General features: G+C 36.6%; 1 protein-coding gene and 1 non-coding gene across 3 annotated transcripts; both read right to left on the bottom strand.

Annotated features, from left to right (window-relative positions):
* Positions 1–17,316: 17,316 nt before the first annotated feature.
* On the bottom strand, positions 17,317–32,389 carry LOC136207203 (protein EXPORTIN 1A). Of its 2 annotated transcripts, none has more exons than XM_065998512.1 (32): positions 32,039–32,389; positions 30,685–30,801; positions 29,785–29,877; positions 29,601–29,672; positions 29,200–29,307; positions 29,033–29,115; positions 28,483–28,621; positions 28,286–28,354; positions 28,122–28,199; positions 27,942–28,004; positions 27,811–27,855; positions 26,877–26,984; positions 26,680–26,778; positions 25,649–25,855; positions 24,700–24,759; positions 24,245–24,355; positions 23,941–24,038; positions 23,682–23,790; positions 23,019–23,084; positions 22,815–22,913; positions 22,647–22,727; positions 22,374–22,463; positions 21,984–22,069; positions 21,773–21,853; positions 21,500–21,682; positions 20,678–20,744; positions 19,320–19,430; positions 18,723–18,830; positions 18,499–18,636; positions 18,289–18,426; positions 18,109–18,213; positions 17,317–17,999 (listed from the first exon to the last, which is right to left on the bottom strand). In XM_065998512.1, the coding sequence occupies exons 1-32, from the start codon at positions 32,150–32,152 to the stop codon at positions 17,877–17,879; spliced, it is 3,249 nt and encodes a 1,082-aa protein (XP_065854584.1). In that variant the 5' UTR covers positions 32,153–32,389; the 3' UTR covers positions 17,317–17,876. The 2 variants fall into 2 exon arrangements, with proteins under 2 accessions (XP_065854584.1, XP_065854585.1); XM_065998513.1 differs by having other exon boundaries at positions 25,649–25,852; positions 32,039–32,388.
* Positions 32,390–43,247: 10,858 nt separating this feature from the next.
* Positions 43,248–43,354, bottom strand: LOC136207686 (small nucleolar RNA R71). Its single transcript, XR_010676815.1, has one exon. It is a non-coding gene; the product is annotated as a small nucleolar RNA R71 (small nucleolar RNA).
* Between the last annotated feature and the right edge of the window lie 28,735 nt (positions 43,355–72,089).

The following is a 72,089-nucleotide window of genomic DNA, read 5'->3' as shown; positions in this document are numbered from 1 at the left end:
ACAAGTTTATGCATGTTCTTACAACTGGAGGTGTGGAGGGGAAATCGACAGGGAAGTCCATTTGGACTATGAATACACCTCCTTCATAAGGGGTATTTGGAGGGCCATTCACCACGGTAGTCCATTACTGCCGGTCAGGACCATGTATATTGATAAGCCACCTAGGTGCCTCATATCGGAGTTGGTCAATCTGAAACTCAACATTACGATAGAGGTTCCTTCTATTCATGCTCGAAATAACAATCTGTAAGTATAGTGTTACGTTGCCCTAGGTGACTATTGAGAATTGGTAAACGCTTCCTATTTATAATATGGGTGGGTAAGTGAAGGGTCTCAGAATGGAGAATTGGTAAATTGAGATTAATTAGGTCTATCTGTATACGGTGTGTAATTAATGAGCATCATCAATTGGTTTTGCAGATACCAACACTTTGGGGATTCTAGGAGATGATGACTTAGATATGTTTCAGTTCAAGTTGGATTTGGCTTTCCAATCAACACCACCACGCCTCTAACTATATATACAGATTTGGAGATGTACATTAATTGCTTATATTTTTTTTTACCCTACATTCATTCAGTTATTTTGTGTAGTTCAAATGTAACCAGATTATGAGCATTAATCTCCAGTAAAATTAAAATCATTGATATACAGAAATTCTTGTTCATTTGATAATTATTGTTCATTTCCAGAATCATTCGAAGAAGAAGGCAAGGAGTGACATTTACGTTTAAAAAAATATCATCTAAACGACAATAAAAAGACATTAAATTAAAATAATATGTCATCTAAAACAAATCTCTTGATATGATTGATTAAGATCTATGTCATCTGATACAAGTTACTACGACAGAAATTATTATAAAAACTGTCACCGCGAATACCAATATGCCAATTTCCCATATAGCGACTTCACATTTTTAATTATTAGTATGTCATGTGATGACATTAAAAGTGACGTTAATAAATAAAAAGATGCATCATAACAATGTTCATATGACAGTACGAAACTAGGCTGATGTCATGTATAGTATCTTTAAATGACAGAACCTAACCGTCGTCTGAAGGTGTAATTGACGGCAGCGAGCCCTGTGACAGATTTATATCTCGCGGGACGACGGTTTTTAACCGTCGTTTGAAGGGGGTTTGGCGTAGTGTATCATGGTGTAGGACACGTGGAGTCCTACTTCATGTATAAATAATACTTTTTTTAAATAAAGAATATAATTATTAACAATATCTTTGCAAAATATATAATAATAATTATGATAATAAAGAATTATTTACTTATTAACAATATCTTTACAAAATATATAATAATATTATTATTATTATTTAGTCAAGATCAAATATAGATATAATGTATATGTTTTATGTAGATATAAGGTAAATAATTGAAAAATATTGATTTTAGCCCTCCTTATTTATAACCCCTCATAAAACTTATCCAAAGTTTTTAATATACACTTAAAAAAATTAAATTAAATCTAATAATATATATTTAAAATCTATTCCGAAAAACAAAATATTTTAGATACGGATGTGACAAACACCATCAACAGCCAAACCACATACTTGTCTTTAGTTGACAGTTGTTTCCAAGGAGATAACAGATTATGGATGTTTTACAATAATATCTTATTGCCTCACGGTTTTCCTTGTCTAGGTCCTCAACCCGTCAAACATTAATAAATCACTAATCTCGAATACTCTATAAGGTTGATTCGATTACACCAACAGTCTCCAACTCGCACTAGTACCAACTAGGCAAGTTCTTAATCCCTGTTGATCTAACATGTGTTAAAACACCTTTCTACATTATTTTGATTTGACAAAATTATTTAAGTTAATCCCATGATTAAATAATTAAATTTAAGTGCTTTGATTTAATTGTACTAATGAGTTTGTTCAATGTTGAGTAAGTTTACTAACGAGAACAGGAACTAAAAGTTCATGAAAGAAAGACAGAACGAAGTCAGCATAAGCTAATCACACAGCAGAAGCTGAGTGGAATACAACTCAGCGTTGCTAAAGAAATGTCTTCTTCATAAAAGCTTGAAGGCAAAGCTACGGAGTCAAGCTGAGCAATGATCAAGATGCCGCTAAGTCAAGCTGAGTAAATGAACAAGTCAGCGCCAATGATTCGTTTACTAAAAGACAAGGCCCGACAGATCTCTGCAACAAATCAGAAGTCTCGAAAATGCGATCAAGGATCTTTTCGAGATGCATGGACCGTCTGGCGTTTGGCAAGAAGATAAACCTAGAGCTAGAAGACGAACCTGCCGTAAGAAGACGAATCTAGCAAAGCCTGGCTCCTGCGAAAATCAGAAGACAGGATTGGCCTGCGATTCTGAATGCTGACCATTCAATGACGAAAGAAGACCGTTACTCCCAACGGATATGTCGGAATTCAAATGATTTGAAGCTTCAGAATTCACTATAAAAGGTCAAGTTCATCACTTGGATCCTTACGACACATACAAGCAAATACAGACAGAAAAGCAAATCTTCACAAGAGTGAAAATCCAAAATAGAAGCTGTCTGAAAAGAAAGCAAGTTCTTACACCAAATTTCCAATCATTGTGTAAAAGTCTAGAGTGAATTTGTATTCATCTAAAGTGTTCTTCGTTTTGAGAGAACAATCTTGTATCAATTGTAAAGGTTAGAAGAGTGAAGCTGAGTACTCGGTTTTAGTACTCAGTGGTAGAGAAAATCTGAGTGTTTGGTTATAGCGCTCAGTGGTTGATAGGATCGAGTAGACGAATAGAGGACGGTACTCTTGCATACTCAGTTGCTATTGTAAACGGTTTGTGCTCTACCTTTAAAGAGCTCAGTAGTGGATTGAAAAAGCTCGGAGGGATTCTGGGGACTGGACGTAGGCGGTGAGGCCGAACCAGGATAAGACTGCTGAGTAATCTCTAACCCTTTCTCTTGATATATATATGTATGTGTTGCTTGCTTAAATTACTCAGTATATAATTTGTACAAGCCGACGCTGAGTAATCAGAGTGCTGAGTTGGAAGCTGATCTAAAGTGTTATTTCCCAACTCACAATTGAAACAGCTCTAGTCAGCATCTGATTAAAGTTGTCTCACACTTCACTCAGCCTTGCTAACCTAAAGTTGAGTTAAATTATCAAACATTCAATTAAGTCAGCATTATTAAGCGAAAAAGTTATATTAGTTCCTAACCCCCCCCCCCCCCTTGGAACTAATCATATTAAGTTACACGGGACCAACAACATGATTCTCATATTGCAAACGACCCAATTAGTTCATCATTAGATCCATGGCGCTATTATCTAACTCAACCTTTGTTGGTCTTTACATCTCTATCAATTGCCTGTCGATTGAGATGTAATCCCCTGAATAGGTGTTTGGATTTCAAGTGTTACAAGGGATTATAAGCTCGTACGGTGGACCTATTTATATCACTAAAAACATCTATAGTGTGTAGGATAAAACTCTTAACTGAGCACTTGTCTTCGAGTCCCAAACAGTCTACTGTTTCTAGGATAAAACTCCTAACTCAGTAACTGCCTTCAGGATCAAAAAAATCTCTTGTTAAATCCAATGCATCAACATATCCAAATTTTATACAGAAAAATAATTGCGTGCTGCTTGGAACCTTCCAACAACTAATATATTCATTTTACATATAGTCGTTTCCACTTTATTATGATTTAGGTGTTAAGCATCAATCTTTTAGATGCACATCCTGATATGAATGGGGAGAGGGTAAAAAAAATAACAATAAAAACGATTAAAAATCGTACCGAGGTTCGGAAACAATTAAAGCTGCCACGGTTCTATAAATAAAGTATTAATTCACCTTCCCAATGGACACAAATTTAGAGAGGCTTTTAATTCTAATAATTTTACAAGAGATATTCATGATTATATGTGGATCTGGATTAACATCAGTGTTCTTCGCCCTTTGAAGTGTAAAATGAAAATCGGTAAAGCCGCAGGGGAGTCCTCGTGGATACAGTTTCGGTACGAATGACTGTCTACTTTCTATTTCTTCTATGGCTTGATTGGTCACACAGATAAATATTGTACGGCCTTGCTAGATCATCCGTCTCCGGAACAAGTTGAGCGCCCTTATAGCATAATGCTTTGTGCTCTCCCACACCGTCTATCTGCTCCTGCTACATCAAAATGGTTATTGTCTGTCCCGCCAGCCACTCGACAGAATTCAGTCTTGGGTGCTCCTACTGATACTGACCATCCGTCCGCACACCAGGCCATGCCAGGTGATCTGAATTAGGCTTCTCTCCCGTCTAGTGATTCAGCTGCTCCTTGTTCTGTTTCAGTGAAGATAACTACGCTGGATGCTAGCTCGATAGAAGAGGAATTACTGATCAATAATGTGAAACGCAGACGTCAAGAGAAGGGGGAGACCAAGGAGAAAAGTCAAGGTTCGAAGTCCAAAAGCGGAATGGAGTGGGATATGAGTACTCTAAGCAGCACAATGAAGGAAACTTCAACAAAATGTAAGGTGGCCCCGCAGTCGGTCTGCCATCTCTCATGAGTACTATTAGTTGGAACTGCCGGTAGGGGTGCACACAAAAATCTGAATAACTAAAAAATCGAAAAACCAAACCGAAACCAAACTGAAAATAAGGTTAACCGAAACCGATGGACTAGTGTACGGTTTTTAATTTTAAAAATAATGGTTAATGGTTACGGTTATGGTTTCTTTATTCCAAAAACTACGGTTAACCGAAACCGACCAAATCTCAATTAAATATTAAAAAAATATAAAAATAAATTTATTTATATGGGTAAACAATTATTTAGTCTCTATAGTTTTTCATAACTTATTAATCAATCCACTATTTAATTGTAAGATCTTTAAATATTTTTCACTTTTAATGGTTTAGTCCTTCTATCAAATATTAACATCAAATGAGATGAAAATATGTAAATAACTGTCAGTTAATTTGTTAATGTCTCTTTAATTTCAGTTTATGCGACTTTTTTTTTCTTTTATGTTTCTGGATATAGAAACAAGGATAAAATTTTATTACTTATTTTCCAAAATTTTATAGCCAGAAGTTTTATTAGTATTGATCCCGAAGAAATCTAAACCGGAGAGTGTCTCAAACATACGACCCATTGCTCTCTGCAATGTGATTTACAAGGTAATTAGTAAAATTCTGGTCAATAGACTCAAGGATGTACTGGACCTTATAATTTCACCATCTCAGAGTGCTTTCATTCTTGGTAGACTTATTTCTGATAGTGTTATCTTAGCATATGAGGTTAATCATTATCTGCACAAGAAATCCAACCGTAAATCTGGCATGACGACCCTAAAGCTTGATATGTCAAAGGCCTATAACAGAATTGAGTGGGAATTTATGAGATGCATGATGCTAAAATTGGGTTTTGCTTATGCCTCGGTGAATCTGATAATGCAGTGTGTGTGCAAGGGTCAATGTACAATGATTAATGGTGGTCACGCTGTAGTCCCTATTATCCCGCAGAGAGGTCTCAGACAGGGGGATCCAATTTCTCCATATTTATTTATAATTTGTGCGGAAGAGCTCTCACTTTCTCGAGCTAAACTTGAAGAACATGGAATTATACATGGTTGTCGGATAGCTCCATTAGCTCCCCCTATCTCACATTTATTTTTCACGGATGATTCTTATTTTTTCTTCAAGGCCACCGTTGATGAATCCATGGTTGTAAAGCAATGTTTGGCTGATTATGAAGCAGCTTCAGGACAACAAATTAATTTCTCAAAATCCTCTATATCATTCAGTCGGCATTGCCCTACTGAGGTATGCGCCGCTACCAGCATTGCTCTTGGGGTTACAGTTGTAGCCCTCCCAGACAAATATCTCGATTTGCCATCTATCCTGGGAAAAAGTAAAACAGAAGTATTCGAGTATGTTGAGGATGCGGTAAGGAGATGTATTCACAGTTGGAAGTCAAGATTTCTCTCTCGGGCGAGAAGGGAGTAATGATTAAATCTATTTTGCAGGCCATTCCCTCTTATGCAATGAGTCTTTTTCTCCTACCAGAATTACTGTGCTCTAGCATTGAGAAGGCGGTGAACTCCTTTTGGTGGGGCTCGAATGATCATGGTAAGCAAAGTATTCACTGGAAGTCGTGGGACATGCTCTGCTACCCGAAGAAGTTTGGAGGAATGGGATTCAGGAAAATAAGATAGTTTAACATTGCCCTCCTAGGAAAACAGGGATGGAATCTTCTATCTAATCCCCAATCTCTTTTGGCTCGTGTATTAAAAGCATTCTATTACCCAGATTGCTCGTTTTTGGAGGTTTCTATTCCGTCTAATCTGAGCTACATTTGGTAAAGCATACTTATCGTGCAACATCTTATTGTTTCTGTCTCTCGTAGGATAATAGGGACATGCACTTCTACTCGAATTTGGAATGATCCATGACTGCCTGATAGCATGGATCCGCTTATTGAAAGTCAGCGGGTCACCGGGTTGGAGGTGGAACAAGTTTCGGATTTGATGGAGGAGGGTGGGCGTGTGTGGCACTGGAATTTAATCAGCAGAATACTATCTATGCAGGACCAACGCCTCATCACGCAAGTTCCATTAAGCCGACATCTATAAGCTGATACATGGTACTGGTTTGAGGAGCGAAAAGGGAAGTATACGGTCAAAAGTGGTTACAGGTGGTTAATGCGTGAATTTGGACGGCTGAACTTAATGAATCTGGATATGATACAGGGCAAAACATGGCACATCTCCATCCCACCTAAGGTGCGTGATTTTTTTATTACGCGTGTTGGCCAACTGCCTCCCATCAAGGCTTACATTACAGTCTCGTCGGGTTGCAGTTACGACATTATGCCAGTTATACGGGTCTGCAGAGGAGGATAGTTTTCACGCGTTGGTGAGTTATGAGGTAGCTCGAAGGGTTTGGCGTAGGTTTTTGCTGGGAGACAGGGCTTCCCAATTTGATAATTTTGCCTATTTTTGGAAGTGTGTACTTGCTGAGCCGGGTCCTATCGTAGAATAATCAGCTGTGTGGGTTGGTCGCTATGGCAGAACAGAAACGATCTCATATGGAATAACCGCATGGCTTCGGAATCCCAAGTCTTTCTAATGGCCTGTCAATTTCTGAAATTGTGGCAGACATCATAGCAACAACTACTGGACACGTCCGCCCCCTCTGCTGGTTCGTCTCGACTACCTGCTCCATTGTTGTTAAACTCTATCAAAATCAATATTGATGCTGCTATATTTCCAGAACAGGGAGACGTCGACTTTGGCTATATGGTACGGGACAAGAGAGGGCGGTTTCTGGCTGCCAGGAATGGTCTAATGGCAGGGATAAAAAAGGCCTCACTAGCTGAAGCTCTTTCTCTACGTGAGGTGCTGGTTTGGTTCATAACACGAGAATGGCAGCAAGTGATAATTGAAATAGATGCACAAGTTATCGTTCTTGCGTTGCTTCATAACCCGGGATAGTGTCCCCCTTCTATTTAGTTTTACGGGATTGCCTTTCCTTGTTAAAGGATCTCCCAAATTGCTCCGTCCATTTTATTCGTAGAATTTACAATTCATCAGCACACGCTCTTGCACGAGCTGTAATTAATCCAAGCAACAGAGGGGAATGGTTCATTAACCCCCCCCCCACCCCTCGTTTCTTTGTTCGGTTGTGTTTTTATCTGATTAATACAATTCTTCATTATTTAAAAAAATCTAAAAATCATATTTAGTCTTTTTGAAAACATTTTTCAGAGTGCGAAAGAGAAAGTAGTATTTTCTGTGTTTTTTCAAAGTTTTATTTTCAAATTAGGGTTTTGATTAATTAATAATCAATAACCTAATCCATTTTCACCTTTATTTGGATCCATGTTTTAGAGTCAGGAAGGATTGGCGGATTAGATTCACATCGCATTAGAGGCAGGCTTCAATAGTAATTTATGAGAAACAAACTGACTTTTTATTTTAGTTTTTATTATTTCAGTTTATTTGTGAATTTTGTGAGTTGATTTGAGGTTACAATAACTTATTTTCAATTTTATATGATTTTTTAAAATTATCTCCACCAAAATGGAGTCGTGAGACTCTGTTCTCGAAGAACACATCCACCACGGCTCTTTTCTTAGAGGAATAGAAGCAGCTCAAGTCGGTTCCTAAAGAACATAGTTGTGTGACTATTTTTGGGTCTTTTCTAAATTTTTTTATCCATTTTGAAAGTGTTTTTTATACTAAACTTAATCCAAAAATCCACTTTTAAAGAAACTGGAAATGAGTTTTGAGTTTGAAAATAATTATTTTGTATTTATTTAGTATTTTCTTTGACTTTTTAGTCTTTTATTAGGATTTTATTATTAAAATAAGATGCTTTATTAATAAAAATCTTATTTTATTCCCAAGGGTTTGAGGATTATTCTTTCGATTGGAATATATTTTAGGAATGTTTACCTATGAGAAATGGGGTCGGAATTCTGACAAACTCTGTCCAATGTCTAAGTTAAAATGGTACTTGAGGAAGTACGAAATAAACTTGAAAGCAATCAAATAGGAGAGATAATATTAGGAATTATGTACTTGTGGCTCTGATTCCCAAGTTATTTATAGGCAGATTAGTTACTTACACAAAGTTTGTGTATCTTTACACGTGACAGCTCCCTATTGCGTTCGGACGCTACATTCCCTCTTGTTCTGCATTAAGAGGGAGCTGGAAGCATGCTTTTAGGATCCAGAACAGTTATTGGTCTACGTGTCCACTTAGGCAGATCCCAAAGAAGCTTCCTTCGTTGCTAAGTCTTTTCACTTTTAATTCTTTGTGGGCCTGATCAACTTAGGCCCAAATGCTGGATTCAGGCCTTAAGTTGTCGCTTAAGTGTTTTTGGCCCATTTATTTATCACTGTATTAGATGTCCCCAACAAGACACTAGAAAGTCCTTTAGGGCTTCTTCTTCGATGAACATAATACTTTTTAAGCTCGCATGACATTAGCGGCATCACCTTAATCGTCACACGTTAAAATTCATCATTAAGGAGCTCTTTGATTACCCTAGGAATCACAAAGGACAGAAGACGTTTCGTCATCTTTCTTCTACTATAAATTCCAAAGAAAGGCATTTCTCAACTTCTTCTTCCTACTCTTGTGAATTCAGCTTTTACAAACTTCTAAATTCTTTTGTTCCTCCTTTCTCCCTTTATTCCTCTGTTTTGTTTATTTAAATGGCTCCCAAACCTTCAAAAACTGGTCAAAAGAAAACTCTCCAATCAAATCTGCTAATGCCGAGAAAGTTTTGAAACCTCGTAAAATGAATCATAGGGTTCCTGATCAACCATCAACCCTGACTGATACACGCCTCAGATTAATTAAGGAGGAGCATGCTTAGCTTCGGAGAATGACCATTTCTCTCCCTCAAAGTAATAAGAAGGCTCCTCTTCCCCCCTCCTCAACAAAACTAGGCATTTTTACTCAATATTTAGATTAGGAGATGGGATTTCCTCTATCCAAATGCGTAGTGGCTGTTGTGAATGAGTTCGCCATGTGCCCCTATCAGATTACTCCAAATGCGTGGTTGGAATTTCTTAGTTTCAACAAAGTTTGTGATGATCTAAACATCGAATTGGCTGGACCATTATATCGGAGCTTCTAGCGTCCCACAAAGAAGTCAAGTGAGGACATGGTTTATTGGATGCTTTCCTCCTAAAGATCACCCTTCTTGCATGAGAAAGTTCAAATCGTCAAAGACCTTAAACCGAAGTGGTTCTAGGTAGAACTAAATGGAGTTAATCCGAACAACCCTTACGTTCGAGGATTTCCTTTTGCCACAAAATGGAAAAAAACTCCTACCTTGAAGTCCTCATGGAAACGTGAAAGAGTGATGAGCCCCGAAGAAGAAGTGGGAGCCCGAAAGGATTAGTGCGTACACACTTCACTGGAAGTATCAAAATATGATAGAAGCGATCCGAACTAGGAAATACACCGGGGATTTTTAGCACAACCAAAGGAATCATGTATCCAGGATCTAAACAATTTGTCGTTGTAGAAGGTGACTTTCTTTTCATTCTTATAATTTATTTATTTTTTCTTTTCTTTGATGGAGGTGATTCTGATCAATACCTACTCTTCGTGATCAAATCGTAGCTCACTTTAAAAAGTTTCAGGCCGAATAGGCAGCAGCACAGGCAACGATAAACCATTCAGTTGGCCAAGGTGTGGTCGAAGAGACAAATGCTTCTGCCAAAATTCAACTTACCCAAACTCCAGAGGCTCAACCGAACTTTGAGAATCTCACTATCGAAGTCTCTTCCATCGCTAATGTTGCCTCAAAACCTCCTCCATTGGTTCCTATCGAAGATGCCAAAACTCTTCCATTCACCTCTTCAACTCCACTAAATGGTGTAGTGCTCTCCAACAAAGAAATGCCTCCTTCTCCTCTGAAATTTGGTGATACCCTGAATTTCCATGATGAAGAAGCAATAGAAAACATACAAATATTTTTCTGTACCCTCTTCTTCGGAAGTTGTCCAAACTATTCAAACATTGCCTAAGGATCAAGGTGAAAGCTCAAAAGGGCATGCACAAACTAACCTCAAAGCCAGACGAACAAGAAAGCTTTCTGGCGTACAAAGTGCCTCTTCTTATTCTGATTCGCATGTGTCTGACACCAAAGAAATGATGTGAATAGAAGAGATGAGCATAGAAAAATTAGTAATTTATAACCATCGTCTAAGAAGGACCCAAATCCTCTAAGCCGGAGGTTCTCATTTTGCAGAAAAATGTCCTAGACCTGACGAGATCGAAGTGATGGAATTAGAAGAACCTGTAACAAAGAAATTCAAAGGTTACAAAGAAGATAGAGCTCGAAGAAAAACAAGCCAAAAGTACTCCATTCCTCCTGGAGTAAACTCAAAGACCGTTAACAAAGTCACAAATGAAGTGAGCTTGCAGATGCTTGATACCTTCGCGAAATATGATCGCCCGGAGGTATAAATGATTTGCTTTCACACAATTTATCCTTTCTTTTAACACTTTTTAATCCTTCGTGCCTTCAGTTTTGCAGTTATGGCATAAAGTTTTTCAGGGAACGCTTATCTTTGTGTATCCCCGACATCACTGAAGACATTGCCCATCTATCAATGATGCCAAATTCTTCGAACATTTATTTGCATACACAACTGGTCGAGAAACCCTGGAGCGCAAATTTGTCATATGTTCTCCATCTTTCACTTACTTTACTTATTTATTCTTCAAATTTTGCTCATACTTTCTTGTTTTTAGGATTTGTCCGCCACGACATTATTGGTTGAGCAATATCAGAATTTTGTCGTAAATACCATAAACAGCAAGAAGAAATGGTCTGTCAAACTTCTAGCAATGCCGAAACTCTGAAAGGGTTGGACAAAGTAAGAAACAAACTGGCTGAAGCAAAGAACGAAGTTGAAGTTGCCCCCGTTACAGAGGCCGAAGCAAAACGTCAAGAAAAACTTGCTCTGCAGTAAGCGAAAGGTGTCATGGATTTGGAGCAAGTAATCCATGACAAACATGAGATTATCTGAAACCACTTTTAAAATCTGCAGATATTACAGGCTGATCACAGCCTGGTAACCAAAAATGTAAATAACTATTTGAGAGCTAGAAACAAGTTTCGGGTCGATATCTATACTCTGAAAGAGAAGAGTAGTGAAATGGAAATTGTCTTAGCTGCATCAAAATCTGAAGCTACCCAAGAGAAGGATAAAGCTGAACTGGCCAACAAAGGATTGATGCTAGCACAAAGTTCCAACATTGTTTTGCGTAAAAGGTTGAAGCCTTAGAATCTAAGAAGTTTGTTGCTGAAGGTACCTTTGCACAAACAATGGAGGATCTAAAGGAAAAGATGCACTCAACTCTAGCCAGGTTACTAAAGAAGCCAAAACAATAGGAATTAAGTGTCGCTTAAATTGGGTTGTGTTTCTTCGAACTTTAAGGCGAATCTATCTGAATGCATACTTTGATTTTTGGGGGAAGCTTTTGTCACCCAAAGATTCTGAAGACATCCCCGAAGCTCTGATCGCAGGAGAATTTTTTGACCCCTTTTAGGTTCTTGTTTATTGTAATTTTATCGTTTAATTAGCGAATGTACAAGTATTTCATTTATATAAAATTTCACTTGTTTATTCTGTTGTGTGAATGTCTAGATAAAATTCAGTATCTTTTTTTAGAATGTTTTGACTTAATTACTGTGACTAGATCTTTGTAGCATAAATAAGATTAGTCTTTAATATAATAAAAAAAAGGAGTCTAAGTAAGATGTTGAAATAAAGGAACTATACTTGAAAGGCAGGACTTACAAAGAAGTCTGACTACCGAACGTAGGTTTATCAGAATGAAAAATTACATACTACCGAAAGGTAGGTTTATTGATAAAACTTTCACCACTAAGTTGCGTTCCATGTTCAGAGAATTGATCTACCAGTCAGTTCCCGAAGTCGATATGTATGTGTGCCAACACATTTATCCACTTGGAAAGGATCTTCCCAATTTCGACCAAGCTTTCATTTGTCTTCTCTAGATTGAGAAGCTTCGACATTTCTTAGTACCAAGTCCCTTTGAAAGAATTGACAAGGTCGATCTCGTTTACCATGAGTAGCCTTAATTCTTTGCTTGTATGCAGCCATTTTTATTGAAGCCAGCACTCTTCACTCTTCCAAAAATTCCAGTTTTGAAGCATGCCCTATTAGTTTCCATCCATTGAATAATAAGTTGCTCTTGGACTAGGTACCTCAATCTCAACTAGAACAAAAGCTTTAGCCCCATATATTAGATAAAAAGGTGTTTCTCCTCTGGCTGCCCTTGGAGTGGTCTTATGCGCCCATAAGACATGTTGAATCTGATCCATCCAAAAGCCTTTTGCTTTTCCTAATCTCTTTTTTAAGCCATGGACTATCATCCGGTTTGTGATTTCATTCATCCCATTAGTTTGTGGGTGAGCAACTAAAGTAAACCGAAGCTTGATGCGCAACTTCTCACAATACGACCGAAATGCATTACAATCAAACTGCTTTGGTTTCTACCCATTTGGAAAAATGGTCAACAGCTACGATGAGGAATTTCTTCTGACCTTTAGCTGTTAGAAAACCTCCTATAATATTAATACCCCCATGTTGCAAATGGCCAAGCCAACTGGATTACTCTCATAGCTGCAGCTGGAGATTGGACAATATGTGCAAAATGTTGGCAAACCGAACACTTATGCACAAACTCAGATGCATCTTTGGCCATTTTTAGTGAGTAGAAACCTTGTAGCTGTGCTTTTTTGGCTAATCCATCCCTTCCTTCATGAGCTCCACACAGCTCCTTAAGTCAATCTTGGAAAACACTTTGGAGCCATTCAATTGATCTAACATATCATCATGTCGAGGGATGGGGAAATTATACCAGATGGTGATCTTGTTGATGGCTCGGCTATCTACACACATCCTCCACGACCTGTCTTTTTTAGGTGTTAGTAAAGTCGGAACCGCACATGGGCTCATACTCTCTCTTACGTATCCCATCTTCACCAACTCCTCAACTTTCTCCTTCATAATCTCACTCTCCTATGGGCTCATTCGCCAGTGGGGGAGACTAGGCAAGCTAGCTCCCGGAACTAAATCAATGTGGTGTTGAATGTCCCTTAGGGGTGGCAATCCGTGAGCCAACTCCTCCGAAATGACACCACGAAATTCATTAAGCAACCTTCCCACATTTTCCGGAACTTCTCCTTCTTCACTTCCTAAACCATCCGTGGTCCACTAGCCTTTACCATCACTACATAAACCATTTGGCTCTCCTCACACTCATTGATGAACGACTTGTGAGTAGGGAAAACGATTAGTGTAGCCTTCCTTTTAGCCTTAGGCTCTCCTACAATCGAGGTAAGCACATACTGAATCCCGTCCTTCACAAACCTATAGGTGTTTCTCCGTCCCGCATGAGTTGCATCTCGGTCAAATTGTCAAGGGCATCCCAAAAGTAGGTGGCAAGCATTCATCTCCACTACATCACAATAGACCTCATCCCGATACTCCCCGATTTCAATAGGCACACGACACCTTTGGGTTACTTTCATCTCCCCAACGTTCTTAATCTATCCCACACTATAGGGATTAGGATGTGCCTAAATAATCAACCTGAACTTCTTAGCCGCTGCATCACTAATGATGTTCTTTTAGTTACCACTGTCAATGATGACATTACACTTCATTCCTTGTACAAGTCAACAAGTATGGAATAATTGGTGTCTTTGGTCTTCATCCCCCATACTAGAAATCAACAACCTCCTCACTACATGTACAACACGGTCACCATCATAATCTCCATCTTCTTCATCATCAATCGGCTCACAATATAGACCATCTTCATCTTTATAGTCATCGTCATACTGTTCCATAACATTAGCACTCCTCTTGGGACATCATTTGAGCTATGACCCAGTTCATTACATCGGAAACACTTAAACGGAGCTGGCTTTGCATAAGGGTTGTTTCCCCTAAGGGGTGGTGCTGCCCTAAAAGGCCTTACATCCCCACTACGTGACTTCCCTCCACTCACGGCTTTGGTGTCACTCGAACTAGCAACCCCATTGCCTTTGTCAGCCCCTTTGGACACTTCTCTTCCTCCATATACACTCTCACTTCCCAACCTCCGGTAACCATCACGCAATCTCACACTCAATTGTGACTCGACCTTCAAAGAAAGGTTCCTATCATCTTAAACCAGAATCACCATTTGTGTCCCGATCCTATCTTGGATGTTGTATCATAGGCCTTCAAGATACCTTGAAGTCTTTTGACTCTCGATTTCCGATAAGTTTGCCCTAGTCGAGAGTCGAACTCCAAAGTATACTCGTGTACATTCCTTGCCCCTTGCGAACAGTTCCAATATGAGTTGTAGATGTATTGCTCATAGTCGGGTGGCAAGAATCTCTCCCGCAACATCGATTTCATCCTTAACTAAGACCTAATCGGCTCCTTTCCTCCTCTCCACCGATCCTCATTCATATGGTCCCACCAAACTAAAGCCCCTCCTTTCAATCTGTAGGCTACCAACCGGACCTTTCTACCCTCCGGTATTCCCGCATAGTCAAAGAATCGCTCTACCTGTAAGAGCCAAGCAAGGAACCCTTCAATGCCTAGCTCACCCCCAAAGGACGGTAGGTCAATTTTTAGCTTGAAGACATCTTCTCTATCATAATCCCCTCCATATCCGACTATCAAATTCTCATCCCCTACTTATAGGTCCCTCCCACCATAATGTCCTCCTCCATACCCACCTCCATCAATATCATTTACAATATCCACATTCCTAGCATTCAAATGCATAGGACCAACAACATCCATATCATTCACAACACTCATATTCCTAGCATTCATACGTCTATGATTCACAACATCAATATCATTACGAATGCCCATGTTTCTAGCAATCTTATGGGGTTCAAAATCATCAAAGGCATCCCTGTCACTATCGCTATCGGCATTCCGAATAATAACTTGGTTTGGATGTTTACCTCTTCAGCCCTAGGACCCATTGGTTGTTGCATTGCATTCCTCATAGGTGGTGGTGATTGTGGTTGGGGTTGAGGCCGATTAAGTTCGTCTTGCCTCCGGTGAGGATCTCCGGTGGGTCGTGTTTGGTTAGTTCGAATCTATAGAGTAAGTCTCTCAAGCCGCTTCATGCTTTTCTTCTATGTCTTGAATCCTCTCATTCATTGTCTTCATATTTGCTTCTAGTGCTTCGAATCTTTGTTCATTGGTTCCCATAACTTCGTTTCGAGGACATGTTTGGACCATTACCCAAAAGAAGTCTCCATGAAGGAAAACGACTCGGCTCTGATACCAACTGATGTGGATAAAATCGAAAATGGGGGTTTTGATCTTAAACCCACAAAGAGAAGTATTTTTTCAAGCTTAACTTAATGGAAGAAGATTCCAAGATTAAGAAGCTCTCAACAATGAAGACTAATAGAAATTCATATTGATAAAAAGTTACTCTCCTTTCAAAAAGAAAGGCTTAAATACCTCACCCTAAAGATGTGAATATACCTATCTAGCCCCACTAAAGTAATAAGGTAAAAAGAAAGAATAAGTGGCATGTTGGTAATTAAACCATCATGGCAAAACAATAATTACAGAAATGAAATCAGAAATTAACAGCCAAAAGAAAATGGTCATATTGGCCAATAAGTCAAGTGACACGACATGTCACCTATTTGGACACGGTGGGTCAAGACTGGCACACTGTGTTAAATGTCCAAACTTCAAACAGAAACATTAGAGATCTCAACACGACATGTCACCAACTTAACACGGCGTGTCAGTTAAGTTTCAACAATTCTTATGCTTGCTTAGGGCGCGTCGCTGGCTTCGGAGCAATTAGTAACTTCGTTTGGACCCGTACTGGAGATGCCCTCATCACTTTGCCCAATATTTACAAGCATTAGTCCAAAAATTTTGATTTTTTGGCAGCATTATTAATGACAAATAAAACGAGTTTTTTGCCTATAAATATAACTATATAAAAACAAAAATGACTTAACTCGACTTTAAAAAGGCATTTTTGTGATTTTTCATTTTCCATAAGTTACATGTTGAAGATTATTACTTTTATTTATTCAATTTAGTTGGTTTTTACCTCTCTTTAAAATAAGTACTTATATGATGCTTATAAACTAATTATATGAACAATAATATAACAGAGTTTGGAAGAAAATAAGAGTAGAAGTCCCTTAAAAATGAAATATTTACAAATGAGACATAAATCTAATTGTACTAATAAACTCCCCAATTGAACAGCTACATCACGTGTAGTTGTCAATATTAATCCATGCAATTATAGATAAATCCATTTAATACCAGTTTTCTAATTGTTAGTATATAATTGGGAATGAAAAATGATTTATACCTCCATTTAGAAAAATTTCCAACTAAACAATAAACCCAATTTTTCAGTTCTCAGAAAACAACGATTGTGTTCAACTGGAGTAGCAGAGAGCATTATCAAGTGCACTTGTGGAGAAAAGATCAAGATGCTATACCTTCAATAAAGGACGACCCGGTGCACTTCGCGTCCCCACTAAGTGAGGGTCCGAGGAAGGTCTCATCACAAGGGTGTATTAGGAGCAAGCCCTCCCCTACCAATTTTTTTGGCAAGAGGCCGCTTCTAAGACTCAAAACAGTGACCTCTCGGTCACACGACAACAACGTTTACCGTTGCACCAAGGCTCGCCTTCTGCCCTCTACTATGTACCTTCAATATGATCACAAAATACTATGCTTTATAAAGCTCAAGGAAGAATTAATGCAGACAAATAAATATCTGAGGGAACTTGAGGAGAAAAAGCAAAGCTCATATATATTAGAACACATTTAAGGTACAGTCCACCAAGGGGGGAGAAACTAAAACTAAGCCCCTAGACAACTATTAGAAGAACATGGCATTGTAAAAGAAAATTATAACTTTTCTGCACAACTCTCCAACATTAGTATGACCTAAAGATGAATCAATCAACAATGCAAAACGAGTCTGTCATTTAAACGGAGTCTGATCCTGACCATCATCACACCATGATATTATGATGAACTTAGGGGTCAAGCAGGATCCAGGAAACCGTACAATACTCCCAATGTATTCCTAAATTAGCACCTAAATAATCTACACCCCTGCCAATGGATTTACAGACACTACTGCCAGCAGCAAAAGCTTCATGCCATGCAACACACCCTCGTTATCTACCAGGTTCAACACCAACGAAAATTTGAGAGTAGACAAAAAGAATGCTCTATCTGTTTTTAACCCATTGACTTCTAGGTAATTGAATCAAGATGGCAACAGCAACTCTTGGTCCAAAATTCACGAAAATTAGCTTCCCGCACCATAAATGGCCTTCTACGAATCCAACATCTCATCCTGGATCTCGTTGGGGGAAATAAGCCCTGGTACAGAAAGCATTCTTAGTCTCTCTCTATCTTGCTGAGCAGCAGCTTCTTCAGCATAAAGATCTTTATTGTCCTGCAAACAGAAGAAAGAGTCGCATGTTGCCTCTCGTTTAACTTTAGAACCATATCGCAGAAAATGCCATGCAGAAGTCAGCAAACAATATGAGACTCTTTAGTGTTACCTGGGCCGAAAATTCTTTTGATTGCACAAGAAAGTCCCTAATGTGATTCTTGAATGCAGAGAGCTCATTTCTCGATTCAAATAGCCCATTAACAAATTGGGTAACCTAAACAAATATCATATCAGTGACATCCAACAAAGCACAGTGAAAGAAAGAAAGAAAGATAATTTATTATTTCACCTCCGCTTCACACATGTTGGGGAATGATGACCCCAACAGTTTAATGGTATATTCCCGGACAAACATTACATTGTTGGGGTACGAATAAGTAACTGTTGCTGCATCCCATAAAGGTTCTGTCAAAGCACCACTCTCAACCTGAAAATGCACATCTATATTAAATTACAAATGCTCCTTCTGAAGCTCATCAATGATAAACAGTGCACATACCAAAGAGAACAAGTGTTGTAACACTAGGACATGCAATTTGAAGCCAGGTTTGTGAAATGTGTCGGTCAAGACAGCAAATATTTCCTGCTCAATTGTCAAAAAGTACGTCCTGTAGAACTGGTTACAGAATTCTGAAGCCTGGTAGATTAAGAAGACAAATTAGCACTACATATGAAGATACTTTATAAGATAGAAAGAAGTGAAGAATTGATCACAAGTCACACCTGAAAGTTTTTTAGCATTTCCACCAGAAGGTTCAGCCCAGTTTCGGCAATATTCCTTTCCGTATGCCGGAATGCCCATATGATTGAATCCATTACAAGTTTTAGTTGCTGACGTACAGGGGAATGAGAATATAATTAGTCTAAAATATGTAAAAATAAATAAAACACCATCTAATAAAACAGAAGTGTATCACACAACTAAAGAGATTTACAATGTTGCCCGGGGATTTCAACTTACAAAAGAATATATTGCTATCTCAGATTCTGAATTTAAAAATAAAACAAAACCTCAAGGGCCCCATCAGACTCCAGACCCCGCAATAAATATATAAATAACTAGTAGCTTGTAGCAAACATCTAATCTGAAAATTGCAATGGTCATATAAAACAGAAAATTTCAACCAAAAGCTCTAGAATAGCTCCAATTTCAAGTCTTCGCAAAACAGCATTCTTTAAATATTTCAACTTTAAGATGCAATAGCAAATGACTCTATAAGGAGAAAGAGTACTCTTATCATGAACTACTGTATTTTAAGTAAGTTTGAAAAAAGCAGTGCTACACTTCATAAAAATGAACTAACAAATTCAAAAACCAACCTGACTTGACAATCGAATCAAAGCAGGAAAACAATGTGTAGCAATTGCCCGAAGTAATGAAAAGAATTTGAGACGATGCTCCGGATAGTCTTCAAAATTTTTGGTTATCATCTGCATGGTGTATAAACCAGACATATCAGCCACACACACACACACACACACACAAAAAAAAAAAATCTCTGAAAATTCAACTCAGATATCAGCCATCAGTTTTGCATAGTCGTTAAAGGCGCTAGGCGGTCCTGGAGCCTAGGTGCAAGGCTCAAGCACGCGCCTGATGAACAGAAGGCGCAGAAAATGAAAAAGATAAAAAAAAAAGATACAAAATCTAACTATCAATATCTGATACTAATGCCACTAATACTCGACTAGTAGTGAAGGCACAAGTTATGATGAACTAAAAAAAGGACTTGTAACCAAACAAACAAGACAAAACCACATAAAAACATGTCAAAAACACCGAGTTCAGTGTTTACAGAAGAGACTGAAATACTAGAACTGCAGCAGACCTCTGCTGGTTTCTTGTGTCACTGCAGGAGCTCCTCTCTTTTATGTGTCTTTACTTTTCTTCCCTCCCTTCTATTTTTAGTTCTCTTCTTATTCTTTTTTATTACTTAGAACAATGGTTTAGATTTAAGTTTACTGAACAGGATAAGTGGTGGAGATTAATCAACCTTTTAGTTTAATGAGAGCAGTAAAAAAAAATTAAAAACCTAATCTCTAATCAAAAAGCAGAAGAGGTGCGCCTGTGAAGCCCACATGACCTTATCATGCGCAGGACCTTGAGCCTCACATGAGACGCACCTTTAACAACTATGCAGTTTTGCATAACAATTCTAAGAAGTTGACAGGACCAATCAATTGACAGCCATGAATAACATGCAATTCACATGGATAAGCTAGTTCCAGAAAACATCACATTTCAGAGAGAGCAATCCATTGATTATAAGCAACAGTTTCTATGTGATACCTATTTCCCCTTAGACTAATGTTTAGTCATTCAAACAAGTAAATGGTTCGCATAGTTTTAATTGTGGATCTGACTTCAAAATAGATAGATTGACATTGATGATACACCAGGATACTCTCTCATAATCACATGTACATTTGATAGAAAGAAATCTATGGTCTGATACAATGTCCACTATCAAGCAAGATACAAGAATACATTAAACTTGTATCTGCAGTGACCAGTTCATCATTTGTTTTTGAAAAAATCAATTTATGAAAATATATTTAACAATTCTTGCCAATAGCAAAGCGCAATACAAGAGTTCTGATACAGGACCAACAAAGTAAATGGAATTGTCTGCATAGATGTTAACGAAAATTTACAGCCTGAAAGCCTGAATGGTTACCTCAAGTGTACACTGGAAAACTGCTTCAAATATGCGTGAAACATCATCAATCATCGCAGCTTTGTACCTTAAAGGACAAGAGGAATACCAAGGGAAAAATTACTAATATCAATAATAAGAATTAAGCGGGGACGCGTAGTGCACTGGGCCGCGCTTTTTATCAATAATAAGAATACATAATTACCAATTTAATAGGCAACAACCCACTATTAATAAAGCTAACTTCACTCTGGCTACAACAATCATGCCGTGCAGATATATATATAACATCATGGAAATGAGGCTTTGGGACACAAATAGGGGAGGAACATATAATAGACCTATTCCAGTGTCATGATTAACTACAACCTTCATATCTATACTAATGGTACCATCAGCATCAAAGCAACCTCCAAAAAAAAATTGATTGAAATGCAGTTTTTGCCCGTTGAGTTCACTAAATGAGACCAGCAGGTCTTGAACTCACAGTAAAGATACACACAGAACCCATATGAATCCTAAATCCACCAGGTAACAAAAACATGGGATAAAATCTTTAGCTCAAGCATCACAAATCTTACCCAGCAATATATTCTATTAGCTTCACCCCGATAGTTCAGAACAACATTGAGTTAAACAAGCATAAAATATAGCAACTCTCACAGGTATAAGTATTCAAATTGATTATAGGTCATGAAGTACCCTTCTATTCTATTATCAATAGTACATACTATGTTGTATGGAAATGGACACCAGGAAACGGTAGTGACAGAGAGTTTCCATGCAACATACATACTTGAGGAGGGGGGGGATGCATAATCATAGATAGATTAGATAACACACTTGTTAATAATTGTTGCAAAAAGTGAGAGAACTTCTGATTCTCTTGCATCGGGCAAATTTCTAGCATAGTCACCAAGAACAGGATCCATCATAGGGGGCACAAACTGCTTCCCAATCTGTGGCTGGTCTTCAGCCTTGTCCAAAAATGTCTCAATGAGCTTAAGTGTCTCTCTCTTGACAGATCTGTTCACAAAATGGTATTAAATGCTGCTAAAAGTTCATGGTTTTTTTGCAAAAAGCAAATAAAAATCATAAAACTTAGCATTATCCAACCTTAAAAGCTTCACATAGGATGTTCTAGATGCAAAAGGCCCTCCTTCTGCGATGCTACTTGATATAAGCTCACTGTACATTCTGTCAAACCATTGAAATCATAGATGACATAGATAGTCAACTGTAAGCAATTAAAAATTTCTCAAAGCATGACAAGATCAAAACAACTCCTACCAGATTAAAATGTTCACAAATAATTCCAAAGGCATACCTATACACATTAAGCATGTCCAAGAAGATCAAAGAAATCTGGGACAGGAAGTAAGTTCCCAAAGCAGTAGCCGCACTTGTATTTGTCTGCAAATAGGAAAAGGCAATAAAACTGATGAAAATGCAAGACCACTAGTACCACCTCACATAACGCAGTAGAGGTTTCAACACCCAAAATTGGACTGTGTAAACAAAATCTATAAATCAAAGGCATACACATTATGAACTGAGTTACAAATTCTTTTATACTACAAAAAAAATACTTAATACAAGTGGCACCAGGCAAATGACATGCTGAGTTTATTGTTTACCGTTTCAGTTTAAAGAACATCCAGTTCAAGATTTCTTTTGGAAATCGGATAGCAAAATCCTAGCACTGAATTAGGCATACCTGCAATATATTGAGAACAGTTCTGATCACCTCTTGATCTTTAAGAAAATCAACACTATGGCGAGCCTGCCCAATTATTTCAGCCCATTTCTGCACAAGTAGTCAGTTATCAAAAGCCAGAGAACAACATAGAATGAAGATGGTTGCCCCTCATTCTTGCAAATGCAGTTAAATCATAGCTTTCAATTATTAGATTACCAAATAAAATCTTTAAGATTCAGATGAGCTATAACAGAGGAAGAGAAGCTCGTTGGCTTCAAATAGAAAATGTACCTGGTTCGGAAGATCCATCAATCTCTGCAAGTACTCATCTCTCTTCTGAGGATCTGACTCTGCTTGAATCATGTGTCCCACCTGATTAAAAAATGCAAAAGGCAGATGTAACAAAGTTACAAACAAGTTTGCAGACTTCATAAATTTTCCCTCAGTCACACAGCTTACGGATTCATAAAATGTATGGATCTGATGAGGCTCAAGATCAGCAACAGTTGTAGGAAGGCCTGTTAGAAGTTCAGACACAAATGGTTCACTTTCTCCAACCTGGAAAAAAGATCAACAAATTATGAATTGCCTATATGTACTTAATAATTAGGAACAAATTTTCCAAACACACAAGCTTCAAAAGCAAAAAGGCACTAACTTTACCTGTAGAATAACAAACTTCCGTTTGCATTTCTGAACAATTTTCAAGAACGTGTCGCAGGCCATATCCTGAAGGAGGCCAAGATGTAAGTCATGGTGAACATAAAAAGAGATTCAAAAAGAGACCCAATGTATCCAGTAGGCTAGTTAGAAATCATTAAGATGCAATATAGTAATAAAGGGTCCCCAATTGGGCTGGAAAATGCGTTGAGGCAGGCCAACGATAGGCCCTAAAGTCTGCAAAGTACATACCAGATGTAACCAAAGGAACAGAGCAGAAAATGCCAGAAAGGGTAGTTAGTAATGCCTCGGTAGAATAAGAAGAGGAAGAGCTGGAGGGAATCCGCGATTTTTTTTAGAAAAAAATATACATAGTAGTTAGTTAGAAGAGAGAAAAAGGTTGGTCATTTTGTAACTGCAGTAGCAGTTGGTCTGCTCTTATGACTTAGGGAGGGAATTCGTCATTCCAGTGGAGACTGCTCTAGTCTGTTTCTATTCTGCTCTTGTTTGTTTTCTAGAGCTCTACTGGACTCCATCAGTAAATTTCTATTTCCAATTGTTGTCAGTGTTATTTAGTGCATTTCTTATTATTTAGCAACAAATATATCATCTCAAAGACGGAAAAATATAGTTAGTTGATAAAGCAATAAAAAGAAGATTAAAAACCTGAACTCCAGGATGTGTTTCATGCATGAACTCAAACAACTTATTGACAACAGTTTTCAAGAACTTCCAATGAGCTCTAAGAAATCGCGGATACTGCCCAACAACATACCTGCAGATGGAATGTTAAAGGTAGAAAAGCTTAGCCCTCTAAAGTTACATTCCTATCAATCTTTTAGCATCCAATGAAATTTGATTATTGTGTGTTCTTCCAATCAAAATATGCATTAGTGTTCAATAGAAGATGCAAGACATATCTTACATGATATTACTTGCAATAACGGCTTTGTTATCTTTTCCTTTAGTGATTTCACACAAATTCAACAAATCCCGAATAACCATCACCAGAAATCTGTTCTCCTGCCAAATAGCCCAGATGGAGAATGTCAAGGCATACCAAAAAAGGCATAGTGATTGTTACAATTCTATCCAAGTCCACAACATCAACAGATGAACAAAATATATGATTTAAGAACCATGCTATGACGTCCCGAAATACATCAAGTCAAACGACTGCCAATTAGTGGAATCATGAAGGTGAAGAAAGAAGTAAAAATACATCATACCTGTTCTTCCATCATAGAACCAGAAATAGACCCTATTGCCCAGCATAGGGTATTTAAATTGTTCCAACTCCAATCCTCACCACTCAGTTGTTTACTTAATTTCTTCAACATCTGCATTGTACAATAAAAAAACAAGAACATTAAGGAATTTAATAGAACAACAGAGAGTCCTCTTCCTTTCAATATTCAAATATGTTGCTTCAATTATTAATGTCATTATTGATCTTTTGGGGGAGCTTCCCAAGTAAATGCTTACCAATAATGTTAACAACCAAAAGGCAAACTTGAAGAAAATCTAGAAAACTGAAGGAAAAGCTAAACTAAAAAAGATTTCTATTGTTATTTGCAAGTTTCTGCAATTGGCATTCATGTAAGTGGATATGGCTAAAGGTCTCTCCGCAAGCAGTATACTTCTAACGAAATCATTAACTTCTAAATATGCCACAAATTCTTACCTGCTTTTCGGTATCCTCATGGTCAAGATGAGACAAGTAGATCAACGTTTCCCTCATGATCTGTGTGAGAGAATTTTGATTAGCCATTACAACTCACAACATAACATTCCTGGAGGCTCAGAGACAAATTAGTCCCAATGGAAAAACACAACAAGATTTATTTCTAAACTAGTACAACATACTGTTATTCACAATAGTACAAATTTGGTGTTCATGCATGGTTCGACATATTAACCTGGCCTAGGGAAGTATAGGACAACAAAAATAACAAACAATTCACACTCCAGCTTTAGAAATTAAATAATCAAGCACTCTGTAGCTAGATACCAACTCTAATGTGTTACTTCTATCTTGGGCACTGCAAACTATTGTTCTCACGGGCAGGTACGGGGCTGGGTTGGATTGGATTTAATTTATTCTTCAGTTGAGAGAGAACATTCCCAAATGTAACAAACAATTCACACTCAAGATTGAGAAAATAAAAAAAAAATGAATACATCAAGCATTGTGTAGCTAGATAACTCTAACATGTCACTTCTATCTTGGGCTCTTCAAACTATAGTTCTCCGGGCAGGTAGAGTGCTAGGGTGGATTCAGGTATGGGGCTGGGGAGGATTGAACTTAATTTACTTTCCAGTTGAGAAAGAACATTCCAAAATGTAACAAACAATTCACTCGAGCTTGAAAAAATAAATAAATAAATCAAGCATCGTGTGGCAAGATATTAACCCTAATGTGTTACAGTTATCTTGGGGCCTTCAAACTCTAGTTCTCGGTGGCAGGTAGAGGGGGATGGGGCGGATTGGACTTAAATCTTACTTTCCAATTGAGAGAGAAAGTTCCCAAATGATTTCTCAATGTTTCTTACAGTAAGAACAGAAGCATATCTCAGATTCAAAATTAAGTTTCAACCTATAAAGTTGTGTATATGTAACCTGAATTTTCTTACCTTGTATTGAACAAGAACATCATTGTCCTTCATGGTTTCCCGAACTATGTTTCCATTTTCATCTTCAACTATCAAGACCTCCTCAGGTTTAGCCATACGACAAATCATAAGCAATCTCAACTTTGACATTGGACTAGAATAAAGTTGTCGCCTATGCATTATTTGTGAGCCAATTCCATCTACCATACCATGAAGCAAAGGCATCTGCTTCAATACATAGACACAACCTGAGGTAAGTGACCCTGATAAATAGAAGGCCAATACTACAGAACAAGAAAAGGTTACAAATTCACAACCGAAGGCATTCATATATCCATATGAATTCATGGATATATGCAAATTGGAAATTAAAATTGAGTTTCAATAAAGAAGGAAATAGGTGTTCAATACATAGACACAACCTGAGCAAGTGACCTTGATAAATAGAAGGCTCTACAGAACAAGAAAAGGTTACAAACTCACAACCAAAGGCATTAATATATACATATGAATTCATGCATATATGCAAATTGGAAATCAAAGTTGAGTTTCAATAAAGAAGGAAATAGGGTGTTGCCTTTTTTATTGAGATAGTGTCCAAGCAAGACCTCTAACAAACAAAAACAGGGAGTCAACTGTAGTCTGAAGATAAGTATCACTCATACTTTCAGCCTCACATCTAACCAAAAATTTGCCCAAAAACAACATTACAATTTGATCTTAGCAGCTTCTGAAACTGTCTTGGACTAGCAACCTGACATTTAGCCACATTTATCATCAAAAAGTCTTTCACTTACAACCCCCTTTAAATTAAGGCACAACATTCCTCAAAAAGCATTTTACTATCTAAATTGGAATTCAATTCATCAACCTTGAAAAATTATATATTTTAGCACAAAAAATCACTTCAGAAAAAAAGTGAAAAAATGACCAAGCCGTGTGCATGCTTTAGGCTCGGGCAACCAAAATCAGCCAAAAAAAATAGAAGATAGATCAAAACCAAAGAATGTTACTTCTAAACCATTACAAGACACTCACAAATTGTAGATTACCTGCAACCCCATCATACTAACAGTCACTGCAGGATTGTCCAAATTATGATGTGCCTCAAAAAGCTCCAGAACCAAGGCATTCCAATAGTCCAAACAAACCTGCAAAAAATTTGAAACAGCAAGGAGCAGCTACAGCATAAGATTATTAAACTTAATACCAGAATGAAATATTTGGGCAGAGGGAGAAAATGCCATACCTTAAAAACCTCTGTGTCATCAACATATGAAATACTAATTAGGTATTCCAGACCCATCATTAATGAAGATACGTTCTCTGGTGCCGTTTCGAGCACTCGAATATGATACTGAAAACAAGGAAACTTTCATCAGTGATTTTTTCAAAAAGATAAAAAGAATAATAAAGGTGTAACTTAGTTGCCAATAATTCATGAAATTGGAACCTACATGTGAGTAAAAAGTTATGCCAAAATTCAATTATTTACGTTGAGCTAATAAAGATTCCAATGTATTGCAAGCCAGATGCATAGACAGGAACTTACCTGTCTACATCCACTCATAAATACAATGGTATGGAGAAAGAGTTATTAGCACATATGTCTAAGCCCTGGACAGAAAACATGCCCAACTTGTGGAAGTATTACCACGAAAACTCTTAAATGTTGCATTGATGCATCACTTAAACCAAATGAGTCTTCTATTCAGAAGGTAACTTCTATAGTTACAAAATTTATAAAATGAAGGTATGGTAACTCGCCCATAATTGAAGTATTAGAGACTAAACATAGAGTTAGAATAGAAGTTAAATCACATAAAGTAGAAATTAATTAGCTAATCATTCTATACCACTGATACAGAAAAGATTTGAACTCAATTCGACTAAATCCCTGTCCTGGACTGGTTCGGGGAGATAAATTAACCTTTTCCCATATCATTGTCCAATATAACTTATATTTATCATGAGTTCGACTTAAGTGATGAGCAGTCTGCAGTCCATTTAAGGTTTTACTTCAACCAGATGTAGAAAAACAAATTCATTATCATACTGGAATTCTACTTTTTTGGCAATACATGGAAAAATGCATATTACTGGAATACACAAGGTGTGATGTGATAAACATGATTCTGATCCTATTAATGGTTTTAAAAGAAATAATCAGCTTAGAACCTTACCTTGTAAAATGAAGTGAAAAACATCGCCAAATTCTGAATAAAAGCCTGAAAAGGAAAAAGACAGAATAATAGGGTCATCATTGTACGTCAAGCCTTCAAGTAATAGAAACGCATGTGATGGGAACACTGACTTGTTCTTCACTAGATCCATGTGCATAAGCCTCTGGGATGTTTGTGGTTGGTGGGAGAATGGCCTAAAATATATTGTCCATACAAGGGAATAAGTAATTCCTTCAGATCAATAATATTGACAATCATAATCATATGTGAAATGTAGACAGACCATTTCTGATCTAAAATACCCACTCTACCTGTAATTGTACCATGAAGAAATTATACATCTTAACATACTGCACATCATAGAAGTCCCCAAAATTGAGTGTTGCAACCTGTAAACATCAGATCAGAAAATAATAAGAGTCAATAGTTCATCAGAACAGAAAATATACCCATCTATCATAGTAGTAAAATGTACCTCAGTCAAACATTGGAGTGTTAGATTCCGATATGATGGTATAGGGAAAAACTTCAGCAGTGTTTCCAGCTGTATGGCATGGCAGACAAGGCATGCGTGTTACATATATCAGGAAAACTTCCTTCAACATTCAAAACAAAAGTTTTGCGAACTCAAAGCTTTTGTTATATTCCTATAATTTGAGAAAATAAACATACCAATGGGGATTCAAAAATATAGCCCAGTGGAATCCAGGAGAGAAATGCATGCAAGGTGGACAGTGTTGCTCGAATGAGCTCAGTTCTTTGGGAGGCTGATAGTACATATAAGCATAACTCATGAATGAGTTGAAATTCACTGTAAACAAATAAACACAATCCTTATTAAAATAGAATACACATACAAATAATGTAATAGAAGGGGTTTGAAATGATTTAAAAACAAGACCACTTTCTCACTTTGTTCAACCTGAATCTGAAACTGTCATTTAAATAGTTAAAAAAAGCAAGGATGAAAGTTCCTAAAATTTCAAGAAAGGCCCCCACATACAACCAGGAACTTTTTTATCATACATCACCATGTTTCCGAAGCAGCACAAGCATAAACGATAAAATTGAACAACAAATAATTGACAACAAATTATTTCCTCTCAACAAATACAATGAAACAAATTCAGGAAGTCCATTACATTCCTACATGTCAGCTACACACCAATCTCTGAGACTTTAGAAACATATTATACCTAACAAGTAGCTAGGAAGAAGTTACCTGTTTAGTGATTGTTTAAGCTCTTTAATTTTCTGTTGAGTCATTTCCCCACGTGAGAAGTCAAAAACTTCTTCACTCAGAAGCTGCCATATAACAGCTTATGCTATTCATTATTAAAAAAAAAATATATAAATTCTTTTTGAGGGGGCGATGGGCAGAAAACTTACTTTCAAAATAGCCATGCAATTTTCACAAACAGTTTCACTAGTTTTTGCTGCAGCAACAAGATCAGGAATAAATCTTCTCCATCTAGCTGGCCATTCATGTTTCAATATCTGTATAACCAGGCGTAACAATTCAACATACAATTTTGACTATATAATATTTTCAGAAAATAAAGACAAGTTCGTAGCAGGAAAATAGATTAACAGAATCCAAATAGAAAACTAAACGAAGATTTCTCAGTTGAACATATTTAGAATAGTAAAATAATAATAAAAAAAGGTAAAAGCAAATTAGATGTATTTCAGCTGGCATCTAGGTAACATGAGGACAAGTGTTATAAATCCCATTGGCAACAAAATTAACATCTTCCCACAAACATTATTTTGATGAGCAACACTAGTACCTGAACCAATATTACATTGAGCTTGTTGACATACAGCCTTTCCAATCGAAAAGAAGCCTCATTCTTGGAAAGCTACACAAGAGTGAATTGAGAAGAAATATCAATAATTGCCCGTAAAGTTCAAGAGAACAAATAAGCAAAGCAGTCAAACTTTCTTGAAACTACAACTTTTGAAAATAAATACCTGTACAATGACCTCAGAAATGTAATTTTTCATTCCATCACGTTGACCAACAGGCAATGCATTCCATCTATATTTTATAACCCCTTCAAGAACCTGCACAAGGGAACAGAAATGAATAATATTAACACATGTTCACCAATTATGAAATTTGCTATTCATCAACCATTTAAATTCATAAAAGTAAATACCGACATGGAACTTAAAGTAATGGGGACTTTCTAAAAGAATGTGTTCTGAGGTAGGAGTAAAAAAAAATACAGAAGTCTAAATTAACACAAGCATGCCAAAACTGGCAACCATATAAATTGGTATTCATTTTAAAGATACTGAAACAGAAGAAGTATGCATTCAGCTTACAGTCGCACAAGGACAAAAGAAATTAGATTTCACCATGGACTGGATTATTAACTAGGTTGATTTGACTGGATTATTAACTAGGTTGATTTGACTGTATCATCCATAACTTAGTGATGTCAACCCAATAGGATAATCCCATGGGCCACACCACTTCGGCTTCATTACCTCATGCTTTGGTGCACCTGGATTCTTCTCTTAATAAAATACCAAAAGCCACCCTACAGTTAGAATAATGTTTTTAGACTATCTACCATGGATGAATTCTTGATTGCCAAAACCAGGAATTATATATTACAGCAGCAACAAAGAGCATCACAAGATGTTCACAGATAAGTCGATAGCAATCATACTTGATTATCACAAGACCAAACCATCAATGCATGGGATTTAGCCTAGATTTCGGGTTTCCCAAAGATATCATTGACAAGTACATCACACATTTTATTGAATTTTGATACATCAACAAGAATTTCCAATTCTAAAACATTCATGTAACTGAAACAACTAATTCAAATTCTAATGCAGCAGCATAATGGAACTGACCTGCAAGGCAAAGAACTTGGTGTTTAGGTTCTCTGTGTGCTGTAAAATGTGTACAACTTGAAGCCACATATCTAGATTGCTTTGCAACTCCTGCAATATTCTGTCTGCAGCAGCTCTCTGTTGCCAGTAAAGAGTAACGAAAAGATAAGGAAGATTTTACAACTTTGGCACATAGATGGTGTACAATGCCACATATTCAAGCTTTCAGTAGTAATAGTTCTATGCAGGGGGAACATGAAAGTACTAAGCAAATTGGAACTGCACTACAAATTTTTCAAATAAATTGGCATAAGAATATTAGATGCTTTTAACATGCAGAATCAGAATTTCAGATTTAGCAAAACAGTAAGATAAGCTAAGTAGTTGCATCAAATCCTTGAGCAAAAAAATAAGTTAATAGCTGCCTATATTATGTATCTTTGACGTCAAACTATGGGAGAAAAACAAATTGGCAGAATAATCCTCTAGACAAGCATCAAAGTAGCTAAATAGCAAATGAGCAGCTCAATTTATAAATACATTCCTTGCACTTATCTGGCAACCAAAAAGACATAGCTGAATCAAAGTATAATTAAAAAATCTGAAAAGCTTTGAACCCTAAGATCGTTTCTTATACCTATGTCCACGCACTAATTTAGTAGCAAACAACAAGAGAGACAAAATTGCAAACGCCCAGACGGAACTAAGTGCAAAAAACGACATACATATAAACGCTTTTCGGTGAACAGTGAATATAATGGTGAAATATTATCTATCATGCTTTATATATATATAGCAACCAAAAAGACACAGCTGAATCAAAGTATAATTAAAAAATCTGAAAAGCTTTGAACCGTAACGCAATAATTTAGTAGCAAACAACAAGAGAGACAAACTGCAAACGCCCAGACAGAACTGAGTGCAAAAGAGGACATACATATAAACACTTTAGTTTTCGGTGACCAGTGAATATAATGGTATATCTATCATGCTTTATATATATATATATATATATATATATATATATATATAGCAACCAACAAGACACAGCTGAATAAAAGTATAATTAAAAAATCTGAAAAGCTTTGAACCCTAAGACCGTTTCTTATACCTATGTCCACGCACTAATTTAGTAGCAAACGACATACATAAATAACAACCCTAACATTGAGAATCACCAGTTTTACATTATTAGACACCACTGCCGTGGGAACCAAATGGTACAGGTAGGAAAACAATAACAAATTCATTCACAAAGCAAAACACTCCGAGACAGGTATCTCAAACATTTGAAACAACTTTGAAGTGTGGGAAGTTTAATTTTGCGTCATTGTGTCCCTCACTTGTGGAAGGAACAGAGAAAGCAAAAGCTCACCTCTTCCTTAGATCCGGTGCCATAGAAGGCAGCAACAGTAGCATCAAGTAAAGGAACGTCAATCGGCTGACTTAAATCCCTAAGCTTCTCGGCAGCCATAGCCAACGACGCCATTAAATCAAACAACAAACACAGTATCTCTACAACCACTAATAAACCCTAGCACAATAATAGTAACCAAACCCTAAGAGAAGCGGAAAATATGGAAAGAAGGAAAGAATTGAGAAAAACGAAAATTCTAGAGAGAGAGAGACGGAGAGAGAGGGGGAAGTAAGGGTTTATGTTATTGTAGAAAAGTAACAGTCAAGGGAGATGGAGAGAGAAAGCCGTGTGTTTTGTCTATATATATTAGGGGAAAGACTGCTTGAAATATAAGCAGAGAGAGTGAGAGAAATATGGACTTTTAAATTTTGGTTTTATAATAATAATAAAATTTAGTACCGAACCATTCTATAATTCTCGTAGAAGTTAGAGCAAAGGAAACGTAAAATATAAATTAAGACATGTTTGGCTCAGCCATTCTTCCATTTATTTACAGGAGACGTTTAACGATTTTCATACTAAACTAGTTGTAAACAGGGGTAGCAATAGGATATAAATTCTTTGAAATTCGTGGGATCCGAATCGACGGAGATAAAAAAATTATCGAAATATTAAGAGTGGGGAAAATATTTTACTTCCGAAGTCTAAACGTGGGTGGGATGGAGATTACTATTCCTGAACGGCAAAAATCCATGCATCGTCTCGAAAATATCCCTACGGAGATCTTCGAATTTATATAAATTAAAATTATATAAATATTAAAATTGTCATAAATATAAATATATATATATATATATTTATTTATAGCTTCTCAATTAATATGCTAATTTGGTTTCAAAATCACATTTATGTAATAGAATTTTAACTACAAGAAAAACAAAAGTTAACTACCGATATTAATGACTAAACATAAATTTGTCTTTAATTAATAACCAAAATTGATCGGTAACAGTTTTCAGCCATTAACTTCATAAGGAAATGTTTTGTCACTACATAGTAAATTTTAGGTATCAAATTTTTTATCGTTAAGTTTATTTTATTAAAGAAAAACGTATAAGTTTTACTTTTAAAGGAAAAATTGCAATTTCTTATTCTTTTCTTTTTTTCCCGCCTCATATTCCCGATCTCTTGTTTCTTCTTCTCCCTCGTTTCTTTCTCTCTCTAATCTTAATCCTCTCTACTCATTTTCTCTTTTCTGCAAACCACTTCCTATTCTATTCCTTTTCCATTTCTCACTGGTAAGCTTGATTTTGAGTTCTATTTTTCAATATCTTCGAATTTTGTTAGATCTACATTTGGTAAATTCGATTTTATTATTCACTACATTATCAGTAGTGTGTTTTTTGTTCTTTGCTTAGATACTTGATTCTTTAGTCGCGAGCCTTGAAAATTTGGTTTGGAAGAAACCTAGGATTCCATTGGCGATCAGTTGCGAATCGATTTTTTCATTTTGTATTATCATGTGTGACCTTTTTCTTTTGCGATCTCTCATATTTTTCTCATTGTTGTGCTTCATTAATCGTTTTGGTGGATTGGATTAGTGAGCTCTCGTTATTTTGTTATTCTGTTCTTGGTTGGTGGCTTGGTGAAGGGAAAATCGGGAAGATAAAGCTCGCACAGCAGTTATGAGGTATAACCGACTACATAAATAATTTTTAGTCTGTAAATCATGGAATGATGAGTTTAAGTTGCAAAATAAGTTATTTAAAAGGTTTTTTACTTAAAAAAATATTTGGATTGTAAGCAACTAAGTTATATAAGGCTTCTGGTACTGTACTCTGTTTTTGGTTTGAAAGTGATTATAATTTTGACTTAATACATGGAAATGAAAGTGTGATGTCGATGGCATTTTTGCATGCTTATATTGTGTCTTTGGTTTGTTAAATTATATAATCTATTTTTCATTTTTCGATTTTGATAATCGAAAGGAAACAAACTGAATATTTTAGCCTATTCGTATCTTCATAATTGGCATTTCCTAGATGATGTTGTACACATGCGATGCCTTTTCTTATTAAATCCTTAAAAATGCTTCCATATTATTAATATTCTAATTGTTATTTCTGCAAACAATAAAATGATATGAATTTGTGGATATGAACAATGATTGATTATAGTTATTTCTTGAGCTTGTGAAGCAGTTTCATGTCCGAACTGAATGTTTTCATGCTTGTAATGCAAAAGCTGGTAAAATGATATATCTATGTAATGTCTGTAAAAATTTCTAACATTGGTGCTTGTTGATTTTCTATTTGCAGTCAGGGACGGATCTACAGTGGGAGCAATAGAGGCACTTTCTGATTTTGTGCAGCGATGCGAACAAGAAGAATAAAGGTAGTCTAGGTTTAATTTTTTTTATTCTGATTTTGATTGCACAAAACGGTGTCGTTCCATTTAAATTGAACGACGTCGTTTTGTGAAATTAGAATATAAAAATAACCCCTAAATCTCCTACTATCTCCTATAGCAGCAACTTCTAGTTTTATGCAATTTTTACCAAACTCTCATCTTTCTGGATCTCTGTCTTATCCCTCAAGTTCAAATTCACCAAACCGTAACCCCAAATCTGCTTCTTCTCTCTCATTCTCTCAATCGTCCCTCTCTATGAACCAGAAGAACGAGAAGTCCACTCACTTCGATTCGAACCAACAACAGCATGAAAGAAACGAATGTTGTTAATTTTGGTTTTAGATCTCTCTCTTCTCTATCACTTCGAACCAAACGGTTGCTTGCTTTACTGCTCTAATTTATTCTTGACTTTTTAATTGTTTATTCTGATTCATGAAGGTCTGCTACTTTTGTTTTTTTTATTTTGTTGTTCTTTCCAGTGTTAGTTTACGTACTTTTTTTGTTTGATGAATTTGTAAATTGTAATTAGTTATAATTTAGCTCTTTAGCATTTCTAATGTAGCAATTTAGCATAAGATTTCCAATTTAACAGTTGAAGAAATTTAGCAAAAATTTTATTTTCAATTTAATATTTAACTAATCTAATTTGTCATAAATGGATTTGAAAACTCCTCAAATATAAAAAAAATGTTCACAGAACATAAAATACAAATAAGAATTCAAATCAAGAAAAACAAATTAAATTTTACTTCATATAATTTTTTTACACAATATAGCTAGTTTGCCCCCATCAGTTACAAATCCTAGATCCGTCCCTGTTTGCAGTGTCTCTTTTCTGGCTGGGATTGCTACTATTTTTTCCTGTTATTTCAAGGCACGGGTAAATGTTTTTACTACATTTAGATTTTTGAAAAAAGCAGCAATCAAATGTAGGCAACTTTATTCGCTAAATTATTTTTATCTTATTCCAGTCCTTTAGCATGAAGATAAGTGATTCATGTGATCTATAACTTAATCATAGGTTGGAATAAGAACAATAGTTCCATCATGTCTGTGAGCTTGAACTTTAATTAATAAGTGAAGGCCAGTTAATTAAACTTTGGAATCTAAATATCGCCACCTTCATCCACTCAACAAGGCAAGAATATATCATTTATTTTATTAATCGTTTATGTACTTGTTTATAATGAAGATAACATTATATTGTTCAATTTGATAAGTTAGCGCAAATCTATTTGCTATGTAGTATGTATGATAAATATAGATTTGGCTTTACCTTTCTTCTCAATAGCTTTAGATTTCCAAATTTTGTTGATATTTAGGATTACTTATTGCAATACATTCCTATTGCTCATAAACTACTATAGTTTCTCTATAACTTATATAAATTAGGTTGATATTATGTAGCTCTTTTTATAGTTGGTTAATGATGTCACTTCTTAGGGTTAGTAAGGGTTGATAGAAACCCTTGTTTGGGAGAAGGAAGGGTTAGTAAGGGTTTCTACAAACCCATGTTTGGAATACAAAAAAAATAGGATGGTAAGGGTTTGGAGGGGTTTTGAAGGGTTTCTTTTTAACAAATTGCATCCAATTTTGAACCCTCCAATTTGGTGGGTTTGGAAGGGTTAGAAATTACTCTTCCTTCCCCTTCCTTCCCTTTCCTTACCTTTCCCTACCCTTCTCTACCCTTCCTTTATTAACCCTTCCCTACCCTCCATCCAATCAAGCCCTTAATGGTTAGTAGTTATAACTCACACTCAACATTCTCATGGTCTGATTTGGATTTTTTATCTCCTAGATATATGTTTGCTTCTAGTTACTAGTTTTATACAACATGTGGCTAGTTTTATTTTTATATAATTGTCATTTTTCCAAGGCTATTACAAGATAATGTATAATTTATTAAAAACTTCTTAAAATTTTCCTTTTCAAAACAATCATTTTGGTTCTTTTGTTTTGATAAGAATCATGTATGTTGAACATCTTGTAATAGCTAGCTAGTCTATGTGTTAGTATGTTGATATGTCTAAACTAAATATGTAGTTTTCTTATTATTCTGATATATCTGATTTCAATCTTAATAGTCAATTTTAATTACATAAAGTTAGATTTACATATACTCAAAGATCAGACTAAGTATGGTTAGTTAGGTTGCAATTTAAAAAAAAATATAAGGAAAAGAACAAAAGTATTATCTGTTATCTACTCTTGGTACTATGGTTTCATCTGCATCAAATAAGTATATCATTTTTTCAACCTTTTTACCCTTCCTAAAACTAAATCGTTACTCATTAGGTACAAATGATGGTAACATAATGATTTTGGAGATTTTTCATATGTGAATATGGATATATTTGTTACCATTTGTACCCTTGAAGCAACATATAAATCATCTACTGATGATGCTTTAGTTGAAACTATGATATTGAGACTCGAATAAAAGGTAACTTGTGTGCTGTATTTTTAATATCAAATTGTTTGCGTTTAATGGCCATCTTTTATCCCTTTGACTAGTTAACAACTTAATGCATACAATAGGTTGTCTGTAACTTGGGTGTCTATTAGTTTGAATAAATTATGCATAATTATCTACAAAATGTTTATTTAGTGAAGCCATGAATTAATTAGTTGCAAGTTTTACCTTATCAAACCCATACATTGTTTACATGTCAAATCCCCAGGGATTTTTATATTCTTAAATCACATTTGTCATATGTTTTGAATATGAAATCTGACAACTAAAACCTTTGACGGAGTACTAAATTGGTTGGCTTGAGTGGAAAGAGTCTCTAGCGGTGTTAAGCCCAAAATATACCTAAAATATCATATATAAATACATTAAATTTACATTGAATTTGTGCTAATTATATTCATTTGGAATACTTTTACGTCTTTGTTTACTTCTTTGATGCAAGGTACTTAATTATTTGGTTAAATCCAAATAGGAGCTAAAAAGGAGCTAAAACGGAGCTAAAGTGGAGGAAAAACCTAAAAAACGTACCGAGAATACGTATCAGTCAGAAGAACGCTCAAGGAGGACGAGAAGCAGTCGAAAGACGGGGAGATAACTCTCTGTCGCAACTGACATTTTCATAATCTCAGTCGCGACTTACGAAAGGCATCACGGAAGAAGAACGAAATCTTCAACTCGCCCTTGTACCCCCTGTCACGACTGAGATTTTCAGAATCTCAGTCGTGACAGCGAAGTATTCTTCACATAATTCACATATTTTAATCCGAGAAACGCGTCTGTTCGTTTGGATAAAAGCGACCCTTCACCAACGGACACGACCCATCATTTACAACCCTTCAACAACTATAAATAAGTGATCCATTTCAGAAATTGAGAGGTTGGGAAAAGTTAGAGAAATTAGAGAAGAAAGTTATTATGTTGAGTTTCTGATTCAGAAAAGAATCAAAAAGTTAGATTACATTTCTGTGTAAACAAACTTGTTGTACACAAGTTGTTATTAGATTAGTTATAAACACAGTATTAGTTTAGTTTCAAAGGTTGATCAGAGATAAGTTTTCATTCTGGTAGTGGACTGACCAGTCTCTATTCCGAAGATCCAGCGAGAAGAATTGACGGCTGAAGCGTATGAGGTTTGACAAACCTACGGAGTTTGAGGGAAAGATTGACAACCCGGATCTCAAAGTTTTCGTTGCAATGCTCTCCAAGTTTCTACTTCTCTGTTAACTTGTGAAGATTCACATTTCATTAATGATATACTTATTTATTCAATACATTCTTTCTGTTGTTATTTTGATATTGTTCTGACAAAATGATTTTCAAAATGATAAATTGGTGTTTTTATTAAAACGTTCTATAAAAACTTGTTGAGCGATTTTCGCAAGTGCACGGTATACGCTTGTAGTAATAAAAGATATCGAACCCACAGGGAACGCTTTTTAACTAAAACTTTATTTAATTCAGTTTTAATCACGTGTTTAGGTTTAATAAAAGAAATACATTTAATTGATGGAATTGGTTCGGGTAAATTAGGATTAGATAGAAATATTATATCGAGTTGAGAGAACAGTTCCGTCTTGAGATTTTGATTACAAGACAGATACTTCCGTAATTGGAATAAATAGAAGGTATAAAACTTATTTTCATAAAGCAAAGAAAACAACTTTAACTTTGGAAAAATTATGGACATGTAATAATATAGGGATTTATTCAATTAAATGGCTTTGAACCGTAGAAATCTCTCTGGATCGGAGCAGATTTCTACCTTAATCAAATTAGTATTTTATATCTGATAAGCCGCGATCAGCGATCATATCATCCATAAAAACTAAATCTGTCAAGTGTTCAACAAAGTTCTTATATGAATAAGATGGAATAGAACGTTTTAATAAAAACACCAATTTATCATTTTGAAAATCATTTTGTCAGAACAATATCAAAATAACAACAGAAAGAATGTATTGAATAAATAAGTATATCATTAATGAAATGTGAATCTTCACAAGTTAACAAAGAAGTAGAAACTTGGAGAGCATTGCAACGAAAACTTTGAGATCCGGGTTGTCAATCTTTCCCTCAAACTCCGTAGGTTTGTCAAACCTCATACGCTTCAGCCGTCAATTCTTCTCGCTGGATCTTCGGAATAGAGACTGGTCAGTCCACTACCAGAATGAAAACTTGTCTCTGATCAACCTTTGAAACTAAACTAATACTGTGTTTATAACTAATCTAATAACAACTTGTGTACAACAAGTTTGTTTACACATAAATGTAATCTAACTTTCTGATTCTTTTCTGAATCAGAAACTCAACATAATAACTTTCTTCTCTAATTTCTCTAACTTTTCCCAACCTCTCAATTTCTGAAATGGATCACTTATTTATAGTTGTTGAAGGGTTGTAAATGATGGGTCGTGTCCGTTGGTGAAGGGTCGCTTTTATCCAAACGAACAGACGCGTTTCTCGGATTAAAACATGTGAATTATGTGAAGAATACTTCGCTGTCACGACTGAGATTCTGAAAATCTCAGTCGCGACAGGGGGTACAAGGGCGAGTTGAAGATTTCGTTCTTCTTCCGTGATGCCTTTCGTAAGTCGCGACTGAGATTATGAAAATGTCAGTCGCGACAGAGAGTTATCTCCCCGTCTTTCGACTGCTTCTCGTCCTCCTTGAGCGTTCTTCTGATTGATATGTATTCTCGGTACGTTTTTTAGGTTTTTCCTCCACTTTAGCTCCTTTTTAGCTCCTATTTGGATTTAACCAAATAATTAAGTACCTTGCATCAAAGAAGTAAATAAAGACGTAAAAGTATTCCAAATGAATATAATTAGCACAAATTCAATGTAAATTTAATGTATTTATATATGATATGTTAGGTATATTTTGGGCTTAACAAACTCCCACACTTAAGCTTTTGCTAGTCCCGAGCAAAATTTCACTGAATTTACTCTTTAATCAATCTCTTTATAAATAGAACATATATCCATATATTCCTCTTTAAATTAGTTAAACCGAAAGATAAACTTTTCATGGTAAATTTATGTGCAAAGCATCAAACTAGCTAGTATAAAAGAGATATATCATTCGTCTTGTATCTCAATTTTTACATTGAAGTATTCGGGACGGTGTAAGCACGCATGTTTTTGAATCTTTCGTCTCAAGGCATTTCTAAGCACAAAATTTCCTTTCCCAAACCTAAACTATTACAAATATAGATTTATTAAGGACTTTAGGTTTAATATATTTGCTTAGTCACGCCCGTGATAAGGGTGGTCTCGTCCGTGACTTTATTTGAATTAATTCGCTTTTGTGTTCGTTTAAGAGGTACCGACCATGCCATGGGTGGACGCAATCGTTACTTAAAACTTTAAACACGTTTAATTTTGCTTTAATTTCTAACGTTCCTTTCATACCTCGACCCTGATAAGGGTGGTCGCAATCGTGGCCAAAAGTAAACGGTACTTAATGTTCTTCCCTTTCATACCTCGATTGTGATAAGGTTGGTCTCAATCGTGGCCAAAAGTTAAGAATACGACTACTTGATCATGAAAATAAAATTGAAAATTATAAATTGGGAAAAGAAAAATAGCACATTCATCCTATATTGACTTGAAATTCAACATGTATTATGGCTAAAGTTTCCTTAAAAACTTCAATTGGTTTTTAATGTAAGACGAAAAATCATACCGAGCTAAAAAGCTAAAGTTGTTAGTTTGATTTATGCCTACAAACCTAATTGAAAATTGAAAATAAGATTTATATTTATCATGAATTCATGATATAAAATAGAGATTTGAAACTAAAGAAATTTTACTTATATACATTTACTCGAGACGTTTTTGATAAAATCGTATCGGAGATTTGTAAAAATGTTTGTAAAAATATTGCCCGTATAGAAATATTATTTCTACCAATAATGATAACCTTAAAATATGCTTAACATTATTTTGAAAACATAATTGTTTGAAACATATGAAATATGAAAAATTGCCATTATTTTTGAAAAATGTTGTACTTTATATAAAAATGTTGCATTATATACTTTACTTAAACTTAAATAACAACATGCATTTATACTTAAATAAACAGCATTCATTCTCATTCGTTGCATTCATTCGTACTTAAAATTAAAATGAATATGAAATATCTCCGCCCACACTTAAATTGGACCATGTCCTCATTGGTGCAAAAAGCGATAAAACACGAAAAATAGTACGAAATAAACCAGACGAATTAGAATGAAAAAAATATAGTACGAAAACATTCAAACATAATAATAAAGAAAATTGTACCAAACATAATTAAAAATATTGTACCAAATTTAACAAGACATAATAATAATAACGAAAATGAGTTAAAGATGGAAAGGATAAAACCTATTAAGGTGAACTCGGTGGTGAAGGCGTAGTCTCAACTCCTTGGCGTCGAAAGAAAGATAGCAACCGGCGACGAGTAGATTTGTGCTCACGTCTCAACGTAGTGATATTGGCATCCACTGTGTTTATCCTCGAACTCATTTCGGTATTATTGGCAACGACTTCATCTAACCGTAAATTCATGTGACGGTTATGCTCGTTCATTTATGTCAAAACACATTTTCATCCAACTGGTTCTTCGTCATTCGGTTCCACATTTGCTTGCTCGGTGGCATTAACATCAACATGCTCCTCCTCCTCCTCTTTTTCATCAAATTCCTCTTCATCATCCTCTTCATCATCTTCTTCATCATCTTGGGCACCCAAACCTTGAGAACTCGAGGCTTCACTACCCATGGTAGCAAAAACACGTCTTGTACAAGCTTCATAAGAGATAAAGGCGGGCGATCCCATTTTCTTCAATAAATTGGCCCTTTGTAGTGCCGTGAGATCCAATGAAGGTAAACCAACATGAGGCATATTTTGATAATCTACTAATTCACCCCGAGCACCCAAAACAATGTCGGTAATTAAATTACCCATAGGCACTTGCTTATTGCGGGACTTGGAAGCTCGAACTAAATTAGTAAATATCATCTCAATACTATCAATGGTCAAACCCTTAAAAATACTATCCAACACAAACAAATCACGAACTTGCACTTTTGAACTTTCAACCCGACCAAATAAGGAAAATGATAAAAACTTGTGAAAGAAGAAGATATAATCATCCTTAAGTAGCTTACTAGATGTGTTCTTTGGATTAAAAACATCTAAACCGGTTAAAGATTGCCAAACCGTGTGTGAATTAAAAGGCTTTGGTTTGGAATAAAAATTCCGAGTAGGAAGTCCAAACCAACGGTTCATGGCCGCATACCCATCGTCAAAACGAACTCCATTATTTCGAAAAGAGATAACTCCTTTCTTCTTGTCATAGGTTAGAGTAACCAAAAACTCAATAATATGCGATTTAATACTAGGAAAACGCATACTAGAAAATCATTTCCAACCAAGAACGGATAGATATTCATCAATACGTTCGGTAAAAGAAAGTGTGTCTACCGTGTCGGTGTCAAGGTAAAGCATGTCGACGAACTCTATTTGGCTATTAGAAAATCGGCGATACTTGCGTCCTTCGGCTTCCGTCGCAATATCGAACGGTGCTCCATATTGAACCCGTAATCTATTGACTTCGGTGGCCTTAGCTTTGTTAGCAATGCTCAACAAGTTTTTAGCGCCGTTGCCGGGGAACGCCAAAATTTTTGACAAAATTTTAAATTTTTCGTGTTTTATTTCGAATCTAGGTTTAAACATACTTATTTTAACTTTTATAATTTTATAATTTTCATTTACTAATTTATTTATTTTTTTCAAATTCTGTTTTGTAGGTAGTTTCGGCTCGTGCAAGATTTCAGGTTCATGCACAGTTCTCGAAGTTCAGGCATTATACCAGACCCTATAGACCCAGAAATTGAGAAAACCATTAGGAAGAACAAGAAAAACAAGAAAAACAAAAATAAGACCCCAGTAAAAACATTTACCGAGCCAGAAAAAATGGCAGACCCACCAACACTTATGGATTATGCTAGGCCAGGTGTGGCCGGTGTGACCAATAGTATCGTTAGACCCAGAATCACCGCAAACCAATTTGAAATTAAGCCAGCTTTGCTTAATATGTTGCAAAATAATGTAACATTTTACGGGTTACCTAACGAAAATCCTAACACCCATTTAACAAATTTCCTTGAAATTTGTGACACTTTTAAAATCCCAGATGTGACTGCAGAAGCAATCAAACTTCGCCTCTTTCCTTTCACTTTGAAGGATAGAGCTAAAGAATGGTTAACTTCTATGTCAGCCGCAACTTTTGCCACTTGGGAACAATTAGCCCAAGCATTTTTATCGAAATATTTTCCTTTAGCAAAAACCGCAAGAGTCATAAAAGAGTTAACATCTTTCTCTCAAAATGATAATGAGACTCTTTATGAAACTTGGGAACGTTTTAAAGAACTTCAACGTTTATGCCCACACCACCAATTACCCGCTGAACTTTTAATGCAAACATTTTACAATGGACTAAATCTTACAACTAGGGGTTCATTAGATGCTATGTCGAGAGGGCTATTTATGAAGAAAACATCAGCCCAAGCGAGAGAGCTTTTGGAGGAAATGGCAATCAACAGCAGTATGTGGCCCGCGGAACGTGGACATGTACCGGTAGCAAAACCATCATCCTCAACCACACCATCAGTTAAAGGTATAGTTGAACTTGATCCAGTCGCGATGCTACAAGCCCAATTTTCTGCTTTATCGCACAAAATTGATAAGTTTATGGCACCGCGCGATACCAATGGTAATCCAGTCCAAACGGATGTGGATTACGAAAATATGAGTGAGATCGAACAGGTAAATTTTGTCCAAGGGCAAAACCAAACTAATAATCCTTATTCGAATACTTATAATTCTGGATGGAGGAATCATCCTAACTTTAACTGGAAAGATAACAATAACAATAATGCAAGTGCTAATCAAAATCGTAGATGCTATCAGTGGAAAAATAAGTAATCACGACGATGGTTTTAAACGGATCGAAAATAAATTCGATCAGCTTATTAAAAACCACTCATCTAGCATCCATAATTTGGAGGTTCAAATTGGTCAACTTGCTAAATCAATTCCATCCCGAAAAGAGGGAAGTCTTCCCAGCCATTCGGAAGAAAATCCGAAAGAGCAGGTGAAGGCTATCACTCTTCATTCAGGGAAAAATTATCAAGGGCCGGAAATGCCCAAAGATGCAACATTACCAGGAACTGATTTATCAAAATCCAAAGAAGATATCTTAAACACAAATAGTTCACCATATGACACAAGTACCAAAACTTTTGTACCCAAACCACCTTTTCTGCACAAAGTCCGAAATAAGGACTATGACAAACAACTTCTAACGTTTTTGGATAAACTTAAAAATTTGCACATCAATCTAACGTTCATGGATGCAATCACACAAATTCCTAACTATGGTAAGTTTTTAAAAGATTTAATTTCAAAGAAAATCAGTTGGGAAGGAATTTCATCCATTTCGTTAACTGAAGACTGTAGTTCAATCATGTCAAGTAATCTGCCCACTAAACTCAAAGATCCCGGATGTTTTACTATTCCGTGTAAGTTAGGAGATATTGAATTCCCAAGTTGTCTTTGTGATTTAGGAGCAAGTATAAACTTAATGCCGTTGTCTATTTTTAACAAAGTAGGTTTAGAAGAAGATATCAAACGTACCAATATGGTTTTGCAATTAGCGGATCAAACCACTAAGAAACCATATGGTATAATTGAAGATGTTTTAGTCAAAGTTGATAAATTTATTTTTCCTACCGATTTTGTTATATTAGACTTTGCATATGATGTAAATTGCCCTTTAATTTTCGGTAGACCGTTTATGAACACAGGACGCGCTCTAGTAGATGTGTCGAAAGGGAAGGTAGTTTTAAGGATAGGAGAAGATAAGATCGAGTTTAATATGAACAAAGCGATGAAATTCATAGTGAAGAAATAATCGAGTTTTAAGGATAGGAGAAGATAAGATCGAGTTTTATGGAGGTATTCGCTTGTATGAAACTAGATTTAGTCGAGGAATGTGTCAATGATGTAATTCATAGTGAAGAAATAATTGAACCTATAATAGGTGAGAAATTAGATGATAAGGACCCAGAGCCTTTGATTCGAGAAGATGGACCAGTTCCGCCTTCAATTGTAACACCCCCTAAATTAGAACTTAAAGAGTTACCTAGTCATTTGAGGTACGCTTTCTTAGGAGAAGGCGATTCTCTACCTATAATTATTTATAACAAATTAATCCTAGTATCGTAATGCATAGAATTCACTTAGAAGAGGATAAGCCACCTAAAGGGGATAGACAAAAACGCTTAAATCTGAACATGAAAGAAGTAGTAAAAAATGAGATTACTAGACTTTTAGACAATATAATCATTTATCCGATCTCGGATAGTGAATGGGTTAGTCCAATCCATTGTGTACCCAAAAAAGGAGGCATAACTGTTGTAAGAAATGATGAAGGTGAACTGATACCTACACGAACCACCACCGGTTGGAGGGTTTGTATAGACTATAGGAACCTAAACAAAGCAACTAGGAAAGATCATTTTCCTCTACCTTTCATTGATTAAATGATCGAAAGGATAGCAGGTCATGCATTTTATTGTTTCCTAGACGGTTATTCCGGATTCTTTCAAATTTACATTTACCCGGATGACCAAGACAAAACAACTTTCACATGTCCTTACGGAACATTTGCATATAGGAGAATGCCTTTTGGTCTATGTAATGCACCAGCAACATTTCAACGATGTATGACAGCAATATTTAATGACTTCATTGAAGATATAATGGAAGTTTTCATGGATGATTTTTCAGTTTATGGAGATTCTTTCGATGCATGTTTACAGAACTTAGATAAAGTATTCTCTAGATGTGAGGAAACGAATTTAGTATTAAATTGGGAAAAATGTCATTTCATGGTAGACGAAGGAATTGTTTTAGGTCATAAGATATCTGAAAAAGGTTTAGAAGTGGACAGAGTAAAGACTTCAGTTATAGAAAAATTACCCCCACCTACTACTGTTAAGGGAGTAAGATCATTTTTAGGTCATGCAGGTTTTCAAAATCTCAGTCGCGACAGCAAGTAGGTAAGGGGGTCGAATTTTTGCTGAAAGTGGCCCTCTTGCTGTCTCAACTGAGAATTCAGAATCTCAACTGAGATTTTGGAGATTCTGGGTAAAATTGGGACTGTTTTTGATGATTTTAACACTTCTAAACCAATTCCTCTTATAATTAAGTGACATTAATGTGAATATTAATCCCTGAAACTGAGATAAACAAAACTAAAACATTAAATTAAAGGAAAACCAAGGATTGTTCCCTAAATAAAAGAAATAAACTAAGGAATTAATGCACTTTATTTATTATAATCTAAAATATAAACAATACCTTAATATATTACATAAAAACATCATACTCATATAAACACAAAATATAAACACTCATATGTATAATAAAACAAAACAGAAACTCAAATTATATCCCTAAGTAGGCGACAGACGACGTGCATTGGCCCTGTTAATCTTCGTTTGAATGAAGACTTGCCTCTCTGGTGCAGAAAGGAATGTTGGACCAGAACGAAAAACTCTTTTGACAAGCCCCTCGTTCACCAAGAACTCGTAGTCTAGAATAGGGAATGGTTCCGTATCAGTCCAAGGGACAGAAATGGTTCCCTTGGCTCCTAAAATGATTCCACAAATGATGTTGGCGAACCCAATCTTCCGGTTCTTCGAACGGGAAGCAGCAACTAACCCCTCCATTAGAATCTTCGAGGAGTTCACTGAGTTGCCTTGGAAAATGTCGCCCAACACATAGAGATCAGTATCTTTCACAACATTGCTACTGACTCGACCAAAAAGGCTATGGCAGAGGAATTTATGTAGATACAACATGGAATTAGAATTGATGGATTTGTTGAAGGCAAGACGTGGATTGAATCGCCAAAATCCTGTTAACATCCTCCATATATCTCTAAAAGTTATATCCCTTCCAGGATGGTGTTGAGTTGTGTCTCGGGGTGGAAATCCAAACCAATTATGTAGTTCTGGATATCCAAAAGTGAATACCTGCCCCTCACAATGAAAACTGAGACGAACACGTCTCTTATTGACGAATCGAACAGTGGATAAAAATTCCAGAACCCAATTTCCAATTATAGGAAATTTCATAGAAGCAAATTTGGTCCAACCCAAATTAGTAAGATAGCGATCAATGTCTTCGCTTATCCCGAGTTCCTCGTTCAGAAACTCGTCCATATACATCATGCCAAAGAATTGAGCATATCTAAATTGCAGAAAGCGTTTCCCTTCGTCATGGTTATAAATTGGAAACCATGCACCATAACGATCAGAGATATCAACTTTCCTGCTTTGAGCAGAAGTGTGTTTTTGAACATTTTTCAAAGACTTAGTCATGTCTGTGAGAGAGAAAAAAATGATGTCTGTGGGATTGAGAATTTGAGAAAGAAATTCAGAAAGATGAAATGAAATGGAAGAAATGTGATCCTACAGGAATATATAAGACCTAATAGTGAAAGGTTGTGTCTGTCAAAAAGAAAAAGGTGCCAAAGTGATACCTCTTTGATTCAACTGACAGAAATTTTAAAGAAAGAAGACTGTAATCCCTTACAGTTATTTCAATTGCAAAAAGACAGAAAATCTCAACTGAGATTTTCAGAATCTCAACTGAGATTTCCAAATCCTGGAACATGGAAAATCTCAACCGAGATTTCTTCATATTTAATTTCTCAATAACACTTAACACTTAATGAAATCATTTTCAAAACATGACTTAAATTAAAATTTTAATATTGACAAAACTCATTTGTACACAAAAGTAATAATAATAAAAAATAATAATAATAAAAAAATCAAAGTAAATAAAAATAAATAAATTAAAAAGAAAAAGAATAAAAACTATGAACATAAAAAAAGAAAAACTATAAATTAAAAACATGAAAACTAAATTTCTATCAAAAAAAAAACATGAAAACTAAATAAATTAATTTTCATAGAATTTAACCACAGATTCAAGTTCTTGAATTAGAGCTCCGTCGAAATAAATCTTGCAACGGTTACCATTAACCTTAAATCGATCGCCATTGGATTTTTCTAGCTCCAAAGTTCCGTAATCAAATGTTTTAACAACCAAAAATGGTCCAGTCCATCTAGATTTTAGCTTACCTGGAAATAACTTTAATCTCGAATTAAAAAGTAAGACTTTATTCCCAACATTAAAGTTTTTAATTTTGATTTTGGCATCATGCCACTTTTTAACTTTTTCTTTATAAATTCTTGCATTTTCGTAGGACAAATAGCGTAATTCATCCAACTCGTTTAAGTCGAACAAACGCTTTTTCCCTGCGCTTTGCAAATCATAATTAAGGGTTTTTATAGCCCAATATGCTTTATGTTCTAATTCAACCTGCAAATGACAAGCTTTACCATAGACTAATCTATAAGGTGTCATTCCGATAGGTGTTTTAAACGCAGTACGGTAAGCCCATAATGCATCATTAAGTTTATGTGCCAAGTCTCTTCTAGAAGACGAAACTGTTTTCTCAAGTATCCATTTGAGTTCTCTATTTGAAATTTCCACTTGACCATTCGTTTGAGGATGATATGGCGTAGAGATACGGTGGTGTACTCCGTATTTTTTCATAAGTGACTCAAAACTTCTATTTACGAAATGAGTACCACCGTCGCTTACCATAACTCTAGGAACTCCAAATCGACAGAATATTGAATTTAAAAACTTAACAACTACTTTAGAATCATTTGTCGGGGTTGCAATTGCTTCAACCCACTTTGAAACATAATTTACGGCTACTAATATGTAATTTTTGCCAAAAGAAGTAGGAAAAGGACCCATGAAATCGATCCCCCATACGTCGAAGATTTCAACTTCTAATATGTTCGTAAGAGGCATCTCATCTTTCCTTCCTATATTCCCGGTTCTTTGACATTTATCACAGCGGACAATAAATGAACGAACATCTTTAAACAGAGTAGGCCAAAAGAATCCGCATTCAAGTATTCTAGCTGCTGTTTTGCTTACGCTATTATGACCTCCGTAAGCGCTAGCATGACATTCCAACATTATAGAGTCATATTCAAACTCACTAACACATCTCCTAAGTATTCCATCGCCGCATGTTTTGAACAGAAATGGATCTTCCCAAAAATATTTCTTAACTTCTGAAAAGAATTTCTTCTTTTGCTGAGAATTCAATCCATCTGGCACAACATGTGCAGCTAAGTAATTGGCTATATCCGCATACCATGGAGCTATGACACTTTGTACTTGCATGAGATGTTCATCGGGGAAATCATCTCGAATGCCTGATGTTTCACCGATGGGACCGTTTTCATCCTCAAGTCTTGATAGATGATCGGCGACCAGGTTTTCAACTCCTTTTTTGTCTTTAATCTCAATGTCAAATTCTTGCAATAATAAAACCCATCTAATAAGACGCGGTTTTGCATCTTTCTTAGCAAATAAATATGGTAGAGCTGCATGATCTGTGTAAATGATGACTTTAGATCCTAACAAGTAAGATCGGAACTTATCACATGCAAAAACTATTGCTAACATTTCTTTTTCAGTTGTGGTGTAATTTAACTGTGCACCGGACAATGTGTGACTCGCATAATATATAACATGAAGTTTCTTATCCTTCCTTTGACCTAACACACATCCTACAGCTAAGTCACTCGCATCACACATAATTTCGAAAGGTAGATTCCAATCGGGTTTCGATATTATAGGTGTACTGACTAAAGCCGTTTTCAAAGTATTGAAAGCTTGTAAACAATCCTTATTAAAATCAAAAGTTGAATCTTTCATAAGCAAATTAGTAAGTGGTTTGGAGATTACAGAAAAGTTCTTTATAAACCTTCTGTAAAAACCTGCATGACCTAAAAATGATCTTACTCCCTTAACAGTAGTTGGTGGGGGTAATTTTTCTATAACTGAAGTCTTTGCTCTGTCCACTTCTAAACCTTTTTCAGATATCTTATGACCTAAAACAATTCCTTCGTCTACCATGAAATGACATTTTTCCCAATTTAATACTAAATTCGTTTCCTCATATCTAGACAATACTTTATCTAAGTTCTGTAAACATGCATCGAAAGAATCTCCATAAACTAAAAAATCATCCATGAAAACTTCCATTATATCTTCAATGAAGTCATTAAATATTGCTGTCATACATCGTTGAAATGTTGCTGGTGCATTACATAGACCAAAAGGCATTCTCCTATATGCAAATGTTCCGTAAGGACATGTGAAGGTTGTTTTGTCTTGGTCATCCGGGTAAATGTAAATTTGAAAGAATCCGGAATAACCGTCTAGGAAACAATAAAATGCATGACCTGCTATCCTTTCGATCATTTGATCAATGAAAGGTAGAGGAAAATGATCTTTCCTAGTTGCTTTGTTTAGGTTCCTATAGTCTATACAAACCCTCTAACCGGTGGTGGTTCGTGTAGGTATCAGTTCACCTTCATTATTTCTTACAACAGTTATGCCTCCTTTTTTGGGTACACAATGGATTGGACTAACCCATTCACTATCCTAGTATCGTAATGCATAGAATTCACTTAGAAGAGGATAAGCCACCTAAAGCGGATAGGCAAAGACGCTTAAATCCGAACATGAAAGAAGTAGTCAAAAATGAGATTACTAGACTCTTAGACAATAGAATCATTTATCCGATCTCGGATAGTGAATGGGTTAGTCCAATCCATTGTGTACCCAAAAAAGGAGGCATAACTGTTGTAAGAAATGATGAAGGTGAACTGATACCTACATGAACCACCACCGGTTGGAGGGTTTGTATAGACTATAGGAACCTAAACAAAGCAACTAGGAAAGATCATTTTCCTCTACCTTTCATTGATCGAATGGATAGCATGTCATGCATTTTATTGTTTCCTAGACGGTTATTCCGGATTCTTTCAAATTTACATTTACCCGGATTACCAAGACAAAACAACCTTCACATGTCCTTACGGAACATTTGCATATAGGAGAATGCCTTTTGGTCTATGTAATGCACCAGCAACATTTCAACGATGTATGACAGCAATATTTAATGACTTCATTGAAGATATAATGGAAGTTTTCATGGATGATTTTTCAGTTTATGGAGATTCTTTTGATGCATGTTTACAGAACTTAGATAAAGTATTGTCTAGATGTGAGGAAACAAATTTAGTATTAAATTGGGAAAAATGTCATTTCATGGTAGACGAAGGAATTGTTTTAGGTCATAAGATATCTGAAAACGGTTTAGAAGTGGACAGAGCAAAGACTTCAGTTATAGAAAAATTACCCCCACCAACTACTATTAAGGGAGTAAGATCATTTTTAGGTCATGCAGGTTTTTACAGAAGGTTTATAAAGAACTTTTCTGTAATCTCCAAACCACTTACTAATTTGCTTATGAAAGATTCAACTTTTGATTTTAATAAGGATTGTTTACAAGCTTTCAATACTTTGAAAATGGCTTTAGTCAGTACACCTATAATATCGAAACCCGATTGGAATCTACCTTTCGAAATTATGTGTGATGCGAGTGACTTAGCTGTAGGATGTGTATTAGGTCAAAGGAAGGATAAGAAACTTCATGTTATATATTATGCGAGTCACACATTGTCCGGTGCACAGATAAATTACACTACAACTGAAAAAGAAATGTTAGCAGTAGTTTTTGCATGTGATAAGTTCCGATCTTACTTGTTAGGATCTAAAGTCATCATTTACACAGATCATGCAGCTTTACCATACTTATTTGCTAAGAAAGATGCAAAACCGCGTCTTATTAGATGGGTTTTATTATTGCAAGAATTTGACATTGAGATTAAAGACAAAAGGGAGTTGAAAACCTGGTCGCCGATCATCTATCAAGACTTGAGGATGAAAACGGTCCCATCGGTGAAACATCAGGCATTCGAGATGATTTCCCCGATGAACATCTCATGCAAGTACAAAGTGTCATAGCTCCATGGTATGCGGATATAGCCAATTACTTAGCTGCACATGTTGTGCCAGATGGATTGAATTCTCAGCAAAAGAAGAAATTCTTTTCAGAAGTTAAGAAATATTTTTGGGAAGATCCATTTCTGTTCAAAACATACGGCGATGGAATACTTAGGAGATGTGTTAGTGAGTTTGAATATGACTCTATAATGTTGGAATGTCATGCTAGCGCTTACGGAGGTCATAATAGCGTAAGCAAAACAGCAGCTAGAATACTTGAATGCAGATTCTTTTGGCCTACTCTGTTTAAAGATGTTCGTTCATTTATTGTCCGCTGTGATAAATGTCAAAGAACCGGGAATATAGGAAGGAAAGATGAGATGCCTCTTACGAACATATTAGAAGTTGAAATCTTCGACGTATGGGGGATCGATTTCATGGGTCCTTTTCCTACTTCTTTTGGCAAAAATTACATATTAGTAGCCGTAAATTATGTTTCAAAGTGGGTTGAAGCAATTGCAACCCCGACAAATGATTCTAAAGTAGTTGTTAAGTTTTTAAATTCAATATTCTGTCGATTTGGAGTTCATAGAGTTATGGTAAGCGACGGTGGTACTCATTTCGTAAATAGAAGTTTTGAGTCACTTATGAAAAAATACGGAGTACACCACCATATCTCTACGCCATATCATCCTCAAACGAATGGTCAAGCGGAAATTTCAAATAGAGAACTCAAATGGATACTTGAGAAAACAGTTTCGTCTTCTAGAAGAGACTTGGCACATAAACTTAACGATGCATTATGGGCTTACCGTACTGCGTTTAAAACACCTATCGGAATGACACCTTATAGATTAGTCCATGGTAAAGCTTGTCATTTGCCGGTTGAATTAGAACATAAAGCATATTGGGCTATAAAAACCCTTAATTATGATTTGCAAAGCGCAGGGAAAAAGCGTTTGTTCGACTTAAACGAGTTGGATGAATTACGCTATTTGTCCTACGAAAATGCAAGAATTTATAAGGAAAAAGTTAAAAACTGGCATGATGCCAAAATCAAAATTAAAAACTTTAATGTTGGGGATAAAGTCTTACTTTTTAATTCGAGATTAAAGTTATTTCCAGGTAAGCTAAAATCTAGATGGACTGGACCATTTTTTGTTGTTAAAACATTTGATTACGGAACTTTGGAGCTAGAAAAATCCAATGGCGATCGATTTAAGGTTAATGGTAACCGTTGCAAGATTTATTTCGACGGAGCTCCAATTCAAGCATTTGAATCCGTGGTTAAATTCTATGAAAATTAATTTATTTAGTTTTCATGTTTTTAATTTATAGTTTTTCTTCTTTTATGTTCATAGTTTTTATTCTTTTTCTTTTTATTTATTTATTTTTATTTTTAATTTTATTTACTTTGATTTTTTTTATTATTATTTATTTTTTTTATTACTTTTGTGTACAAATGAGTTTTGTCAATATTAAAATTTTAATTTAAGTCATGTTTTGAAAATGATTTCATTAAGTGTTAAGTGTTATTGAGAAATTAAATATGAAGAAATCTCAGTTGAGATTTTCCATGTTCCAGGATTTGGAAATCTCAGTTGAGATGAGATTTTCTGTCTTTTTGCAATTGAAATAACTGTAAGGGATTACAGTCTTCTTTCTTTAAAATTTCTGTCAGTTGAATCGAAGAGGTATCACTTTGGCACCTTTTTCTTTTTAACAGACACAACATTTCACTTATAGGTCTTATATATTCCTGTAGGATCAGACTTCTTCCATTTCATTTCATCTTTCTGAATTTCTTTCTCAAATTCTCAATCCTACAGACATCATTTTTTTCTCTCTCACAGACATGACTAAGTCTTTGAAAAATGTTCAAAAACACACTTCTGCTCAAAGCAGGAAAGTTGATATCTCTGATCGTTATGGTGCATGGTTTCCAATTTATAACCATGACGAAGGGAAACGCTTTCTGCAAGTTAGATATGCTCAATTCTTTGGCATGATGTATATGGACGAGTTTCTGAACGAGGAACTCGGGATAAGCGAAGACATTGATCGCTATCTTACTAATTTAGGTTGGACCAAATTTGCTTCTATGAAATTTCCTATAATTGGAAATTGGGTTCTGGAATTTTTATCCACTGTTCGATTCGTCAATAAGCGATGTGTTCGTCTCAGTTTTCGTTGTGAGGGACATGTATTCACTTTTGGATATCCAGAACTACATAATTGGTTTGGATTTCCACCCCGAGACACAACTCAGCACCATCCTGGAAGGGATATGACTTCTAGAGATATATGGAGGATGTTAACAAGATTTTGGCGATTCAATCCACGTCTTGCCTTCAACAAATCCATCAATTCTAATTCCATGCTGTATCTACATAAATTCCTCTGTCACAGCCTTTTTGGTCGAGTCAGTAGCAATTTTGTGAAAGATACTGATCTCTATGTGTTGGGCGACATTTTCCAAGGCAACTCAGTGAACTCCTCGAAGATTCTAATGGAGGGGTTAGTTGCTGCTTCCCGTTCGAAGAACCGGAAGATTGGGTTCGCCAACATCATTTGTGGAATCATACTAGGAGCCAATGGAACCATTTCTGTCCCTTGGACTGATACGGAACCATTCCCTATTCTAGACTATGAGTTCTTGGAGAATGAGGGGCTTGTAAAACACATTTTTCGTTCTGGTCCAACATTCCTTTCTGCACCAGAGAGGCAAGTCTTCATTCAAACGAAGATTAACAGGGCCAATGCACGTCGTCTGTCATCTACTTAGGGATATAATATGAGTTTCTGTTTGGTTTTATTATATATATGAGTGTTTATATTTTTGTGTTTATATGAGTATGATGTTTTTATGTAATATATTAAGGTATTGTTTATATTTTAGATTATAATAAATAAAGTGCATTAATTCCTTAGTTTATTTCTTTTATTTAAGGAACAACCCTTGGTTTTCCTTTAATTTACTGTTTCAGTTTTGTTTATCTCAGTTTCAGGGATTAATATTCACATTAATGTCACTTAATTATAAGAGGAATTGGTTTAGAAGTGTTAAAATCATAAAAAACAGTCCCAATTTTACCCAGAATTTCCAAAATCTCAGTTGAGATTCTGAATTCTCAGTTGAGATAACAAGAGGACCACTTTCAGCAAAAATTTCGACCCCCTACGTACTTGCTGTCGCGACTGAGATTTTGAAAATCTCAGTCGCGACTTGCGACTTCCAGTCACGGGTTTTGGGCGAATTTTGCCACTTTTCCTATTCCTACTCTAACTACTTACCTCTTCATCTATCCTAATCAATACCTATTACTTACACCTATTTAAATCACCTATTTTTACACCAATCAATCATCTTTTCTCTTCCCAATACCAAGATTCACTCATCTTCCCCATAAATCCTTACCATATTCATCTTCTTCTTCCCTAATTCATCACCATTATCTTTTACTCTCCCTTTCATCCTTTCATATTTTCTTCATCTCTTTCACCAAATTTCACAAACAAAATGCCTAGACAAAAGACCGTTGCTAACAAAGCTAAGGCCACCGAAGTCAATAGATTACGGGTTCAATATGGAGCACCGTTCGATATTGCGATGGAAGCCGAAGGACGCAAGTATCGCCGATTTTCTAATAGCCAAATAGAGTTCGTCGACATGCTTTACATTGACACCGACACGGTAGACACACTTTCTTTTACCGAACGTATTGATGAATATCTTTCCGTTCTTGGTTGGAAATGATTTTCTAGTATGCGTTTTCCTAGTCTTAAATCGCATATTATTGAGTTTTTGGTTACTCTAACCTATGACAAGAAGAAAGGAGTTATCTCTTTTCGGAATGATGGAGTTCTTTATGATATTGGGTATGTGGCCATGAACCGTTGGTTTGGCTTTCCTACTCGGAATTTTTATTCCAAACCAAAGCCTTTTAATTCACACACGGTTTGGCAATCTTTAACCGGTTTAGATGTTTTTAATCAAATGAATACATCTAGTAAGCTACTTAAGGATGATTGTATCTTCTTCTTTCACAAGTTTTTATCATCTTCCTTATTTGGTCGGGTTGAAAGTTCAAAAGTGCAAGTTCGTGATTTGTTTGTGTTGGATAGTATTTTTAAGGGTTTGACCATTGATAGTATTGAGATGATATTTACTAATTTAGTTCGAGCTTCCAAGTCCCGCAATACGCAAGTGCCTATGGGTAATTTAATTACCGGCATTGTTTTGGGTGCTCGGGGTGAATTAGTAGATTATCAAAATATGCCTCATGTTGGTTTACCTTCATTGGATCTCACGGCACTACAAAGGGCCAATTTATTGAAGAAAATGGGACCGCCCGCCTTTATCTCTTATGAAGCTCGTACAAGACGTGTTTTTGCTACCATGGGTAGTGAAGCCTCGAGTTCTCAAGGTTTTGTTGAAACACCTTTCCACATAATTTTGATTTGACAAAATTGTTTAAGTATAATATATATACATATTCTAAACACACTAAAGTTTAAATGCTTTGATTTAATTCTACTAATGTGTTTGTTCAATGTTGAGTTAACATATTATAAGACATAAGAATCGAAGGGCCCAAGCCCATTGCGGAAGCCAAGGCCCAAGTCAAACAACTCAGTACACTCGGCCCGCGTATGTCAAGACGTTGCCGTTTTTGTTCAAAACGCAACTCAGCAATCGGAAGGATCTAGAAGACCTTCGGGAACAACTTCAAGATGAAGCTGCTGAGTAGTCTCGACAAAGCGTACAAGACAGCAGCTGGCAAAGGAAAACTTCCAGACAAAGTGTTTCCTCTTTTGGCAAAGTTCAGACGACACAGTATGCTGTCCAGTTGACTTTACCATAAAAGGAGAGACCATCTGCTGTGCTGACCGAGGACAGAAGATACACGATTGTGATTGGCCGAGAGCTCTGTGCAAGTCAGGATGACAACGACACATAGCCGTTTCCCTCCAACGGTTATTTCGAAATTCGAAATGACCGAATGACCAGACGTCTCTATAATAGTGCCATCACAAGCTTCACAAAAAAAGAGAGAACTTTATCAATCCATTACGCTGACCAAATCTCTACAAGTTCTACAAGCAAGAAGCAAAGCAAAATTCTTACACTACATTTTCATATCTGTGTAAAAGTCTAGAGTGATTGTAAATCGTCTAAAGTGTCTTAGCACATCTTTGTATTAGGACAAAAACACTTATCATTTCTAGAGATAGAAAGGAGAGGCTGAGTACTCGGTTTTAAGTACTCAGCGGAGAGATTAGGATTGAGTAGAAGTATAGAGGAAGGTACTCTTGTCATACTCAATTGCTGATATTGTAAAAGGTTTGAGGCTCTACCTTTAAAGAGCTCAGTAGAGGATTCGAAATCTCGGACGTGTTCCGGGGACAGGACGTAGGCTTAGAAGAAGCCGAACCTGGATAAATCTGCTGAGTGAAGTATTTCTAAACCTTTGACTCCTTATTTATATTGCTTGCTTAAACAATCAAAACTGACCAAGTCAAGAGGTCAAGTTGAGTTGTGCGCATTAAAACGTAAGAGCTCAGGAATAGACTCTAAGTGCTATCTCCTGACTCAAGCTAAGAAACTGACCTAGTCACCTGTTGACTAAGCCAGTATCTTGATGTTTACTCAGCGCCGCTGTTCAAACCTTTTCTTTAGTAAAAGAAGTTTGCCTAAATTGCGAAAAAGTTTAAATAGTTCCTAACCCCCCCTTGGAACTATACTTGCAACTAAATAAGGGACCAACAAGTGGTATCAGAGCTTAAAAGCTCACTGTAAAAGGTCTAACAACCTTGAGCTGATCCCTACCATGGGCGAAAACAGCACTCGGTTTCTCCCTGGAAACCAAACAACTCAAATACTGCCTGAGGGGCTGTCCATTACTAGGCCTCCCCTATTCTTTAGGTCAAACTATACCTTTTGGAAGAATAGGATGAAAAACTTCATTCAGGCTACAAACATGAGTGTCTGGCTATCTATAGTCCAAGGGCCGTTTGTACCTGTTGAGGTTGTGGCTGGCCAAACAGTTATAAAAGCTGAGGCCAAATGGACAGAGGATGATCTTAAGAAGCTTCAAAACCATGCTTCGGCTATCAATATGCTTCACTGTGCGCTCGATGCTACAGAATATAACAAAATCTCAGGTTGTGAGTCGGCACAAGAGATCTGGAAGAAGCTGGAAGTCACCTACGAGGGAACAAATAAAGTAAAAGAATCCAAGGTGAATCAGCAGATGAGACTGTACGAGCTGTTCGAGATGAACAATGATGAGGGCATTTCAGACATGAACGCAAGGTTCACCAACATCATTAATGAGCTCAAGAGACTTGGGAAAATCTTCACTGAGGAAGAACAAGTCAAAAAGATACTCAGGAGTCTTCCAAAAGACTGGCAAGCAAAGAAGACAGCAGTTGAGGAAGCTCAGGATTTAACCACCTACAAATATGACGAACTCATCGGTTCATTGCTGACCCATGAGATATCCATGAAAAACTTTGAGGTGAAGGAAAAATCTGATGACAAGAAGTAGAAGTCACTTGTCATGAAGGCTGACTCCACTGACGGGAGTTCAACTGATGATGAAGAGATGGCCATGTTCACAAGAAAGATGAAGAGGCTGTTCAGGAAGAACGGCAAATATTCTAAAAAGCCTTACAAAAAGTTTGATAAGTATAAGGCTGACTCAAGCGACAGCAAATACAGAAAGGACAGCTCAAAGCCCATTACATGCTTTGAGTGCCATCAAGCTGGCCATATTAAGTCAAACTGCCCCACGCTGAGGAAAGACAAGAAGAGTGGGAAGAAGGCAATGGTGGCTACCTGGAGTGACAGTGATGAATCTTCATCAACAGAAACTGAGGCCATCGAGTCAGTGAAGATATGCTTTATGGCTGACGAACTTGCTGAGCCATGCGTCTCTGAGCATGCTGACCCATCCATCGCATCAGATGATGAAGAGCAATCAAATGAGGTAATTTCTCTTCCCCAGCTCAGAAACGATATGGTTAATGCCCTGAGTGATCTCTATACACTTGTTAAGAAGTGTAATAAAAAGGTTAGAGCACTCAACAGGCGCTGTGACGAAGTGGAAGAGGTCAAACTGAGTGACCTCAGATACCTTCTTCAGGACAATTCGACTCTGCATGATAACATGAAGATCATGCATGAGTATGTGTCTGAAGTCCAGTCAGTTTCAAAGAAACTGAGGAAGGATGTCACAACCATCCAGAACCAACTAAAGGTTCCTAAGAAAAATAACATTCCTCTGAGAACTCAGTACCAAGGTACTCAGCAGAGATGGAATCCCCAGCGAAAAGTCCAGTGTGACTTTTGTGGGAAGTTAGGACACACTACTAAAGTGTGCTGGCACGCTCAGCACTAGGGTGCCGACAAGTCAGTAAAAAATCCTAAACAGAAGGTCAGTTGTGACTTCTGTGGAAAGAATGGCCATACTGTCCATGTATATCGCCATAAAATAAAATATGATGATATACCTGTTGCACCTAACAAGTCAGGACCCAAAAAGAATTGGGTACCTAAAAGTAACTAGTTACAATGCAGGTAAGACTGAGATGTGCCGAGAAGTCAAAGATGTGGTATATTGACAGTGCATGCTCAAGGCATATGACGGGTGATGAAACTCAGTTCATCACGTTTGAACGTAAACGAGGAGGGAGTGTAAGTTTTGGACACAACAAGAAGGGTAAGATAGTAGGCTCAGGAACCATCGGAGGTAATCCTACTATTGAATCTGTCTCCCTAGTCAGCGGACTCAAATATAACTTACTCAGCGTAGCTCAGCTATGTGACAATGGGAGAAAAGTTATATTTGATGCTACTGGATGTAAAATATACGAGGGTAAAACTAATGAGTTAATTTTAACTGCCCATCGGATAGATAATGTCTTTATGCTAGACTTAGAGAAAAAGTTTTCAAAAACTGTGTGCTTAGTAACAAAGGAAGAAAATTCCTGGCTATGGCACAGGAGACTTGGTCATGTAAGCATGGACCTCCTGGCCAAACTAGTAAGAAAGCAATTGGTTGAGGGACTGCCTGAACTTTAAATTTCAAAAAGATCAATTATGCCACGCTTGCCAAGCTGGAAAACAAACCAAACAATCTTTTCACAGTAAAAACATTGTCTCAACTAAACGTCTGTTAGAATTACTACACTTGGATCTCTTTGGTCTAGTCCAGCCGCTGAGTCTGGGTGGAAGAAGATTTTTCTTGGTCATTGTAGATGATTTCTCTCGGTATACGTGGGTTATCTTGCTAACCAGCAAGGATGAGACCTTTGAGACATTTTCAAATTTGGTTAGAAAAATTGAAAATGAAAAAGACCTAAAATTAGCTCATATCCGTAGTGATAACGGTGGAGAATTCAAAAACCAAAAGTTTGTTGAATTCTGTGAAGCCAGCGGCATTGACCACAATTTTTCTGCTCCTAAAACACCTCAGCAAAATGGGGTTGTAGAAAGGAAGAACAGAACTCTGGTTGAAATAGCCAGGACAATGCTGGATGAGCATAGGCTTCCAAAGTATTTTTGGGGAGAGGCTGTTAACACAGCATGCTACATTCTTAATAGGGCTCTAGTTAGACCTATACTCAAGAAAACCCCCTATGAACTTTGGAAAGGACGAAAGCCCAATATTGGATACTTTCGTGCCTTTGGCTGTAGATGTTTTATTTTAAATACCAAAGATAGCTTAGCAAAGTTTGATTCAAAAGCTGATGAAGCTATCTTTCTGGGCTACTCAACAAACAGCAAAGCATACAGAGTTTTTAATAAGCGAACTCAAGTTTTAAAAGAGTCAATACATGTAGAGTTCGATGAAACTGACCCTGCAGGTAGATACCAACCGCTGACCGAAGATGATCCAAACTCAGTAACCATCGCTGACTCAGAACCAGCTACTGAGTCATTCACGAAAAGGCTGACCAAGAGTAAGAGTGAACCTAAGATTACTTTTACTGACCCATCTACTTCTGCAGAGATTGTTGAAACAGGAACAGCACAAGACATGAATCTACCCAAAGAAATAAGGATTCCAAGAGGGCACTCCGAAAGTGCAATCCTTGATTCTGCTGGGAATACCCTGATGACGAGGAATCAACTCAGGAAGTACCTCAGCAATGTTGCTTTCGTATCAGTACAAGAACCGAAGAATTTCGCTGAAGCTTAGTACGATGAATTCTGGATGAACGCAATGCAAGAAGAGCTCGATCAATTTCGAAGAAATAATGTATGGGAGTTAGTGCCTCATCCAAAGAGTCAAAAGACCATCGGAACAAGATGGGTCTTCAGGAACAAGATGGACGAACAAGGAAACGTAGTCAGGAACAAAGCAAGGCTTGTAGCTCAGGGCTACAGTCAGCAAGAAGGTATAGACTACGGTGAGACCTTTGCCCCAGTGGCAAGGCTAGAGGCAATTAGAATATTATATGCATATGCATCTTACATGAATTTTAAATTATTCCAAATGGATGTCAAAAGTGCATTTCTTAGTGGAGTTATAAACGAGGAGGTTTATGTAAATCAACCTCCAGGTTTTGAGGACCCTAAGTTCCCAAACCATGTTTACAAACTCAAAAAGGCTCTGTACGGCCTCAAGCAAGCACCACGTGCTTGGTACGAGAGGCTGACCAGTTTCCTGCTGACTAGAAATTACGTCAGGGGCAAAGCTGATACAACCTTATTCATTAAGAAAAAGGGTAAAGATACCATGCTGGCCCAAATTTATGTTGATGATATAATATTTGGTGCAACTAACGAATCAATGTGCAAGGAGTTTAGCAAACAAATGCAGACTGAGTTTGAAATGTCTATGATGGGAGAACTCAACTTCTTCCTCGGTCTTCAAATTAAACAAGGAAAGAATGACATCTTCATCAGTCAAGCCAAATATGCCAAGGAGATCTTAAAGAAATATGACTTGGAAAATTGCAAGCCAATATCCACTCCTATGGGCACTGACACTGTCCTCTGCGCTGATGAGAATGGTAAGTCAGTAGACAGCAAGTTATATCGAGGTATGATAGGCTCTCTACTTTACTTAACAGCCAGTAGACCAGACATTCAGTTTTCAGTATGCTATTGTGCTAGATATCAATCTAACCCTAAGGAATCTCATTACATTGCTGTAAAAAGAATCCTTAGATATTTGCAAAGCTCAGTGAACGCAGGTTTGTGGTATCCAAATACTCATGATTTTACACTTATCGGATACACTAACGCTGACTATGGACGAGATAAGCTGGAACGTAAAAGCACCTCTGGAGGATGCCACTTCTTAGGAAGCTGTCTTGTATCTTGGTTCAGCAAAAAGCAGGCGTCAGTAGCCTTATCCACCACTGAAGCTGAGTATATTGCTGCTGGTCATTGTGTTGCTCAAATCCTATGGATCAAGCAACAACTTGAAGATTATGGTGTTCAAACGAAGACAATTAAGGTCAAATGTGACAACAAAAGTGCAATTGATCTGTCCAAGAACCCAATTCAACACAGCAGAATGAAGCATGTCAGCATCAGACATCACTTCATTAGAGACCATGTACTCAAGGGTGAGATCAAGCTGACCTTTGTCCCAACGGACGAACAGCTTGCGGATATCTTCACGAAGCCACTGGCTCGTGAGCAGTTCAGCATACTGAGAGAAGCAATTGGTATGTTTAATCCTCTTCAGTGAATTCCTGTGCTAAATGAATATGAATGCTGAGTGAATTACATACTGAATGATTTATTGTTTGCTGAGTTACTCATCGGAACTGTCTGAATATACAATAACTGAGTAAAACTTGCATACTGAGTAAATTAGTTTAGAACTTGAACTTAAAATCATCCTTAAATACTGCACTGACCACTCAGAATATCAAACGCTTGCATTCTAAATACTGAGTGATTAATCCGTTAGCATAAATGCAAAGATAGCCTAGGATGACGTATTCGCCGTAATGTGTCATAAATGCCAGGATCGTTGGCGGTACATGATCCCAAGGCAAAACTGACACATGGATTCGATTAAGATCCACACCGTTCAATTCGTCTATAAATTATGGGTATTTCCCCATCTTTTACTCTTTACGCTTAATCAATTCTTAAGGCAAAGAAATCACTTAGAACTTCTTTTCTCTCAAATACCTCTAATTCCTCCATCTTCGAAGAATGACTAAGTTATCTTTCAAAGTCTCCGGTGCCGGCAACCAAAAGTCCAGCTCCGATGAACCTTCACAAAACCCTTCTACACCGAGCAAGGGTAAAACTGGCCAAACTTCTGGCAAAGAGAAAGCTGTTAAGATCAGGACCTACTCCAAGGTCTTCGACAATATATCTGAATGGAAGGTAGAACCCTCCAGATGGGTTTCGGAGCACTTTGTACAGAACGAACAGCCATTTGCCGAATGGATAGCAAAGAACGAATGGACTGGGCTGTTCTCGGTCAGGGATGAGACCTATCCTGACCTAGTAAGAGAATTTTACCACAACCTCAAGGTTGCCAGTGACTCCGCCGACTACCTAAGCACCGAAGTAAAAGGGAAAACCATCTTCATCAACCCTCTATACATAGGAAATCTCCTCCAGCTCAAAACTGAGGGAGTAAGGCTGAGGAAGTCAGGAGATCATGACAAAACCAACTACGTCCATACCTTCTGCAAACCTGAGGGTCACTCAGGCGAGATCTCATCATCTTCAATGGGACAGCACCAGAAGATGGCTCACTACCTGCTGAGCTATTTCATTTACCCAAAGATCAACTGCACTACATCAGCAACCAACTTTGAACAGTGCTTCATATGGCACATGCTGATGTACACCGCCATCAACATGTCGGTCTTCCTAGTTGCTGGGTTCCTACACAGCACGGGTACACTGAGGTTGGGATCAATCATCACCAGGATCCTCATCGACCACAAGATTGACCTCGAAGGTGAGGAATCTTTCAGAGGAACCGAAATCACAGCTGCCTCGCTGAGGGCACTGAAATATGGGTAGCCCTTGAAGAAAGGAAAAGCTGCTACTGCTGCTGGCCAAGCTGGCCAAACCGAGGAAACTGTTGCCGAGCCTAAGAAAGGACGAAGAACTAAGGCCCCAGCTTCTCGCAAGAGAAAGTATGCTGAGACTCCTTCATCGAATGTTGAGTCTCCTGCAAAGAAGCAGAAGTCAGCTGGAAAGTCAGCTGAAAAGAGACACAGGCAAGATGAGCCTGTAACTGAGAAAGCTACTGAGCTACCTCAGAAGAAGCAAAAGACTTCAACACTGGCACCTCTGGACGTTATACCGACCGACTTTATTGTACCGAGTGATTCTCATTTCACTCAATGCCAGGGTACTGATGCTGAGGAAACTGAGGTCCAGTTAGATGACCACTTCATCTCCCAAGTTGAGGAAGAACTTGATAGAGACAGCACTGCTGAAGAAGAAGCTGAAGCCAGCGGTCAGGATGACGCTGAGGAGTCTGAAGAGTATGACAGCGAAATCGAGGTTGAAAATGCTAACACTGGGTTAGAGTGTGGAGCTGTGCAAACTGACACCGAGTTAGCTGCTGGAGTTGAGCAAGTTGAGCAAGTTGATCAAGCTAACCAGACCAATACTGAGGAAAAGGAAACTACTTCCACTCACTCAGAAGAAGCTGCTCCTACTTCCACTCCACCACGTAGAAGGAGGAAGCTGGTTAAGGCCAGTGAGGTGTCGGTCAGTGAACTTCATGAGCAATCACCGACTATTCCTGAACTTGTCCTCTCCAAGACAACAAAGGATCCTTCTACCGTCAAATTAAAATTTTTCAAACGGCCCTCAACTTCCTCTACTACAACGCCGTTGGAAAAACAAGCCTCTGTTTCTTCTCAACAGGAACATGCCGAGCATACCACTTCCACCACTTCAACAAGTCATGTTGAACCAAGCACTGTCCATGCTGTTTCCTCAAGCATGGTGCTGACTCCTCATCCTTCTGCCGTCAGCACAGACAGTGTTCGGGTTATGACTTCCATCACCAACCTCTCTACTGATCAATCAACCTTACATCCAACTCAAGTGCAGATTGAGCCAAGTCATCCAGTCACTGACCAGGGTACTCCTTTCACTCCACTTTCTTCTGGTCATACTGATGTACATTGGGATGCCACTGAGTCCGGCAAAAAGCTCCTTGACTCAGTGCAAGCACTCATCCACGATCTTCAACATTCCGCTTCGCCTGCTGCTGGATCTTCAATTCCTGACGCAACTCAGCTCTCCCAAGTCACTCTACTTCTCAATGAAGTCAAGGGACTCAAGGATCTGCTGAATGTCGTCCTGTCATTACAAGCCCAACAAGCTAAGCAGGATTCAATTGCCAAGTTGGCAGAGATACAGCTGTCAACAATTCAACATCTGAACTCACTCCATCAGCAAGTTCAGAAGTTGTCTGCTGTGAACACTGACTACGCTACTTCCTCAGAACTCAAGATGCTCTTTGCTCAGCTTCATACCGAGCAACTTAAGACAAATGAGCAAATGGTATCCTATAGTCAGTGCTCAGTCGAGCAAATTGGTGAGGCCATACGGCTACTTAACCTCAACAAGCAAGAGATGGATACTGACGCGATGACGCAAAATGAGTTGCTATCTCTTGCACAGCAATCCTTCAATCACATCCGTCATAACAATATCCAGCGTCATCATTATGACTCAGCACTCTTGAAAACCTTCCACCAAGTCTTTGCTGGCCTCACTGAAGCTCTCATTTGGCAAGCCAAAGCACAAGCTTTCAGTGTAAATATGCTCAGTGCTGCTGATCTTCATATACCAGTCGAAGTATCAGCTGATGGAGTTGTCATTTTTGATGGGGTCAATGAAAGTGCTGACAAACTAAAAGAGCTTTCACAAGAACTGACTCGAGCTGTCTTAACCGATGCGTTTAAGCTCCCTCAAGTTGAAAAAACGGGGGAGAAAGCGCAAGCTGCTAGAGCTCAGCATGAGCAACGTCAGTACGAGAAAAGTCAGTCACATGGCAAGAAAAAGAAATAGATAGGCTAGGTCTTAACTTTTGTAATATGTGCTATGTTTATTTCTTTTGCTGTGTAACTGCTGACTTCTATCAATATATCATACTTACTTCTCTTATTCAAATCTTGAGTTATGATATATGCTTTTATGTACTGAGTCCTTATGTATCTTCAATTAAATCAGCTATGTTTAAAACTTGTAATATTAACTAAATTATATGCTGATAACATGTTTGACATGAACCCATATACTTATGAAATATTCTGATAAAAACTCATTGAACAAATTACTCAGCACGCGCTCTATATGTTTAAACCTTCCGCTTACCACTGAGTAAATAGAATATGTGATATAGCTGACCTATACCTAAAAACTGACCTTAGACTTACTTATTTAAATCCTTAAATTTTTTTTAAGTAAAACTAAGTCAGTAGCTCAACCCTTACGGGGGAGTTTGCTAAAGTATATTAGGTCAACTGTCATGGGGGAGCTCATACTGAGTTCCTTGCTGAATAGTTTTGCCAACATCAAAATGGGGGAGTTTGTTGAAACACTTTTCAATATAATTTTGATTTGACAAAATTGTTTAAGTATAATATATATACATATTCTAAACACACTAAAGTTTAAATGCTTTGATTTAATTCTACTAATGTGTTTGTTCAATGTTGAGTTAACATATTATAAGACATAAGAATCGAAGGGCCCAAGCCCATTGCGGAAGCCAAGGCCCAAGTCAAACAACTCAGTACACTCGGCCCGCGTATGTCAAGACGTTGCCGTTTTTGTTCAAAACGCAACTCAGCAATCGGAAGGATCTAGAAGACCTTCGGGAACAACTTCAAGATGAAGCTGCTGAGTAGTCTCGACAAAGCGTACAAGACAGCAGCTGGCAAAGGAAAACTTCCAGACAAAGTGTTTCCTCTTTTGGCAAAGTTCAGACGACACAGTATGCTGTCCAGTTGACTTTACCATAAAAGGAGAGACCATCTGCTGTGCTGACCGAGGACAGAAGATACACGATTGTGATTGGCCGAGAGCTCTATGCAAGTCAGGATGACAACGACACATAGCCGTTTCCCTCCAACAGTTATTTCGAAATTTGAAATGACCGAATGACCAGACGTCTCTATAAATAGTGCCATCACAAGCTTCACAAAAAAAGAGAGAACTTTATCAAGCCATTACGCTGACCAAATCTCTACAAGTTCTACAAGCAAGAAGCAAAGCAAAATTCTTACACTACATTTTCATATCTGTGTAAAAGTCTAGAGTGATTGTAAATCGTCTAAAGTGTCTTAGCACATCTTTGTATTAGGACAAAAACACTTATCATTTCTAGAGATAGAAAGGAGAGGCTGAGTACTCGGTTTTAAGTACTCAGCGGAGAGATTAGGATTGAGTAGAAGTATAGAGGAAGGTACTCTTATCATACTCAATTGCTGATATTGTAAAAGGTTTGAGGCTCTACCTTTAAAGAGCTCAGTAGAGGATTCGAAATCTCGGACGTGTTCCGGGGACAGGACGTAGGCCTAGAAGAAGCCGAACCTGGATAAATCTGCTGAGTGAAGTATTTCTAAACCTTTGACTCCTTATTTATATTGCTTGCTTAAACAATCAAAACTGACCAAGTCAAGAGGTCAAGTTGAGTTGTGCGCATTAAAACGTAAGAGCTCAGGAATAGACTCTAAGTGCTATCTCCTGACTCAAGCTAAGAAACTGACCTAGTCACCTATTGACTAAGCCAGTATCTTGCTGTTTACTCAGCGCCGCTGTTCAAACCTTTTCTTTAGTAAAAGAAGTCTGCCTAAATTGCGAAAAAGTTTAAATAGTTCCTAACCCCCCCTTGGAACTATACGTGCAACTAAATAAGGGACCAACAGGTTTGGGTGCCCAAGATGATGAAGAAGATGATGAAGAGGATAATGAAGAGGAATTTGATGAAAAAGAGGAGGAGGAGGAGCATGTTGATGTTAATGCCACCGAGCAAGCAAATGTGGAACCGAATGACGAAGAACTAGTTGGATGGCAACTTGTTTTGACACAAATGAACGAGCATAACTGTCACATGAATTTACGGTTAGATGAAGTCGTTGCCAACAATACCGAAATGAGTTCGAGGATAAACACGGTGGATGCCAATATCACTACGTTGAGACGTGAGCACAAATCTACTCGTCGCCGGTTGCTATCTTTCTTCCGACGCCAAGGAGTTGAGACTACGCCTTCACCACTAAGTTCACCTTGATAGGTTTTATCCTTTCCATCTTTAACTCATTTTCGTTATTATTATTATGTCTTGTTAAATTTGGTACAATATTTTTAATTATGTTTGGTACAATTTTCTTTATTATTATGTTTGAATGTTTTCGTACTATATTTTTTAATTCTAATTCGTATGGTTTATTTCGTACTATTTTTCGTGTTTTATCGCTTTTTGCACCAATGAGGACATGGCCCAATTTAAGTGTGGGAGGCGATATTTCATATTCATTTTAATTTTAAGTACGAATGAATGCAACGAATGAGAATGAATGCTATTTATTTAAGTATAAATGCATGTTGTTATTTAAGTTTAAGTAAAGTATATAATGCAACATTTTTATATAAAGTACAACATTTTTCAAAAATAATGGCAATTTTTTGATAAGTATATATTTCATATGTTTCAAACAATTCTGTTTTCAAAATAATGTTAAGCATATTTTAAGGTTATCATTATTGGTAGAAATAATATTTCTATACGGGCAATATTTTTACAAACATTTTTACAAATCTCCGATACGATTTTATCAAAAACGTCTCGAGTAAATGTATATAAGTAAAATTTCTTTAGTTTCAAATCTCTATTTTATATCATGAATTCATGATAAATATAAATCTTATTTTCAATTTTCAATTAGGTTTATAGGCATAAATCAAACTAACAACTTTAGCTTTTTACCTCGGTATGATTTTTCGTCTTACATTAAAAACCAATTGAAATTTTTAAGGAAACTTTAGCCATAATACATGTTGAATTTCAAGTTAATATAGGATGAATGTGCTATTTTTATTTTCCCAATTTATAATTTTAAATTTTATTTTCATGATCAAGTAGTCGTATTCTTAACTTTTGGCCACGATTGAGACCAACCTTATCACAATCGAGGTATGAAAGGGAAGAACATTAAGTACCGTTTACTTTTGGCCACGATTGTGACCACCCTTATCACGGTCGAGGTATGAAAGGAATGTTAGAAATTAAAGCAAAATTAAACGTGTTTAAAGTTTTAAGTAACGATTGCGTCCACCCATGGCATGGTCGATACCTCTTAAACGAACACAAAAGCGAATTAATTCAAATAAAGTCACGGACGATACCACCCTTATCACGGGCGTGACTAAGCAAATATATTAAACCTAAAGTCCTTAATAAATCTATATTTGTAATAGTTTAGGTTTGGGAAAGGAAATTTTGTGCTTAGAAATGCCTTGAGATGAAAGATTCAAAAACATGCGTGCTTACACCGTCCCGAATACTTCAATGTAAAAATTGAGATACAAGACGAATGATATATCTCTTTTATACTAGCTAGTTTGATGCTTTGCGTATAAATTTACCATGAAAAGTTTATCTTTCGGTTTAACTAATTTAAAGAGGAATATATGGATATATGTTCTATTTATAAAGAGATTGATTAAAGAGTAAATTCAGTGAAATTTTGCTCGGGACTAGCAAAAGCTTAAGTGTGGGAGTTTGTTAAGCCCAAAATATACCTAAAATATCATATATAAATACATTAAATTTACATTGAATTCGTGCTAATTATATTCATTTGGAATACTTTTACGTCTTTATTTACTTCTTTGATGCAAGGTACTTAATTATTTGGTTAAATCCAAATAGGAGCTAAAAAGGAGCTAAAACGGAGCTAAAATGGAGGAAAAACCTAAAAAACGTACCGAGAATACGTATCAGTCAGAAGAACGCTCAAGGAGGACGAGAAGCAGTCGAAAGACGGGGAGATAACTCTCTGTCGCGACTGAGATTTTCAGAATCTCAGTCGCGACAACGAAGTATTCTGCACATAATTCACATGTTTTAATCCGAGAAACGCGTCTGTTCGTTTGGATAAAAGCGACCCTTCACCAACGGACACGACCCATCATTTACAACCCTGGAAAAGTTAGAGAAATTAGAGAAGAAAGTTATTATGTTGAGTTTCTGATTCAGAAAAGAATCAGAAAGTTAGATTACATTTCTGTGTAAACAAACTTGCTATACACAAGTTGTTATTAGATTAGTTATAAACATAGTATTAGTTTAGTTTCAAAGGTTAATCAGAGACAAGTTTTCATTCTGGTAGTGGACTGACCAGTCTCTATTCCGAAGATCCAGCGAGAAGAATTGACGGCTGAAGCGTATGAGGTTTGACAAACCTACGGAGTTTGAGGGAAAGATTGACAACCCGGATCTCAAAGTTTTCGTTGCAATGCTCTCCAAGTTTCTACTTCTCTGTTAACTTGTGAAGATTCACATTTCATTAATGATATACTTATTTATTCAATACATTCTTTCTGTTGTTATTTTGATATTGTTCTGACAAAATGATTTTCAAAATGATAAATTGGTGTTTTTATTAAAACGTTCTATTCCATCTTATTCATATAAGAACTTTGTTGAACACTTGACAGATTTAGTTTTTATGGATGACATGATCGCTGATCGCGGTTTATCAGACATAAAATACTAGTTTGATTAAGGTAGCAATATGCTCCGATCCAGAGAGATTTCTACGGTTCAAAGCCATTTAATTGAATAAATCCCTATATTATTACATGTCCATAATCTTTCCAAAGTTAAAGTTGTTTTCTTTGCTTTATAAAAATAAGTTTTATACCTTCTATTTATTCCAATTACGGAAGTATCTGTCTTGTAATCAAAATCTCAAGACGGAACTGTTCTCTAAACTCGATATAATATTTCTATCTAATCCTAATTTACCCGAACCAATTCCATCAATTAAACGTATTTCTTTTATTAAACCTAAACACGTGATTAAAACTGAATTAAATAAAGTTTTAGTTAAAATGCGTTCCCTGTGGGTTCGATATCTTTTATTACTACAAGCGTATACCGTGCACTTGCGGAAATCGCTCAACAAGCGGCTTTGAGTTAAGTCTCAAGTACTAGTGCATAAAGAAGATTTTAATTGTAATATATATAGGGGCTTTCTAAATGATGTTTGATTAATGTTAAACTAATCAATCGAATCCATCTCCCAAAAGAAACATGTGATGGAGTTTAGTATGACTTGTAGTTGTTTTTGTGTTTTTGGTATAAAATTCATTATATTTTCCGAAATGGACACTTATATATACAAGTAAATGTTAGTATTAATACTTGTAACATGTCTAGTCTTTTATAATTGTTTTAAATGAGACTTTGTTTGAGAAATAATAGTACATGAAACCATTACTACAAATGGTAACCACAATATCCATTTTCTTTTATGGAATTACCTAGCATGAGATGTTGGAAAATAAAAGCTTTCTTTAAATGTTTCATCTCATGTATGTTAATCTCATAATTTGTACCTAATGAGTGACAATTTATGTAAACTTGATATCGTTGTTACTATTAGTTTAGTTAAAACCATCATAATTCATATATTTTTATGATTCATCTTATTTTCATTTTACGGCTTCTGGAATTTTGATGCATTGTTACAACCTACATCCTGCATGTGATTCATATGATACAACCTACATCAAGATTAGATGAATTCAGTTATGCTTCTCTTCATATCTGAGCTTCATATGCCAACTAATTACTTTTCATTTCAACTATGCATTCCATTCACTTCAAGTTAGTAGTTGTTGCGTCATAATTTAAGTTTTACTTGATTGGTACTAGTAAGTTATTGATATTGATTGATTGTAGTTGATAACACTTTGAAATTTGAGAAATTCTAGCTTAGCAATGATGTTTCTTTGTTCTATTGGTATTTATTTATTTTATCATGTTCGATTAGAGTTAAGGTTCATTTTTTTAGTAATATGCGTCTTTGATCAAATTCCTGTTGAAGTCAAACTGAACCAAATAGTGCAGTGTTCACATAAAATAAATGTGTAAACTTTGATATAGGTAATACTTGGCTAAAGTAATGAACTTCTTGTGCTAGAGT

The sequence above is a fragment of the Euphorbia lathyris genome, chromosome 9 (assembly GCF_963576675.1).
Source record: "Euphorbia lathyris chromosome 9, ddEupLath1.1, whole genome shotgun sequence".
Classification (NCBI taxonomy): domain Eukaryota; kingdom Viridiplantae; phylum Streptophyta; class Magnoliopsida; order Malpighiales; family Euphorbiaceae; genus Euphorbia; species Euphorbia lathyris.
The sequence above is the reverse complement of the archived record's forward strand: the minus strand, read 5'-3'. Positions and strand labels throughout refer to the sequence as shown.

Bases quoted from the DNA above. Each gene is read 5' to 3' on its own strand.
- LOC136207203 (XM_065998512.1), bottom strand. From the start codon at position 32,152: ATGGCGTCGTTGGCTATGGCTGCCGAGAAGCTTAGGGATTTAAGTCAG. The intron at 28,355-28,482 runs GTATGTTTATTT...CATGCCATACAG, and splicing joins ATATTTTTGAATCCCCATTG to CTGGAAACACTGCTGAAGTT. The intron at 20,745-21,499 runs GTGTGTTATCTA...TTGTCCTTTAAG, and splicing joins TTTGCAACAATTATTAACAA to GTACAAAGCTGCGATGATTG.